This window comes from Amblyomma maculatum, chromosome 4, assembly GCF_055883805.1.
Source record: "Amblyomma maculatum isolate TAMU_Amacu chromosome 4, ASM5588380v1, whole genome shotgun sequence".
Taxonomy (NCBI): Eukaryota; Metazoa; Arthropoda; class Arachnida; order Ixodida; family Ixodidae; genus Amblyomma; species Amblyomma maculatum.
Window position 1 is genome coordinate 145,691,579 of NC_139347.1, and position 72,089 is coordinate 145,763,667.

Here is a 72,089-nt window from a genome sequence, read left to right on the forward strand (position 1 = left end):
CAGACACAAAAATAAATAAAATGTAGAATGTTACAAAGCAATGCCGTGGCATGGAGAGCATAGAGAGGAAAAACTCGAAGGAAAGGGTAAAAATAAAAAAATAAAATAAAACGCAGAACAAAACACGTCTTAAAATGGAGCGTCATTATTGTAACGTGAAAAGTAGCTTAATCTGCATTACATGCACAATGTCACTCCATGGTTGCCGACTACCGAGTCGCAGTTCCGCGTGGAGCAACTTTCTTAATTCGCGTTACCATTACAACGGAGGACCTCATAACGTCCGAAATATCGGTGTAGTAGTTTTTCGGACAGTTCTTTGTGGCGGACGGGGTCCACACCCACACACGATCACCTGGATTGTAGGTAACTTCTCTGTGGGGCAGGTTGTACTGTCTTGAGTCCATCCCTTGTTGAGCTCCGAGGTGCAAGCGAGAACGCTGGCCCTCTCGCTCGGCTTCTTCGACGAAGGAAGCCCTGTCTGGTGTCAAGTCATCATCCGTGCACAGGAGAATTGCGGCCACCATCATCCGCACTTCTGTACTCTAGACGGAATGGCGTAAAGCGGGTTGTTTCTTAGTCAGTGTTGTACGCGAATGGGACGTAAGGGTGTATTTGGTCTCATGTTCTGTGTTCCACATCCACGTACATCGAAAACATGTCGGCCAGTGTTTTATTCAGCTGTTCTGTGAGCCCATTTGTTTGGGGATTGTATGCTGTCGCAGTTCGATTGCTGGTGTGACTGAGCACGAAAATGTCATCGACAAGCTGAGCTGTGAATGCCTTGCCCAATCTTAATGTCTTCGAACTGAGCGCCGTGTCGGACCTCAGTCGCCTGCTTTAAGAACTGCGCAACCTCGAACGCAGTGCCCAGTGGAAGAGCCTGTATTTCAGCCTAACGCGTCAGATAGTCTGTAGCGAACGCTTTCCATCTGTTTCCTCCCGATGACATAGGAGAAAGACCGAGAAGATCCGTGTCGACTTGCTCAAATGGGGTTTTGGGAGGCTGGATACATTTCAACGTGCCAGGCGGTTTCAGAGGCAATGTCGTCCTACGCTGGCACTCATGGCAGGTCCGAACGTAATGCTTCACACATAAGGCAAGCTTGGGCCAAACGTAATTCCGCCGCACTCTGGCAAGTGTTCGCGTGAATCCAAAGTTCCCGCAAGGCTCGTTGCAGCAGGTGAGGAGGATCTCGTTGCGAAGTGCGGCTGGTATTACCAGGAGGTAACTCTTACCACTGGAAGTGGAGGTTTTCTTTTCAACACTCCACCACAAAGACTGAGGGATGGGAGGGTATTGACGGATGGATGGTGACCTTCTAGATTCTCTGTGAGCAGCTTTGACTCTTCGTCTGCTCGTTGTTCTGCTATGACGTCGGACGAGGTGACTGCACGAACGAATGCATCACCGTATGCGTTGTCCTGGTAAGGTTGCACAGGTTCACGCGACAAACTGTCAGAGTCGGTGTGCCGGCAACCAGACTTGCATACGATGGTGAAGTCAAATGACTGTAGATGTAAGGCCCAAAGAGGTAGCCGTCCACAGAAGTCCTTCAAGATCGTCAACCAGCACAATCAGTATTGGTGAGTAATAACCTGGAACTGCCTGCTGTACAGATAGGGGTGGAATTTTGTGATTACTAACACGATGGCTAAACATTCCTTCTCAGTTGCAGAGTAATTACACTCGGCGCGTGAAATTGCGCGGCCAGTATAAACGATCCCTTTTTCGACACCGTTCGGACGCTGAATGAAAACCGCTCCAAGGCAGACATCGCTGGCGTCCATACGAATTTTTGTGGCGGCATCATCGTCGAAATTGAGTAGTACCGGCGGTGACTATAACCGATGTCATAGATCGTCAAAAACACTTAGTTGCTCACTGCCCCACAAAAATGGCTCCTCATCTCGCGTTAAGCGCGTCAGAGGACTGGCCAGCTAAGCAAAGTTTTGGTGAAACACCGGTAGTACGAAAAATTCAGTTAATCGAAAACGGCCTTTATGCGGCTTTAGAGAAAAATGAACTTACCGGACAGTTTCTAACACAGTTTGCCATTTAAGGCCGGCTGGCACAGCGTCCATCATTCTCTGGAACGTTGCTTGAGCACAGCAGATTCCGAAGTGGAGCATACGAAATTCATAGAAGTCATCCGGAGTGACAAAGGCAGTTTTCTCGCGGTCTCTGTTGTCAACTTCTATTTGTTAATATCCACTGCGCAGGTCTACCGAAGAAAAGTACTTTGCTTGGCGCAGTCTGTCGAGGGGCATCTATACGTGGTGGCGGATAAACACCTTTTTTTCCTCATGCTGCAAGTTTCCAGAAAATCCACACAGAAGCGCAGCCTGCCACCCTTCTTTTTTACAAGATCCACAGGTGACGACCAAACGACCAAAGGCTATTCGATGCCTGGATTACGCCGTAATTGAGCATCTGATTCACTTGGGTTTAGATAGCGTTCCGCTCTATGGGAGGTAAGAGATAACGCGTCTGAAGTACTGTGCGTGCCGCACGTGCGGTATTATCTAGTGCTCAGTAGCGTCTGACGTACATTAGACGAGAAGGTAAAGTAGTCCTGAAACTACAGCAACAATCTTGCAATTGCTGCTTTTCTGCTTGCGGGACACCCTTATGTGTACGTACGGTGCGTACTGACTCTTCGTCGACTCCACCAGGCGTTTCTTCTATACATGTGAGAAACCATCAGCCACCTCTTGGACAGAACCGACGTGGGCCATGGGCTGTGCCACAAAATAAGAGGCGGTGTTCATTACTAAAATTGGTCACGAGTACATCAGTGCGATCGTCACAAAGAAAGGCGAGCCGTCTTGCTACGCAAACACCCAAGATGAGCAAAAAAAGAGACATTTGGCTCAACAGCACGCATTCCGCAAATAGGCTCATCCCAGGTGAGCCTAGCCAGAATATTCGCCCGTGCAGGCACCATTACAGTATCATCAAAAATACGCGAAGCGGCGTTGCAATTCTAGGGTGTAGGTATGATGGCAGCGAGTTCAGTTGAAAATGTAGCAAATCAACTTCGAAGCTATATTTTCGTACACCATTTTCTCGAAAGAAGTCAAGCCCGACAATGGCGTCTTGACTTTTGGTGGCCACCAGCCTTATGTATTTCTGCAACTGCAAACGGCATCATACCTTTTTGAGCCCCTTAGCCATCCCACTGCTAATTATCGAATAGTCGCACCCGTATTCACTAGCGCACTAACCTCCTCAGAGTCAACCAGGCATGCCTTACCAGACAGACCCAGACGTCGGCGTCGTCGTCTGGTTCGTCGGCGTTTTCTGGTCGTCATCGGCGTCATCATCGTCGTTGTCGTCGATTCGCGAAGGCTCGGTCGATTCGTCGGATAGCCGTCGGGGGGCCTCGCCTCTAAAATTCGCCTGTTCTAGTTTTTCAGGCGCGGGCTTGAGGATGAAGCTGCGTACCAGGCTCATACCCTGACTGATGAGGCGAGGAATGGCGTGGCGAAGGCGATCGTGACTGTCGGAGCGGTTGTGGTGGTGAACTACGGCGACGGGCGACGTATTCATCAAATCTCCGAGGCTTTCCCCCAAGCCATAGGCGGGGAGTATCTGAAGAACAGCCCTAAACGCCGGGGGCCGATATGGGCACTTTCGGAAGATGTGACCGGCCTCGCCGCAATGGTAACGCAGACATCGGTCTGACGCACGCGAAATATTGTTGCACTGCAGCACCTGTCGTCGGGCCTGCCTGTAGGAAACCGGCAGCTCGGCTTGCACTGCGGCTACTGAAGGGTAATACGGTGGTGCGCAAGGTAGCGTCACATGACGGCGCAGCGCATCCGCATGTCGTTTCTGGCAAATGCGGCGTCTGTGGCGGTGGTTGTACTACTTTAGCGACGGGTGGTTTGAGCGCCTGCGAAACTTCCCCCTGAGCGACGCTGGTTAAAGATACCACACGTAAAGTCTCCTGAAATTTCTGCAGCTCCTCAAGGACCACAGAACACACGAGGTATAGAATGCGGCTTGTATTGGCGCCCGGAACGCCATCCAAGGGGTGCAGAGGCTAGATAGGATTTAGCTGCCGAACGTAGAAACAGTAGCGCTGCTGGAGTGACAACAGCCTCGGAGAGGAACCCGGCAACTGTTCTGGGCGGGTTTCACACAAGTCCACAGAATATCTGCTCTTTAACGCCTCGCATCTGTTGTCACAGGTATTTTTCGTAGGTCATGGTCGGGTCCGCTCGGTTGCAGAAACACCCCACTTGTTCCACGTACATCGCTATGTTTTCATTTGGGAGCTGAATTCGAGTGGCCAATTCATGCTCGGCCCGTTCAGGGCGGTCGCGGCCGGTTTAAGTCTTCATTAGCTGCGACGAAACTCCTGCCACGTCGGAAGACTCATCTCGTGGTTTTAATATAGACTACGTACCTAATATAGACTGCCTAATGTAGACTACGTACTGCAGTCTAATTTAATATAATTCGCTTAACGCCTCCCGTAAATTCAGTCTTTCTATCCAACTGCAACCTAATTTCGTGTAATCCAACGTACTCGCCCGTAAATCAAAATGACTTAATACAATGTGGTCTTAAATCACTCAATGTGCACATCGACTAAATAATTGTACAATATGCAATTTCAAACCATCGTAGTCTTCCAGAGTCAAACCTTATTTTATTGCAATGCATTCCAATTCACCATAATCCATTAATATTATGGATGCAGGCCGTACCTTTGAAGTCCCGCTTTTTGTACCATCTGCGTAGGCATAAAGGCCACCGGCTTTTCTCGTACTGGAGAAGTGAGGTTCTCGCCTTGGAACTGTACTGAAAACTTACAGGGAGGCACTTAATCCTGCTTACGTGCAAAAATGTTAAAGCATGCGTTTTTCCGTGTCTATACTTCCGTAATGGTTTCTACGTGTCCTTTCTCAGTACCATTGCTTAGCTGCCGTTTTTCTTGATGCGATCCAGACCAAGCAGACATTTGTGGGTAAAGAATGAAATGTTGGGGATGGCCCACCATACTGCTCCAAATTCAAGGCCAAATACTGCGTGGCGAGACATTAGGATGCCTTGGCTTGATATACCGCAACCGTCTTTAACGGTAACTGTCCGCACACGTTGCAGATGTATTAAGCCTCAGTACCAATTGGCATATTAATATTTGGAGATATAGGAGAAAATTATCCGAGCAAGGTTTTTAGTGTTTCCTGTGAGGAGCAGTAGGCTTCCAGACAAGTGTCCTCAATTCTGCTTTATTTCAGACAGTCCATGTGAAGTCAGATTTTCCCAGACTAATATTGTACAAGTAAACGTTGTTATAAAGTTTGGTTTTTGCGGAGAGTTTACCAGGTACGCTGACTAGATATTCTCGCTAGCCTGTCGTCTGCATTCCTCTCCAATCGCCTTTGCCACTGTTATTTCTCTTGGTGGCCACCATCCGGGTGGAAATTCGGTGCTCTCTAATGTTCTCGTAATTCCACCGTGGCCATCGGTCTCGTTATTTCTGTAGCAACTACGGTCCAGTTCTGCAATCACCCTTTTTCACTCTAGCTTTAGCGCAGTATCTGTAGTTTTGGTCTTTCTTGTGGATGTATACCCTCCAGTTCCGCGTTGAACCTCTTTATTCTACGGCAGCGATTCTCTATTTTCATTTCGGGGTACCATCGCCCCGTTTTTGAATCCCTCGTTTTTGCGAAAACTGCTTCGTTCATTGTAGCTACAAACCATGTGTTTGCAGTAGCAACTTTCGGATTGTCTTGTCTACTTCTCTGGCTGTAACAACCTGAAATGCTAGGGAACCCATTATTCCTGGGTTGTCTTTTCTCTATAGTTTTGCCTCTACAACGTTAATCGACACGACCTCATTATCTTCCGGCATCCGGGGCCCAAGCGAAAACACAGGAGCATGCCTTTGGCAGGTGTTATGCGCGATAGCAGGCAGAATAGTTAGCCTGGACCTCAAGTGACCACATGACATGACTGAGTTGGCAGGGATTGCAAACATGAATGTCTGCATTGTGGTGGGACGGTGAAATGACCTAACACGGGACTATTAGACACCCAGCGACACAGTCAACCCTTAGGCTACGGGGACACATGAGTTGTTTAAATATAGGCTTTGCATCTATATCGGGTTGTCTTACGTTATGATGTAGGTAATGACTGTGCGGTAGAGAGTATAGGAAAGGGGCAAAGTTCATGCTTCTCACTGAGAATCTGCTGGAGAAGCAGCGGGCTAGAGCTTTTAAGAGTGCACGTGTGTGACCTCCCAATTCTATCTCCCCTCTGGCCAGATTCGCAAGGGTGTTATTTCTCCCTTCAATGGCTACCTGTCACAGTGATTGTCAGCGCAAAAGGATGCCTGACCACCGAATACGGTCTAAAGTCTGTAAACTGTAGCATCGCCAATGACATTATATGTATATATATATATTGCTTTCTTTCTGACCTGCACGAATGACATCAGAGAAGTAATAATGCATGTCTACTTCTTTAAGAGACATTAAGTATCAATCTCAAAAATGCTCTCAGTCAAAGGAAATGCCAGTACGAAGCAATGTCGTCGGAGCTTTAGTTGTTAGCGCTCGGCCTTTAAGTGGCGCAAAACGTCTTGGATCGATACTGAGATGGCAGCTTTCTGGAGTCCTTTCCCAAGACCACTCTGTGTCCTGCACCACCTCATTCTGTCGATGACAGGCGTTTTGCTCTTTTTATCTGCGTACCAGTAGCAGCATATATTTACAAAATAACATAAGAATGACCTAGTCGTCAAGAGAAGCATCCAATACTTGCAGAAAAGTGAGGATGAGAACGGCGTCATGGCGAGAGAAACATGAGCATGGGCAGATGCCTGAAGTCGGCATCAGCGACAGTCTAACGAGGCAGCCAATGCTGACGCAGGATATATTACTGGGGCAGTTCAGATGCATTCTGAAGGTCTCACATAACAGGATTCGATGTGCCACTGTAATTTTGTTACTTCGCACACGTATAGTCCGAACTGACCACGTTTGGATAAAGGCTGCGCTATATACTTAGATTCGAAACGGTTCCCCAGCCACAATAACATACATTTTGCGCTTTAGAGGGAAGCTTGTTTGGTCGCAACGAAAACGACGCCTACTAGAATTACGTATGAAGCTTGAAATCCCGAAATCATTTATGAATAAAATATTTTAGACTTGCTGCAACTTAAATTAGCAGCATGTGTTGAATTAGTAAATTTAATTCCACGTGTATTGTCATGTTTGATAAGAGCATAGTGAGGACGTGAAATTCGTACGCACAGTCGTGCCTCTATTAGGCCGTGATGCTATTGACCAATCAGAATTTTGTAACTAGATCTACACTACGCCAGCCGCTTCTCCCTTTCACCGTGATCGCACCTTGGCCTTGGTAGTACTGACCTTCAGCCGTTGTATAGCAACCATCACAGCTGGCAGCACTTGTGGGCTGGTCCCTCATGAAAAAACGTCTCCACCGGGCATCCAAGCTGAATCCCTCAGATCCCCAGCCGAGCGCTTTAACAACTGCGCCACGCCCGGGATCGTGAGTAGCGCATCTGAATTCTACTCTAGCGTGAGGATGATAGTAGCATTCGCCTAATTTTAGGATTATGCATAGGCTTTATGTAACCTGCCAATGATTCCATAAACTACACAGCACTTTTGGCGGTAGAGCATGCCGAGCAAAACGGAAAGGTTTAAAAAGTTGATTGTGCACCATAAGCTTCTGGGGTTCCGCACCCCCGTTAAGTGTTTTAAACCGCACGCGCGTTTTCCTATTTGTATTGTGTTTGCGCGGGCAGAGCGAGTGCGCATCACCGAGCAGTCAATCTTGGGGGCGGGATGTTAGCGACGAAAAGACTAGGGTAGATAAGCGCATCGGAAGCAAGGCGCGAGGCCTTTTGCCCCGGCGGGGAGGCCAGCGCGGGGCAGCCAGCGAGCGTCATGGGCCAGCGGGGTGCGCACGCGTACGACGGAAATAAGACCGGCGACACGAAGATGGAAGGAGTGCTTGCAGAAACGGCCTAAGTGTATTTGGGTGAGTTATTGTCATCCGAGGAGCATTGTTCCTTGCGCCGCAGTTAGCGCTTTGGCCCTATTGCTGACCCTATTTGCTCCGCTGTGTGCTTTGTTTGCCGCGGTAAAGCCTTTACATTAATCCCGCTTTTCTTTGGTGTTCTCTGGTCGCGCGCATAAAGAGCATGTTCTCAGCGCAGTAGCGCCTGATGTTGTTTCTTTTTATTGAATGCTTTTTCGTTTATCCGGAATAAACCGGTGTATTGAAGAGACTGAATTTGCCACTCGTCAGATGAGACCATGGCGTGCGGACCTGTTTTTTGAAGGCTCGGCCTTCAAGCTTTCATGACCCTTGATTCCTTCAAGGTGAACTATGGGTATATATTTTTTTTACTATCGTAGCCACCCCACCTCCTTGCCCTTCGCGGTGACGTCGGATCATTTTGTGGGATGGTGGAATAATTTCAAAATCTGTAATATTTGATGAAAGCCACGTTTCCGTTACAGCTATATTGTGCGGATCAAAAATAATGCTTGCCTCTATGATGTATACTCCTTCTACAGGTTTTGTAGAGACTCTAAGTTTTTCTTAAAATTTGTCATCCAGAATATTTCCTCTCAAACGCTTTGTGTATTGAATATAAATTTCGGCAATGCCAAATATAACGAGGTTTATACGCCGACTTCTATCTTCTAAGTTAATTATCTTTTTCTGCTGATCGATGATTACCTTCCTGAGGAAAATACCTCAGACCATAATTCTGGCACTTTTTTCGTGTGCTGCGCAACACCATTGAGTGTTTCATTTAGGTCAGCAAGTTTAGCAGTGGCCGTTGTTTCAGGGAATCCTGAGATGCGAAGACAGTGTCCATGGAAGCCTACAAAGTCTGCATGGACGTCAATTTGCCTCATCATCACCGGACCGTAAAATGCGAAAAACGAATCAGGCATCTTCAACCAACGAAAAGCGAACAGCTGAGTGCCTCAGGACAATAGCGAACCTGTCATCGCTACTGTTAAAAAGGATTAAACTCACACGAACCGGCATATAGTACGGGCCAGGGTTCACCGGTGCGTTCATCATAGTCCTGCCGTGCCCTCTGAAGATTTTCTCGCTGAGGTGTTGATTATATGCCGTCAGTGGTGGCGCTAAAATTGCATGGGTGAAATTCGGACTCGTCATGTTGCTACGATTGCCAAGAAATGCGCTGTTTTATTGACTGCTGAGGATGCAGTTGAAATGGTTGTCCAGGGGGTGACCTATGTAAAGGGCAGGAAAGTTTTCCCCGGTGCATTTTTCACAGTCCCGTCGTGCCCTGTCTACCACTTCTTCATTGCCAAGGACAACTTGAGTTTGGTCACCCATGTTTTTTGACACTGTCGGACATTGGAGACCCTAAAGCTCGCCGAATTACACCAAAGTTTGCACGGCTACGAAATGTCACTACTAAGGCCAGGATCGAAGTATCTTCATCTCAAATTCTACAGTGCACTACTGATAAAATTGTTCGGGATGAGATGTCATTACGTAATTAGCTTGCCCGGCGCCACAGCTGCGCAGCTGATGCATATGACCTTCCATCCTATGCACGTGCGTGCCCACAGATGTCAGCGAATGGGACCGACTTCGCCTGCCGCGACGACATGGACACCAGCGACCAAGACACGACCATAATTACCACCAATTCTCTACCATGAGCGCAGAATCTCACTTTTACTGCAGTCATAAACCGTGCAAACCGTGTGACTGCTATCTCGCCCCAGAACCACTATCTGGGTATTCGTCGCGAGCTACCATAGAGGAGCCAGCTGACACGGCGCTTTTACAGCGAAAGCAATGCTACTGTAGGTTTCGAGCCTTCAGCGTAGCGCGGCCGGTAGCCACGTCTTACCCACGTAACGCTGTGACGTCAAACCCCACGTGACACAAGGGTGAGAGCTGGGCTACCAAATCAAGCGGTCAGCAGGAGCTGCCAACTTGGGTCTCTCGTTCCACATGGGGCGGTTATGTCAGAATCAGCCTGCTAGGACCATGACATTCACGTTACCACTATAGGCCACTAAGGCACGTTCATACGGCTTGGTTAAAGCGGGGCTTTATTTGTGGGCTGAGGTAGAAGAAGAGAAGAACACTCGGTCACCCGCAGCTAATGCTTTCGCTCAATATTTGGTTCAGAAGCATTGAACCCTTGTAATTGTTTTGATTGATTCATTCCCGTGTGCTACCGGTGTGGTGTCGAGGGTCACATTTCATGCCACTGCTAACGGCGCGTATCATTCAGGTATAATCCAACGACGCCATAGGCCGGACTCGCCGTTAAGTCTTACACTGACACTCACAGGTCAGGTCATTCTACCAGGAGGAGCCTTTTGCAAAGCGAAGGATTGGGAATCTATTCTTCCGCGTTCTACCACAGTGCGACACCACCCCCTTCGTTTCGTGTGCGTCGTTACAAGTACCGCCACAATGCCGATCTCCGCCACCCTTGCAGGCAAACAAGCCAGTGCGGCAGATGGAGGGGAGGTCGCTAGACAATTTGCGCTGCTACCTAGTATTACTCCGTCTGTTTACATGTTGCAAAACAAGGTGAATGCTGTCGATGACCCTTTTATTCAATTGCGTTGCTAGACACGGGCGCTGCCGCTTCGATCATGAGTTTGATTGTTAAGAACCTTTTGAAGAAAAAAGTTATGTTTTAAAACTGCGAAGTTTTATGGAGTGTGTGGAGGGTTGTTTTAGCCGCTTAGGATGCGCAGCGTTAAAGTTTCTACGGGGGCGCAGTATTTCTGGCGGAAGTTTCAGTACTGCCCCGATATACACATAACCTAATTTTTTTTAATTGATTTCCAGAGTATATGTGACACTACAGTTGATTGTCGGACGGGTACGCTGTCGGACTGGAGCGCTAAGCCTTAGTGGTCTCTTCCGCATGAACATAGGGAAGAGTCATCAAATTATGAAAAGGATTTGTGTGTGTGTGTGTGATGACGTCGTGCCGTTATATTCTGCATTTTACGTCAAGGTGTCCCGTTCCCGAGCCATTAACGACTGATTTAAGGCTACTACGGTGCCTCTTCATTCACAGTTCATAAATAAAATATGCTAGTGCTTCATTGTTTGGTTTGTGTGAAAGGGCCGTATTGGACTGTGGACTATAAACCGCTCATGGAAACCGGTTGTTTTTCCAGCGGGCGTGAAGCTATCTTGATGTAGCGCAGCTATTCCAAATTATGTACCTCTCGTTAATCCTTCCGCTGAAAAATTTGCTTCTCAGTATGCCGCTGAGCAGAAAATAGTTCTAATAATCAGCGCATCGTTGAACACCGCGCAACGCAGATCTTGAAGAATTTCTTGTCCAAGCACGCTTCTGTCTTCGATTTTGCACATTCCGGCGGCTCGCAAGTTTTCCTTGGTATAGCGCACACCATAGCAGTGACACAGGATCTGCCGATCCGATACGCCAAAAGCAGTATTGCGTGTCGCCATCAGAGCGCGAGGTCATCACCGAGCCATTCCAAGACATGTCGTACAGGGCCCTAATTGAGGAGTCTTCCGGTCTCTGGGCTGCTCCAGTGATATTGGTAAAGTAGAAAGATGCAACATATAGGTTATGCATCTAATGCTGCCGCCCCAACTACATCACTAAAAAGAATATTCATCCTCTCTCACGCATCTACGACGCCATAAATTGCTTTTTCTCCGCGTCTTAGTTCTTCTCTATTGATTTGCAATTGAGCTATTGGCAGCTTCCGAACGACCGTGCTGCATTTGTTAAGCCGGACGGCCTATATGACTTTAATGTGATGCTCTTCTTTCGCTGTAATACGCTAGTCAAATCTGAAGGATTTATAGACACAATACTTCGTGGCAACAAGTGAGAAATATTCATGGGCGATTTAGACTTTTAGACAATGTCATTATCTTTCGCTGGGTGCATTGAACATAATCCGCGACTCGCTATTGTTTTCAATTGCCTACAGAAGGCTGGCCTAGCCTTGAATTCAATAAGTGCCGTTTTAGCAGACGTCCAACACTGGTATTTGTCGTCGACAGCGATGGAGTTAAGCCCAATCCATAGAAGACTGCAGCTGTTGCTGCATTTTGAACACCCACACTCGAAAGGAGCTCCGCAGATTTTAGGGCTGTGTTCCTACTTTCGACGATGCATTCAGCGATTTGCCGACGTCGCTTACCCTCTGACTATCCTTCTCCAAAAGGACGTCTCTTTTTTATGGACGTCAGATTGTGACTTCTCTCCACCAGCTCATGTTTCTACTTTGGTCGCAACTTACACTATGGCACTTCAGCCCCTCCGCTCCGACGGAAATCCACAGTGATGCAAATTGGATTCGTGTCCGTGCTCTGCTTGTACAATATTCAAAAACCAGCGAGCAAGTTATTGCGTATGCTAGCCGTTGGCTCATAAACCTGACCTTAACTACACTGTTATGAAGCAGGAGTACCCCCCTGTGGTTTCCTTCGTTCAGCGATCTCTGTGCTACTTCTACGGACGCCAATTCATCGTTGTGACGGACCATCATGCTCTGAGTTGGCTCATCAACCATCTGCTCGTCTAGCACGCCGAACCCTTCGTCTGCAGGTGTACGACTTCACTGTTTCGTACTGCAAACTAAAAACTGTCTTTCACGTCTTCCCCATCCTACAACCGAATGTGGCTCTGCTGATGTCAATCATTACAGCGCCTTCGTTGTGCCCCAGTTTCCCAACGCCTCGGCTCTGCGGACTGTGCAAGAGACCGACATAAGCCTCGAGCCACTGCTTGCGGAGGCGCGGGATTCCGCAGTTCTCAGCCCTTTTTGTCTACGTGATGGCCCTTTGTACGAAAAGCCTTACTCGAACACCGGCACGAATTAGCTACTCATGGTTTCTGAGAGCCACCGCTCCTGCATTCTGCGTGCCATACAAGATGATCTCACTTCCGTCACCTGGGCTCTACCCGAATGCTCCATCGTACCCGCGATCGGTTTTATTGACCGAAGATGTGCCAGATGGCTAAGCGATATGTGGCGAACTGCACTGATTGCCAGCAGCACAAACGTCCTACGTCCACGCTACAGGGTCTGCTGCATCCTGTGACTCCACGGTCTGGTGCATTCGAGAAAGTCTGAATGACTCTTATTCCTCGGAATGCAGAATTTGTCTCTTATCTAAGTCTTCCGATGGAATTTGTTCAATTGTGATTTGCGAAGACTGCTTTTCCCGCTATTGCGAAACGGGTGCTCTTCTTTCAGCCACCGCTCACCACGTGTCCCTGTTCTTGCTCCGTTCTGTCATCCTGCGCCATGGACCCTCGCGAGGGATCATCAATGATCGAAGTCCTCAGTTTATGGTGGATGTTGTGGAAAAGCTTCTTCGTTTGTGCGCTCAGCATTTTAGACATAACACACCATATCACCATCAAATAAAGGGCTTGACGGAGTGCACAAACCGCACAGTCGTCAACATGCTCTCTATGTACATAGCATTTAACCACAAACACTGCGATACTATAGTGCCATTAATACATTTCGCGTTCAGAACTGCAACCCATGACACGACCGGCTACAGCCCGTTCTATCTTCTATATGCCCGTGCTCTTCAGTATTGTGTAGACACCATTCTAGCTTACTACGTCAATGACAAACCGCGCATCGCCAAAACTCGTTGGCGGGCCGAAGAAACTCGCCGGCTGGCCCGTTTGGGAATTCTGGCTTATTAAGAGCGTTCCAAGGTTCTGTACGACAGCCGGAATCATCATGTACTTACGCCTCTGGAGATTTAATGCGGCTGTGGGGATCGTCACGGAAGCATCGCTTGGTCCAGAAAATGTTGGCGCATTACACTGGCCTTTACGTTGTGCTCGACTGCGTCTGCGACTTGCACTACCGGACATAACATATATTATATTATATTATATATTATTATTATATTATATATATTATTTTATTATTGTATTATTATATTATATTATTATTATATTACTATTATACAGACATATATTATATTATTATTGTAGCAGGTATTTTTTTATGGCCTGCAAGTGGAGTTGCCACATTAGTGTTTTCAGAAATGCATTATTTAAGCTTGTGTAAAGTGCCCCCAGCGCAACAGCTTTGCTTTGTTTCAGTTCTAAGTCATCCACGGAGCACGTGATCGCAAGGTGCACATAGAGTGAATTTTTTTTTTCATATAATATGTATTTAATTTATATTTTCTGTCTCATTGTTGCACTAACTGAAGAATTCTGTTTTTAATATTGAGTTTTAGGCACCTGTTTTGCACTCATTTTCTTTCTTATGTGGTACTTATTGTTTATCGAATTGTACATCCAAACATATATTGGTAATAAATCACAGGATGGCCCAAAGTTGTCAGGGTGACCTTAAAGCATTTGTTTTTATTTGATACATCAAAGGGACAATGCAATGAAATATACACAAGTTTACATATAAAATGCCCTCCTTACACAAATATGCTAGCGAGACAATGCACAGGCACATAACTGCTATAAGCCTTTTAGACCACAGTTCATGATTATAACCTCCTGAGACCCGGCTATGGGGATTTGTCCAATATATTGGACACTAAATAATCAGACAGTACTCCTATGCCAAGGCATTCATCCTCATAAAACCCTGCAATCCAATATATTGGACACCTGCTAGCGCCATCTATGCAACATAGATGAAAACGCATTGTTCAAATTCCCGCCAAAACTTTTCAAAAGGGCGACATTCAGCGGCGCGGTGTTTGATGGCACCTGTCGGCGAAGTAAGTCCTTTTTCTCGTATTTCTACCTGCTTTCAAAGCATATCTTTGATTTTATATTAAAGGTAATACAACAACGAATGTGCAGAATAAGAAATTTAAACTGTTCAAGCGCTTACTTTTATTCATGCGTCCTTTGATTTCGCGTGTCCACTGTGTTGGACGCTGGGACTCAACCCGGTCATTTTGACCGCGCTTTTGCCACGGCCTTGTTATGAATAGCAGACGAATATTGTTGCTATTTAGCGGCTTGCTGACAAAATCGCCTCTATTTGTTGTGTAGCAGACCGGCCTCGCATGTCTGATGAGACAGCTGAAGCAAGTTTATAATTTTATAATTTATAATTTTAATTAAAAATTAAAATTTATAAATTATAGCATCATAAATTATAAATTTAAAATTTTATAATTTTGTAATATAAAACAATGTTCTTTTGCACCAAATGCCCGCTCTTCTTCTGCATTACAAAGGACAGAAGATGTTTTGAAATTGCCCACAGAAAGTGAAGAAGCAAGCGAAAGTTTTTTTTTTTTTTTTTTTTTTGAGCAGACGAAGGCTCGCTTTTACGTTCTTTTTCACCATTTTACCTTAGAAGTTAATAAAAAAAATTGCACACGAGTTTGAGAGCATTATTTGCGGCATGTAAATACATACGCGTTTGGTGAAAAAAGAACGGGTAGAATCCCAGTGTCCAATATATTGGACATCGCACTGAGCCGATACTATCAGGGCTATTCAAAAAATGTTTAACACTTTTCACCTTCATAACCATACTGACTTATTCTGAAAGTTAAAGAAAAATCTGTACACCCAATCCATTCCGGGTCTCAGGAGGATAAACAAACATAAAGTTAACAAAGAAAATAGCAAGGGCAAACATTTTACATAATTACAGGAACTAATGTATTGTTATGTTGCGGCAAGAGGAAAAGGTAATATATGTCTGAAAAAGCAATGGAAGAAGATATATACGTGCAAAGTAGCGAAATTTAACCATTCCGAGCTGTAAGGATACAAAAGTGGTATAGTGTAAAATGTCGCATGCAATAACATCAGCTCCGGCTGACAACACTCAGCTGCCATGGCAATGAGCCTTCAGCAGACATGATATAGTCTGCAATTTCGTCCCTCATTGCCATGGCAGCTGAGGTGGGCCGGTGATTTGATGGAGGCGCACTGCTGCCAATTTAGGCAACCATGTGCCGCCACTCTCCATCCTGCACAGTTTCCTCACTTGGCATGTCCCCGTATTTGTCAGGGCAGTATGCCTTGTCAACCATGAGGAAATTGTGCAGGACCACGGCTGCTTCAATCACAGAGTTAAGGAGCTCTGGCTTGCCCTCCACTGTTCCCAAAAACACGCGCCACCTCGAAACTAAAATGCCAAAAGCATTTTCGATGCATCTGCGAGCTCTTGACAGGCGGTAGTTAAATACTTTTTTCCTTCCTTCTAGCCTTTTCCCAGGGTAGGGACGCATCAAATAAGTTTGCAAGGGGAATGCTGCGTCCCCAACTAAACAAACCAGCCAGTTAGAAACTCCTGAAGGGAATCCTAAGGTTCCCTTTTCAATGGCTGTCTTCAAGACGCTCTTTCTGAAGAATGAGCCGTCTGAAAGCCGGCCTTGAGCTCCGATGTCTACCATAATAAAGCGATAATTTGCATCTGCAATAGCGAGCATGAGTAGTGAGTAGTACCCCTTGTAGTTGTAGTAATCTGACCCACTGTTATCAGGGCATTTGATTGCGAAATGTTTGCTTCAATACTCCCTATCGAATTTGGGAAATTCCACTTCTCTTCATATTCTTCTCATATTTTCTCCCATTCTCTCTCCCTTGGACACCCAAGTACAATAGGTTTCAGGCAATCGTAGATTGCTGGAAGAGTTTCCTTTACGATCTCTCCCACTGTAGTTGCATGGACCCTGTAACTCGTTGAGATATCTTGTATTGATCCACCAGTGGCCAGGAATCTATAGAGGAATGTTAACAGAACAAGCGCTTCATATTAATGTTCAAATACTTATCACAATGAACTTTATTGCTGCAAACAATAATAATACGGTTAAAAATTCATACATCATGCATCGAAACATTGATTAAGAACAAAATATTGCAAGGCTACAGAGAGTAGCAGATATGTTGAGTATTGATGAGAATTGCGATTGATATAGGCACATTGAAGACCAGGGAAAAAGGCAAAAAAGAAACGCGCGCGCTGCGTATTTACACGTTGCCGAACACCACGCGAGGTGCTTTTAAGCAGATGATGCCAGGAAAACACTGTTATAATCGTGCAAACACAGTACGCATGCACACAGCCCCATTTGCCGGCTACTGGACAAATGCGAGTATCTTACCTCAGTGTGACAGCAAGCCTTTCTGCTGGAGAAATGGGCCTCCTGTGTGTTGGTGGGTGCAGAATTCTTTCGTAGACGAGGTCTAGCAGCTTATCGAAGGAAGCCTTCGTCATCCTGCGTTCAATAAATGAATCAAAATTCTGCATGACAACACACTTTTCATCGAGCAACAACGTTCCGGAGGCTGCATGCAAAACAACCGAGAACCAGCACTTGTTATATGTATCTACGTGTCGTTTACCTGAAATACTTGAAATGGTATTCCGGATCAGTGTGTCGTAGCTCCTGCACGAGATGATGGTACTTACCGTAATACGGACGGTTGTCGAATATTTCTCTGATGTACACTGACCGCCTCCTCCTTCGACGCAGGCGATGCAACAGCAACGCGATGATAATATTCCTTCGCGCTGGGTATGTCCACGCCATCTGAAGAAGGAATCCGACTCCTACCACGAGGTGCTGGAGCTGAATACGCTGCAGACGCTTTCAACAAAAACGCGCATCTCCTCGCCGGGAGCGGAGGAGAAAGCGGGAGAAAGGGATGAGCAGCTGCGGAGGATTGCTTCGCGAGTTTCGCGGCAGACGGCGCGCTGGACATTCTGCGCATGCGCTTCGCCATCCGCGAGTCGCCGTGCGCGTCAGGCTGCGTCCAAGTAATAGGGGAACTGGTTTTGCGCCTGGCGTCGCCTGGCGGAGAGTCGCCGATCTGACGTACCCGGCGCTCGCCCGCGCGCCGAAAACGTCGGAGTATAAGTTCGCCTTAAGTGAAGTCGGGCACCTTGCGCTGCTATTTAGGTTGTTTTGTGTTCGCAGGAACGCAGTGATTTTGTGGACGCACGCTCTCAGTGGTATAGATTCCATCGGACCAAAAAAAATTACCAGGGACTTTAGCGACTAAAGTAGTACGGTGTCTAGATGGGTAGGTGTGCCGACCGGCGGGGGTAACGCGTGCCTTTTCTTCATGACGCCGCAGTGGCGCCACCAGCGAAAGCCCGGTTCATGACCGTTTCCTCCGGCCGTCGCCACGCATGACAGAAAGCGACTCGCTTCACTTTTTTCCAAGTGCAAATGAGTTTATTGCAAAGAAGCTGTCTTACGGGAATAGGGAAGGGATGTAAACATATTACAAAGGCAGGGGAGCCGAGTTTAAGGCTGTTTTTTTACGTACAGCGTGTTTGCTGCGTTCCCGATTTTTCAGGCAAGCAACTCCAAACACTGTTATGTCACTTCCTCGTTCTTAATTTTTTTTTCATTAAATGTTCCACGCCATCACAAGGCAACGCGAATATATATTAACACAGTGCTCAGCTGTGATTTATGCGTATGCATGGGCGTAAGCAGACCTTGAGAATAAATAAAATAAAACGAGTGCATAAGCTTGTATTGCAAAACGGTATCTTCTAGCTGAACTTTTGAAAGTGCAATAAATGACATGCACACATTAGTGTTTTTGAGTCAGTGAAGTAACACTCCCCAAAATCATGCCTATGCGTTCAAAGCACGCGTCTCAATTTCAGGTGTTTTCTTTCTTTTTTTTTTTTCGCGCGTTTTCACGGGCCAGGTTCTTGCTCGAAGTGGAGCATGGTAGAGTAAAACTTGACGACGCTGTTAGTGATCTCAATCTTATGCTCCTCACAACTGATCATAGGCGGAGGTTTGAGCTGCAGAAAAGAGGCGAAGTCTGCGAGACTTTCTCGCCTCAGTTCAGTGACTGTGAAGCAGTGACTGAAGGTCTGCTCGAGAGATGTCGAGACTGTTCAAAGCATCAGATGGGAATATTAAGTTCCCCATGCTTACGTGGGCTGTGAGAGCGGCCACAGGCGGAAGTGGAGCTTCTGGCGATGCCAGCAAAACAGTGGCACAATCGGCACATTTAGTCTTTGAAAGAAATTACTTTCGCGGCACGTATCCTGCCAAATAGAAAATCAGCCGCGAATCACTTTTTCCTACCGCCAGCTAGGCTGCTGTGGTCGTTGTCAAGCTGGCAAGCGCTGAGCATTTCGTGTGCCGCCTGCACATTCCCTATGTCCAGTAAGTCGTCCATACCTCTGCTGGGTCTTTGCTTTTGCTATGACATCATCGGTGTCAAGCAAGTTGCTTAGTAGACCGGGTGAAACATTCCCATGATCAGGTGACTTGGCCAAGTTCATGAACTCCAGAGTGTTTATGGAGATCAAGAACTGAACGGGGGTCAATTGGATGGTCGTTACTTCCTGTCATTTGTCGCAAAACCCCAAACAGTTGCTCCAAGATGTCTTGGCTTAGTCTGGCGGTCATTAAGTACCCGTAGCCTATTTTGGACGACAGATAATCCAAGAGGGAAAGAGTGATCGACAGCGTGACTCGGAGGCCTTCTGCAGTGCTCCCTGATAAGAATCCCTCCTTGACACTTCGGTTACAGACGTAGAGATACCTTCACTGGAGCTTGAAGGTACTGGATCGTCCGGCACTGTCTCAAGGTCGTGGCTGTCATTTCTGGCAGCCTTGGTTGGGCGGCAACCTGTGGAAGTCTTCGTCTTTCGTTTCGCGGTCACCTTTCTTGACAGGTAAGCAGGAACATCGGGCAGGGCAGAAGGCACGGCATCTTTCGTTATTCGTGGGTGAGAACGTGGGAGGCTAACAACGTTGCCTTCTATCATATATTTGTAATCCCGTTCGATACACTCTTGGTCAAAATGCCGCTCACACACAACGGAGTGTGGCTGCAACCTCTTGTCGGCACGATGAAGAGCAAGCTCCCACCTTTTGAACAGTTCTGGATCCCGCGGCGCCGAAAACAGCGAGACTTTCAGTCCTTTTCTCGATGACTTGTAGCCGGATTTGCAGAAGGGTGCGAAACAAGTTGTGTCCTTTTTGGTCTTCATTCCGATCACTTCTCACAAAAAGCGCAGCGCCTGCTCCGCTACGGCGCTTTCATGTGGACGATGACAGACAGCAAACAGACGAGAAAACAGGCAGCTAGTGTCGTCTGTTTATTGTTTCAATGCCAGACCGCAAAAGTCTCAGTTTCAGCTACTATTTTGACTGATAACGCAAGTAATAACTAATGTTTTTAAACAAAAATGAGGTTAACAAAACGCGCGATGCGATTGCGACAAGTAGCAGACAATCCGCCGGTGAGCACCTGGCGGAGAACAGCAGCGCCAGTTTCGTCGTCATGAAGCGGAGGCACGCGGAACTACGCTTCGTGCCCTGCCGGTCGGCACACCTACCCATCTAGCCACCGTAAAAGTAGTGAAAGGCGAAAGCCCGAGTGCCGTAGTCTGCTATGCAACTGGCACAAATAATTAATTAGTAAATAACTAATTATTTAGCAGGTGCAAATAAATACTTGATCAATTATTTATTTTTGATGAAATACTTGATTATTCATTATTTTTCTAATTATTTATTCATTATTTAGTAATCGATCCTTGATTAACATATGGACATATAAAGCACGCATTCGCGCATACGGTGGTGGTGCTCTGTGATGGTCGATACCTCTATGACATCATCCCATTTCGGCCAATCAGAACGCCACAAAAGCGGGACACTTTTTGTTGTTGCGGCGCGCGTCTTTCTCTATTCTTTCTTCTCTACTTTCTCTATTCTATCTGCACGAGGCAGCGGAGCCCCGCCTTGGTGGTGCAGTGGTAAGACGCCCGACTACTGTGCCGGAGCACCCGGGTGCGAACCCGACCTCGGCGGCTGCGTTTCGATGGAGGCGAAACGAAGAGGCGTCCGTGTGCTGTGCTATGTCAGCGCACGTTAAAGATCCCCAGGTGGTCGAAATTACTCCGTAGCCCTCCACTGCGGCTCCTCTTTCGCTCTTTCCACTTTCACTCCCACCTTCCTCCCTTCCCTTACGGCGCGGTTGCGGTGTCCACAGAAAACAAGTGAGACAGTTACCTCGCCTTTCATTTCCTATAAATAAATCAGTTTTTTTTAAATCAGAGAAGCGGAGGTGGCTCAGCTACAGAGCCAGTAGCAGGCCCGTGTATTTTCGTTTCCTTCTTCCTACAGCCACAACAACGACAGCATGAGCCATTAAAGGCTTTTGCCTTAATAACCGTTATTTGGCCGCCACGCGTATTTGGGTTTGCTCGGTACGGTGGCTCTGCAAGGGACAAAGCAACAGAAGAGACGAAGAAAACGGGCTGTTCCGACTAGCATCTACCGCCCCCAGGAGCCGAGCAGCCTAGCGAATAGCGGCGCATGCTTTTTAAATGGGCGTCACGTTGGACGCGGCACTAGCTTGAGAGAGCCTATAATACTATTACTACTACTACTACTAAATAATAATAATATTAATAATAATAAGACGCAGTAATATTTCTCTGCTAATTACTATTATTAATATTAATAATATTATCATTAGTAGTAGTAGTAGTATAGAGGAAGACTCGTTACACGAAGTTGGCTCTAATTGTCTAGTTAACGGCCGAATTAACTGGCTAAATATTACCTTCACAGTTTTAATTACTAGTAATAATAATAATTGGTTCACAGGAAGGGAAAGGCGCAGTATCTGTCACACTTGTGTCTGTGGACACCTCCATCCCTTGGTGTCCACAGACAGAAGTGTGACAGATATTGCGCATTCCCCTTCCTGTGAATCAATTAATATTATTAATATTAATAATTAACTGTGAAGATAATATTTAGCCAGTTAATTTGGCCGTTACCTACAGACAATTCAGTGCCAACTTAGTGAAACCTGTCTTCCTCTACACTACTACTACTACTACTACTACTACTACTACTACTACTACTACTACTACTACCCCGCCGGGGTGGCGCAGTGGTTACGACGCTCGACTACTGTTCCCAAGGACGCGGGATCGAATCCCGGCCTCGGCGGCAGCTTTTCGGTGGAGGCGAAAAGCAAGGCGTCCGTGTGCTGTGCGATGTCAGTGCACGTTAAAGAACCCCAGGTGGTCGAAATTTCCGGAGTCCTCCACTACGGCGTCTCTCATAGCCTGAGTTGCTTTGGGACGTTAAACCCCACAAACCAACCAACCAACCACTACTACTACTACTACTACTACTACTACTACTACTAATAATAATAATAATAATAATAGTAGTAGTAGTAGTAGTAGTAGGAATAGTAGTAGTAGTAGTACTATAGGCTTTCTCAAGCTAATGCCGCGTCCATGACGCTCATTTAAAAAGCATGCGCCGCTAATCGCTAGGCTGCTCGGCTCCTGGGGGCGGTAGATGCTAGTCGGAACAGCCCGCTTTCTTCGTCTCTTCCGTCGTTTTGTCCCTTGCCACCGTACTGAGCAAACCCAAATACGCGGCCGCCACAGCTCCAGATGGGGCCGCAAGAATGGCATCAATCGCCGCGCAACCTTCATATTGAATGGAGTCCCACACGCGATTCTGTTCAGAGCAATCTAATCTTTTATTCTACCGTTTTGAACCACTTGCTTAATTTCTTTGAAAAATGGGTCTCTGATCCATGCCAAAAAAAAAAAATCAAAAAAACGTGTGCATATTGACGGCATGAGCATAAATTGCAGTGCTATCAGTCTTCCATTAGAGGAGACGGCAGTGCTGTGAAGGGAGCAAATAGAATTGTGTTTTGTTTAATAACCTCGCTCGACGCCTCAATGACTCTTTCGTTGATGACTAGTTTATCTTGTCAATCCATGTCTTCGCCGCGTCGGCCTGTAGGTATCGGGTGGCGCAAAGAAACCTGGAGCCGGGAGAGATCCGCGTAGCTGACATAGTCCAAGGTAAACATTTTCTTCATACGGATAGCATTCGCAAGCAGGATGGCATGGTCCGTTTGCAGGAAAGGTGCACTGCAAGAACAAAATGCAATTTCTAAGAAAATACAGGCATGATAACCTTCAATCTTAATCTGCGAAATCTGTATGTGGAAAAAATGCCGAGCAACCTGGGGGGCTTTGAATGGAGTAACGCTGAAAACGCACCGTACTAAGCAAGAGTGTAAAATTTTCAGAACGGGCAATGCTTCTATTTGTGTACTTCATGATGGCTAACGTTTTATTATGTTCTGTCCTAAGACAAATGATAACACTTCGAACAGGCAGGTAGCCCAAACTAAAAGTGGGGATCTGGCTAGAACGTACCTTAATTCCTTTTTACAAATTCTTAAAGAGAATGATTCATTGGCCCTATTACGCGACAATTCAGTTGCATAATAAAATAAACCTTGTCTCCACAGGGCGTCGAACCTCCATCCCCTAAATCTTCAGCCTAGCGCTGTACCAACTCCGCTACGCCCCAGATTTTATTTCTTTCTTGAATGCATGGCTATGGCACACAAAGTAATACGAAAGAAAACTCCGATAAAAACATGTTAAAAGACACACAAGGCAATGTGAGATGAATGAATGTTATGATCAGCCAGTGTGAGACTGGCCTCGTCGCATTCAAGATCCTCCAGCGACAACAAAGGCTGACAGAAAAGCGGACAGAAAAGGCGCAGTATCTGTCTCAACTGATTGATTGATTGATTGATTTATAGGAAGGGGAAGGCGCGGTAACTGCCTCACTTATTTACGCCTCAACGGCGCCGTAAGGTAAACGAGGAAGGTGGGAGTGAAAGTGGAAATAGAGAAAGAGGAGCCGTAGTGGAGGGCTACGGAGTAATTTCGACCATCCCAATTCTCCGCATTCTCTTGAGAGCCATTAGGGAAGTTCTGCAGCCACTTTTGGAATGGCAGTAAACCACTCCCCATACTATCGAAAATAAATTCGAGCAGGTCTGGCATCCCTGTCACAGTGATAGCCTGCCATTCTGGAGCGCCATATACTGTAGAGGTCTATAAGTATAATTACGTCAAATGGTACCCCATCCTCATTCTCTATGCTTAATTACCAAAGGTCGTGCGAGTCTAGTGGAAAACCCTTTTTTATGGTCCGTTTTAATACATCCCAAAAATATACCCTTTCCAACAATGTAAAAAAAAAAACGATCTATCGTTTCCAGCTGCTTACAGAATAAAATGTGCTCCCAACGTTAAACAAAAAGCCCCTTCCCTCGCGAAGCGCTCATCTTAATTCGCCTTGTATAGCGTGAGGATGGTGGCGGGATTACGAGAGTGACAGATACTGCGCCTTTCCTTTCCTGTAAACTGGTGCTGGTCGTAACAACGTTTATTGCCACAGAATGCAAGGAATTAGTTTGGGCTGGGGCGAGTCCAGAGTGGCCGCCAGTCGGGGGTGACCTTGTTGGGGTTGTCATTGTGTGCGTGTGTGTACCTTTTGCGCTTTGTGTTGTTACCTGCTGGCCCACAGCTTGTTCCATTCCTACGCTGAGGGAGCTGGGAAACGTGCCTTTGGAGGGGGATTCTTAGCGCAAGCCTATAGTATATGGTTATTTATAGAAACACCGGTGAACGGTTATGCATGCAATGAAATGCTCGTGGTGTTCGACAAAGGGGACGTGATGTACGGTTCGACAGGTCATGACATATACGAAGCTGACCCCACCGGACGGCTGATCAAGGCGTCCGTGCGGCGCCTTTCATTGGCCGCTTGCACGAACGCCACTCCACACAGCAAACACAAGCAGACCCAGGTGCCTAGTACGCGTTAGGGCAGTAAGCATCAGCGGCGACTGAAATTGATTTACAGGATAGAAAAGGCGCAGTATCTGTCACAATTCTCCACGGACACATTTACCACGCCATTCAGGAAGGGAGAAAGGTGGGAGTGAAAAAAATAGAGAAGTGCCGTAGTGGAGGGCTACGATCAACCACGCCGCTCCCAGCCGCGGCCATTTTCTTCCGACCAGTGTGCCGCCTCGCGGGCTTTTCTTTGAGGACTGCGCGGTATCTTCGCGGCCGCGCCTGCACTGTAGCCGCGTTTAGCTAGCCTTCGGAAGGTAGAGAATATAGGCGAAAATATTTTCACCGCAAGTTTATTTGCATTGTTGTAGAATTAAAATCGACTTGTTTATGGTATTTATTCTTATGTTCGCGTAAACTGTGCTGGGGCTCATCACACCGCTGCGCTAATAATGCTGTTTCGGGTCCTTAGGGACGATAAAACATTTTTGAACAATTGAAAAAACTACTCTTGTGCACAACGTTACTGGCAAGTCGACAGGGCATGCGCACAGCTTAAGGAGTCTCAGCTCGGCTTTCTTACCTGCAGGCTGTGGAACTGTGCTATCATTTTTGTTGCTTCTGGGTCTGGTCGAATATCATTCTTGCTACCTGTGTGACACTGAAAAACAGTGCCTCGTAGGCGGCGTGCTACCTCTGTGGTTTCAAAGTTAGCCATGATAAGTTGATTTCTTTCAAGTACTGTCAGAAACCTTTACAGGTGGTCTTCAAAGCTTTAGGAGCAGACTACGATGCCGTGCAACTATATGAGACAAATCTGCAAATTCAAGAGCGCTAGCACGGCGTCTATTGCTTGTGGAAACGTCGCTGAGGTTGAGCAGAGGGCGACACTCATCGACAAGAACTCACAAGATCATACGGTGTGATGAATGGGGTCTTCTCGCGATCTCTTTTAACAAACTCAATTCACGCATAGGAGATGTTCCGGTGCAAGGGTGCTAAGTATTTAGTGTTGCATAACCGGTCCATTGTGTCGTGGATACGGGGGAGGGTCTAGCGATGCCTTTATTCATTATGCTGTTCAAGTGCCGCTAATTAAAGCAGAAGCAAAGCGTGCCATCTTATTCACAGGAATGAGTAGGGCCTCCCTTGGGCTCTGATGGCTGGATCACGTCGTTACAGCTCATTTCTTCCACTCTATCGCCGAGGGCCTGGCGCACTCGTGGAGAAGCACGGTAGGGCTTTTGTAGTAAACTTGTCGGTGTTTTTCTTTGATGATGGGGTGTATGGCCTATGCCGCTTGTCGTACTTTAAAATGTAACCGAACATTCGCTATAGCTTTGAAGAATGGTCCGTATACGGGCTTGTCTTCTTCGGCTTAGCCCCGCATTGATAAAAAACGTGGGCTGATGGCCTTGTTCAGGTTACACATTAGAGGGTTCATCGAGGAGGGCGAAGACATCCCGTATGTCTGCGAATTCATTGAGGAAAGCGACCCTTATGCTGTAACTTAAAGCCGATATTTATCGGTGAAGTTCGTTACCGCAACTGAGATTGTCTCTTCCGGATTCATGAGATGCTTCTTTTGGTGCGAAGTTAATTATCAAGTAGAAAGTGCATGTTCCTCTTTATGACGCTTTCAGTGGTAGCGATATTTTGCACCCAAGCAGAGGCGATGCTTGAGTGGGGCGGTAAAGTGAAATCTCCGTTAGAGCTATGTTATGCCTCGATCGTTGCCGAACTTTTCGCAGGCATAAATTTGTACATCAAGAGCTTGATCAGCCTATATGAGAGACTATGATCGCCCGATGTCCCCTCAGGAACTCCGTATTCAATTTAACGAGATGCGGGAACTACTGTAGCACCAAAAAGCTTGTAGGATAAGACCGCACTGCGTACCGCGTTACCGCCAGCCGGGCGCCTCAGCGGGCCATCCCTCGTTGTCGTCACTTTGGTAATCTGGGTGGCGGACAGACCGCTGACGACTGAACAGTCGGACCTCGTGTACACTAACGGAGTATCAAATAAAATCAATCTTTATTTACCATAATTTAATGATGTAAAACCACTCAAGCTCGCTTGATCGTGTTCTGGCACTGCATATTGCCTTCAAGGCTCGATCTCAGCTTCGTAACATAATGAAGTCATGGTCGGAGCAGCCAGTGTGATTTCTCTGGGCGGAGGCGTCGATTTGAAGTCTGGCCGCGTGATCGCAGCGAGCTGCTTTATAAGGACCATTTGCTTATGGTCACGTCACCGCCACTGTTGTCGTCATCTGGGAATCTTCTTTTTAGTCATGAAGAAACCTCACTTCAAAAGGTGGCGCTTAGTTCCTCTCAGGGGGCCAGGGACAGTCTTTGCTTGTAGCTGCTTTCAAGAGACGTAAATTGTTAGCGGTACTAGTAGCGAAAGCGGAAAATCGATTTCGCTTTATAATATCATCCCGGCTAAGGAAAGCAATGGCCAGAATGGTGTCGGGGTGCCTCCATTCGCGTAGTCCAATCTATCTTTACGAGCAGTGACGTACGATGTGGCCGGCATCACCACAGCAGGAGCACAGCCGTCTACTCGATGTCCTAAAAGCATCGCAATTTTCTCTGAAGTGAACGTCGTTCGTAGAATTTGCGGTCGGGGGTAAAGTGTCCAGGATCAGGATCAGGTTGGAGGTGGCAAGGGCTTGGCGTCTCATCTCATGGAGGTTAAATGCGTAGTGCGACAGCACATTTCTCCGTCTTGTAAGTTCCTGGGTTGCTGCAGTCAAAGGCGAATACCAACCGCATTCTGCCCTTCTTCGTAGATGACGTTAGCCAGTGTCGCTATGCGAGGCTGTTGAGTTGTCTCACCTGTGACTCCCGCAAACTCGGAGATTAGTATTGTAAGGGACTGCGTAGAGTGGTTGGAAGGGGTCGATTGTGCAGACACATTCGGGCGGCCAGATTCTGTCGGTGGTGGAGGCTTCCCTCTCAAATGTGCCTTTTTTAAGTACATTTCTAGCAAAGCTCACGAAACCTTTCACTCTCTCCTCTTTGAATATGTTTAGGAGGCCTGATGGAGGAGACAGATCATTTCATCAGCGTAGGCGAGGACAGACTCTGGTTATGAAGCTTGGCTTTACATTGAAAAAGCAGTTCGCTTTTTATATCCTTACGATGCTCTTTAAATGTTCCAACATCTTCTTCTTGAAGTCTTCTGAGGTATTTAACAAAGACTTGTGGTTTCCATACCACAGCCAAAATGTCTCATGTACGTTTTAGAACTGCAAAACAGAATAAATTGGTAATTGCGGGACTTCGCACTTACTCGTGTAACCAGTCCTTTGGAACGTGTCCTGGGGTGCCGTTAAAAGTGGGGGATGTTGTAGCTGCTGGATGAAAAACGGTACTATAGACTGGGCTATAGTCAACGGTGATTTCTTCCGGGTTTGAACAAGGGTACGCAGCAGAGAGTGTTCAGAAATGGAGCCCGTGAGAGCAGCGGTGGGTGTGGTTACCTGTCCTCCAGGCTCCAGGGCGACGGCAACAATGCTCTTATCATGGCCTAAATGTGTGTTTTGGAGCACAAAGGGTAGCACCTCCTCGAGATGTCCCGTGTTGACGATGACGCCGAAACGAGCAGACGAAGACACTGACGTCGAAATGCGTGATGCCAATATTGGGATGTGTTGTCCCCGCTAAAGAACTAAGCAATTCGGCGGCGCGGTAACAGCAAATCATCGGTCTTCGAACTAAGAATTCCTGGAGAATTCGTTAGCACTCAGTCATATACGGAGCATTAAGATTAGGACACAGAAGGTGAAGAGGACAACCTTGAACATTTTAGAAACGAAGGCACGTGGCTAGAGACATTGGCGATACCTATTTGCGCATCTTGCGTGATAAAGAAAATAATAAACGCCAATCTGGGCGACGCTTATCATAGATAAAGCATCACAGGATATTTCTGTTGACACATGAAAATTGACAAGGCCGCACGACGCCGGCTGCCAGCAGCAACTTATGACTGTTGAAAGGGCTCGTAGCAGTACTACGTAAAGAACTGAAATTTTTCTCGCTTCATAAAAACAAGAGAACTCTTATCTTCTACAACAAAAAATTGTTTTGCAGTGTAAGGGCATGAAGCCTTAAAATCGAAACAGAAGTAATTTGACCAACCACCGAACTACGCAAAATGGAATAGTTCACACAGGCTTGACGGTTATAAATGTATTCAGCATCACATTTTCGGCTCCTGTTGCCTTTAGCGGCCACAGAGGAGAACGAGCTCGGAAATCTGCCAATTCGTTCGTCCCTTATGCTTACAGTGATTGATTATTTTGACGCAGACTGGAGAAGATGCGATACCAGTGATATTGTAGGTAGTGAAGTGCACGCATACCACCAGTAGCAATGATATTGCAGTTCATCCTTTCAAGACAACTCTGCCTTCTATTTTGACCCATGTTTAAAATCTGCAATAATAACCCTGGGTACAGGCGCTTTCAAAAAAATTTAAATGTCCGTTGTTCCAAAAATTTCTTAAACCTAGTAGTAAAGGTAACATCTATATTTAGAGACCAGTACCTGCACTGGCATGTTTTCTTAAAATCGCAAAGCTTGCTGAATATTATCCCCGTAAACAGCCAGAGCAGCCAAAGCAGATTTTCTATAATATAGATCGTGCTTTCAGTGCCATCGCTGGCACAGAGACTTGTTTTGCTCACAGAAGATGCCAATATATCCGGCTTTTGTTGCAATCAGACAACCACACTATAAAATTTGGTATATAAATTGGTGACGATGAAATATATTTTCTTTGTGAAATTTGGAACTTGAGGACGCAAAGCCGTAGCTCTGAGAAGCACTCTACGGTACATGTAAAATTGCAAAACATGCTTTAGATGATCTTTCACCGGAAAAATCGCAATACTCAGACTTTTCAACTGCAGCCTGTAGGAACCCGGAGACCCTTGGCAACCTCCTCTTCGTTACATATTCGAGCTCCGCCTTGGTCAGCTCTTTCATAGTGGCTAGGGCGTGAGTGTTACTAGGTAATGCAACTGAACCCAAATGACATGGCGGCCAAACATTACAGAATGAATGCCACACCCTGTTCGGTGAGGAGGTACGCTGTTTACCAAGACCACCAGAAGTAATCTGCTTGCTACGCAAGATTATGCATATATATGAGCTCAAATATTTTTGATCATTGCATGGCGCCCAGATTTGAAACAATAACTATGGGTCACGTTAACGAGGGCTTATAATATGCTTTCGCTGAATTTTGCAGTGTAATATATTGTGACGGGCGATCGCGATCGGTAGAAGTCTTATTCCAAAGACGAGCCCCGCTGAAAGATCTACACACACCAACACACTAGCCGCAAATTCCCAATTCCAGAGTTGCCGACGTTCGAGAAAGCACCTTGACATGCTTGTCGTCTCGCGAAATTTTCTACAGTGCATAGCATTCCATCCAGAGAGACCAGCATGATATATGTGCTTGCTAAACGGGGGGACGAGAACATGAGGGTCTAAGCCAAGAAACGTGGACAATATGGGTGGGAAGTGTAGTGGAGTACGGCGTGAGAGATGGGCGTTATCTTGCACGTGACGTATACCTCAGTTGCTGTATTAAGCGGTAGGAACCCAAGTAACTTAGCATTAGTTGCTCGGATAGGCCCACAAGGCGGGCCGGGAATTAGAGGAGGAAAAATAATCTAGCCAGCTAGCGAACACCTGGATGATGATGATGATGATGGTGTAACGGCGTTTTCGGCTGTCGGCAGTGGCGCGTGCTGTGGCATGGGAATATGGGAAGGAAAATTGCTGGCGCAGTTTTCAGCAGGAAGAAAACGAAGCAAAGTCGATACCAGGAGGTAGTTCGCGCCAAATAAACGAGTGAGTACACGCTTATATCAGTACTGGAGGACTTGCAAGGAAATAGATGTAAGGCAAATTCGAATCCCAGTTTAGGATGGCTGGCATAAGCTTTCATGAACATCATGTCCGCAAGCGTGTGCGTAAGGTACTAAGTAAGGGATTCCTAGATATGCTAGGCCCTGATGAAGCTGTCGCTAGTAAAACCTGACTGAAGCAAGTCGTGAGCAACGTTAGCAAGGTAGCCGGGTCCTCAATACGTAAATAGCTTGCAGGGAGCTCCATGAAGCAGGATGACGTCGCGAACAATAAATGAGGGACATTGGAAGCACAGCTGGTCTGGATAGCTGAAGTGATAGCGTACTGGCTGGCGCAATAAGTGGCGAAACCAATCCATCTGTTTCCAAAAGTCGATTTTGGGAAATGAACTACAGGTCGAGACTGACGCGGAGAATTGGGTCAGTGGGAACTTTGAAGGGTTAAAAGTGGCAATTAGGCTGAATAAAGCAACGGTTTCTTCTGAAGCTGGTAAGCGTAACAAGCTGCAACAAAGCGGCGAACAGAGAAATAAAGGGAAGACCAGAAATCCCGCCAGCGCTCGCCATCATGAGCATGTGATACTCCCAGGTGACCTTCTTTAGGCGCGTCATGAAGTTGGGGCTGAACTGTAGAGCTGTAATGAGTCAGGACGACGAGCAAAAGGTGCGCGTTATCTTAGCGCATGTTGCTTTGCAACGATGTCTCGTAGCCAGCAACATGCTAACAGTATAATTAGATTTAGATGCACGATGATTAAAATGGGGCATAACAGGTTTGGTGCGTGATAGGATCCTTGCTTGAATTCCGTGAGATTTTTCAGGGTTCGAAGAGAAAAGAGCGTTCTTCTTGAAGAGAGCGGTGAGCACAGGAGCAATGTCGATGAAGTTCTGGATGAACCTTTGGAAAGAGGAACATAAGCCTAGGATACTTACACATCAGTTGTGCAATGCGATATGGCGAAATCACGGATGGCAGAAACTTTACCAGTGTCAGGCCTGACTCCTGTGGAATCAACCAAGTGACCATGGACATTGTCTGGCGTTGGCAGTAGCTGAATTTTTCAGTCCAACTGGAGACCGGTAGCAAGAAAGATTCAAATGATTGTGGAGTGACGGACTTTGTAGGTTTGAATTTCGAGGATAATATTAGTCGTCTAGACAGCGTAAATACGTAGTCAATTTCAAGCCAGACAGGAGAGTCCATTATGCCCTCGCGGGGGCATTACAGGGACCAAAAAGGCGTAACTTACATTTGGTGTAGGCCGTCAGAGGTAATCAAAGAGTTTTTTCACGATCACGTTTCTCCGTCACCATTTGCCGGTAACACGACTCCGGATCGATTGATGAGAAATAGCTGCCTCCATGAACACAGCTGAGCGCCCCGTCTATTCAGGGCAGACGGAAAGCATCTTTCTTGGTGATCGCTTTCAGGTGGCGGCAGTCATTGCACAATCTCCTACTGCGGTCGTCTTTATTACCTAAGACGACAGATGATGCCTATGAAGGGCTGAAGGGCTCGGTAATGTTGCCCGCCAGCTCTAAAACGCTGTCCGCTTCAGTCTGCATGATGTGGCGCTGAAGAAGAGATTCACGATATGACGGCTGTGAATTGGACTGGCATCCCCTACATTGACGTGTTGGATCACATCGGAAGTTTGACCGAGAAGACCATTGTTTAAATTGAAAATATCCTTCTTAGAATTAAAGAGGAGAGATGGGAGCAGGCCCGGTCTGGTGGCAGATCTGTAGCGATCACTGCAGAGGTTAGGTCGGAATGGATATTGGCCGAGAGTGGGCCTGCAGAAAAATCAAGTTGCAGTTCCGATGCGATGACAAAAAAGTGCTGGAATTGTGCATTCTGTGAAAGGAAACTGACCCACGCGCTACACTTGGGCGAGAGGCTTAAATTTAAAATTGAAGGTATACCTTGTTGGCGATGATAGTGTTGACGATGTGAAGGAAGTGGTTGTCTTAAAAACAATAGCAGTGATAGGGCAAGTAATACTTGCCCTATTCCTGATACGGCAAGTAATACTAGCCCTATCAGGAACAGAGATAAACGGAGACATGAGTACTGTCGGGCTTCCGCGCCCTCTGCCGCTGCAGCGCAATCACTAAAAGGGCGCGCCAACAACGCGCGCTGCACGAAGCATACGATGAGGGAATCCGGGATATTTCGAGTACAAGGACGCTGGGCAGTGTGGGGGACCTTTCTTTGGTCCTTCGTGCCCAGCGTCGAGCATCTCACCTTTGAAGATGTTGCTGCGCTGGTCTTGGACTTGGGCGTCAATGTTCAGTTCGCGTGTTTTTCATTGTACTTCTTGTTCGTGTGAACCTTTATTTGCTGCTGCTTTACGCCGTTGACGTGTGCCTTCTTTGCTTCTGCTTTCCCATTTGTGTTTTTTTTACATCTAGAAAAGTCTGTAAGTTGGAATTCCTTTTCTATGTCTTGGGAGGAGTAAAGACGGTTCACACTCTCCGTTGGTTTGCACGTGCGGGTTTCGACTCGTGGACCCTCCCTCTTTCTGGGGTGAAGGCTAAGGCCTTCCGAATATAAATGGCAGCTCGGGACGGTAGGCTGACAGTCATCAGAGCAAAGATGGCGCTTTTTAGGGGGCTGTCAGAACACAGCAAGAACAGAATAGAGCATGGCAGCATGAGCAGCGAAAAAAAAACTTTGCTGAGGATTACATGTTTAGGGCAGCGGTCTATAACGATGAACTGCACAGGGGTGCTGCCGGAATTACTGACACGAGCTGAGCACATTACAACGACAGCAGCACCACTATCTATCGCCTACAATAATGGCGGAGCAAACCAGCGGGGGTCGCAACCTTTATAAGGCCTTGATGAAAGGATGAACGGAGACAGAAACCTGGCCACCGTTACCAATTAGGCAGTTAATGGTCTACCGTCCCCATAAAGGCCCAGAAGGCAGCGTCCGTCAGCCATGGTCAGGAGAGGATTTTTAGACCGAGTTTCTGGGCTGCACTAGTTAGTTTACTCGAAGAAAGCTGGAATATTGGGGAGAGGACGGGTATCGAAGTTGCGGCGAATGGTCGAATCCAAACCTTTGGCGTTTCTATGGAGGCGAAAAGGAGAGGCGTGCATCCGCTGAGCGATGTCAGTGCACGCTTAATGAGCCCCATACGGCCGACAAAAACTGCGCGGCACTCCTACGACACATTTTTCACATTTTTGCTTTTCTTCTCTCTTCCCTTAATGTCTCCATGGGTTAAGGGAAGGATACTGTGCCTTTCCTTTAAAAAAATTAATTTATCAATTTACCCTAACTTCGGGGAAGGAAGGCCGCTTATCTGTATTTTTTCCGCGGTGCATCTTAAGTTGCAAAAACTCAGGCTGCTGAAGAGAACGACTGAAATAGCGCTCTTGCAGAGATGCAGATAGCGCGAGAAGATGCCAGAAATTCGGAGGATGGAAACGATCTTCGACGAACTTCGCAAGTGTCTGAAAATAGAGCCAATCCGGAGGAATTGGACCCCAACCTCCACCGAATCAGAACAGAAGCGAGGGCCGAATTCATTGATAAAAAATGCCCCCTAAATACACGTCCGTGCATGAATACGGGTCCTCGAAAGCAGGAGACGCCGAAATTGCAGTGGCCATGGTGGTCGGTTCTGCTTTACGCGATATCGGCAGGGCGTCTATGTGAGACAGCTTGGTAGCAGAGCCCGATAAAGTAGCCGGTGCTCCATCAGTAGCGGAGAGCTATAAAACAGGGCGGTCGCTAACAGAATTCACGGACTCTCAAAGGCCTGCCGAAATTACATGAATGGCAGGATAGCTCGTCACGAGCTCTGTGTAATTCTCGAATCGAGCCAGAAAATTCAAAACCGCGAGGCAGAAACCAGCACGACCGCGCACAAAATTGTCTGGGTACCTGGGGACATGGGGGTGGCAGGGAACCAAGAGGCCTACAGGATAGCTAGAGCATACTCTGCTTTCCGAGCATCCGACAATGCCACAGAACTTTCCGCTTTGCTTGAAAACTACAGACGGAGAAGCATGCGATGTCACCCAACGCACAGATATCTCACCAGATAGGAAGCGGTCATTTGGAGACAATTACAGACAGGTTCATACCCAAACCTACAATTGCTAAACAAAATTAACGAGACAGACATTATATCACATGACATGGATCTGTGAAAATATAGACGTGGTCCCCAAAATACAAAACCTGTGTGTGGAGCAGTAGTAGACTGCTGCCCAGCGAGGGCTGCAGAGACCGACACGGTCTGATACAACAAGATCAACGGGTGGTAGTGGCCAGCGCAGCCCTGGACTGGGCGCCCCCAAAACGTTTTGGGACGTGGATGGGGTTGAGGTCGAAGACTCCTTGGGATGCAAAGAGAAGACATCTCTGCACCCAAAAATACCATAAGGACCAATAATGATTTTCCTTCCTTTCTTCTTCGGGCACAAGTGCATAATTAGGCGAAGTTACGCAGACTTTCTTTTCGTGATACCTTGATCTTTGTCCACTCCCACCTTCCTCCTTTCCTTAGGGCACCTGTCATATGACCACGCAGAAAGTATAACAACTAGTGCGTCTCCTCTTTCCTATCATCCGATTTAAATTTTATTAGGTTGCTTTGTGAGAAATGAATATCCGCTGTATTTAAACATAGAAGACTTACAGAAGCTGCCCTCATGAATAAAGGACACTAATGCGACTGCGGCCGTCAATCACACCCTTTCCTCTGCCGCACTGATACTTTCAAACTTATTTAGGCTTCTATCGTCTGGCCATTGATCTCTGGAATTTGCTGCTTATATATGTCGGTTTGAGACAAATGGAACAGTTTTAGGCGGCCATTGCCTTTTAGTGCCATTTTGATTTTCTTTAATTTTGTGTACATGCGTTTCAGTGATAAATTATGCGTTTCTTGCCTCATCAGTCTCATTGAGGCTCCAATATATACAAATAAATAGATATAAACACAGCGGTCCGGGTTCTATGCGGAACTCCGAGGAAGCACGTAATGCAGCTGAAACACTCGCGTCGCGCGCCTCACACCATTATTATGAGAGGAGCCGTAGGTCACACGTCTACTGCTCACAATAATAAAATTCGCTTAAGTTAATTCGAACGCCGTGAGGCGACATCCAATGCTGTACACTGCATAGTAGAGATACTATATTCACATAAACGTCCCAAAATACATTATTTTTGGTTAATAATTTTGTGCATAATAGTTGCACCAATTTCACTGCCTATGGGGTTAGCACCAGGGCTCGGATTACTTGGGCGTCTTTTTTGTTAGCAAACTCTATAAATAAAATTATACCGCTTACTTCCATGCTACGTAATTATATTTCATTAACCTCTGGCGTTTTCATTTTGATTTGCAGTTAGGCTACTGCGCAGCACTGACCGCGTGGATTGTGCCACACACTGAGATGAATGCAAATTTTGGCACAGAAAATGTACATTATAAAAAAAGGTAGGAAACAAACACTCGGCACAAGGGTAATGTATCTGGCCTTACCACTGTTCCGCACGGATTAGTTATCAGACGTCCAGGGGTCGGAGCTCTGAAAGAGCAAGCGTGTAAGAACAGATTACGCCACGCATAACGTATGAACACTTAAAGGCTCAATACAGATAACCAAAGACACACATGCAAAACATACATTTTTCACATGTACACAAAATAATCGCGTCTGAAACACTTCATAGAAAAAAAATAAGAATATTTACATAAGGGAAACAGCTCAGGTACGAAGTCCTCCCGCCTTTTGTACATAAGCTTTCATTACTTGTCAGAAGCGTCAAGTTTGCGCATTTGCGTCATTAAGAATAATGGATACTAATTCTATATCATGCTAATTGTTTAAGATATGGTGCGCAATAAAGAAACTTCTCAAGATGTTGTTCCAGCGTTGTACTCGTAATCTTCAGCACGTGCTACCGAAGAAAGACACCGCCATACATAATTTGAATATTTTGACAGCCTCCGTGCAATAAATATTGTATTCAGGAATGAGAGAACCGGGCTGTTATGATTTAGAAGACACACAATATTTACGCTACGTAAAACGTTTTTTGCGTAGTACGAGTCTGATAAGGCTGGTAAATCTGTCCACATCAGTCTAGTTTGTGGTGCATAATCAAAGGCGCTCTAGTCTTTTCATCAAAATTAAATGTGAAGTGCCGATGATTTTACTTTGCACACACTTAAACGTCTCCACTTGCAATTCTGGCTCTTTGAAGTATACACCTTGACGAGACTGTGTCACCACCCAAGCATTAGAAGTATATTCTACGAGCAATTGCACTCCATGACTTTCAAGTTCTCTCTAATATTTTCGTTGCACAGCTGCGCCTTTCCACCGTGACTTGCCTTGTATTCTCTGTATAGGTGCGCAAGATCGTATGATGTTTTGTACAGTTACTTACCGCTAACGCGATACCTACTGAGTGAACACAATTAGAAAAACACCAAGAATTGTCCTGATTGGCTGCGAGGTGTCACGAACTGCCTTGATTTATCCAGGTAACGGCGTCACAAAATCTAGGAAAAATGAGTGAGCGTTGACGGGTCGCCATTGTGTAAATGGCTCAGCGCAGATGGGCTAGTCACGTGAAATTTGAGGTTATGATAGAGTAAGAATCAAAGACATTATTGAAGAACACCTTGAAACAGCAGAGCTGCTTCCTAAAGTTGGCTTACGTGCTAAACGAAGGTTCAGTGAACCAGGAGAGACCATTACAGTGGTAGGAGTTGACAGCGCTTCGATACCCATGTCACCGGAAGTGCCAACTGAAGCGGCAGCGCTGTAGTCTATTATCCTTGAAGGATACCGCGATATGAGCAAGCGAGGCGGCGTATTGGTTGTGATCGTTCTGTCTCGTGCAGTGGTGTTTTGCGGAAGTGTTTTATTAAGGTAGCAGCTTCTTCAAAGCAACTTCTCAATGACTGCTGCGAATCGGTGCCTCACAGAATACGCACGAATAATATGCTATTATTGACCCTGCTAATTAGGAGGAGATTAGCATGGTAAAGGAACCTAAAGATAGTTTGCAAGCCCCCAACCCCAGAGACCGTGACATGGCGGCTCCACTTTGAGCAGAGCTTTGTTGACCGAGATTGTGTGCACCATAGTATTTCCACGCAAGCCACCTAGTCTTTCATGGATTCAGTCCCGACTATTTTGTCCAATCTTCCTGGTTACTTGAGCATGCAGCTAAATGTTAAGAAGAATAATAGAAAATATTGTCAGCACGATTGCGATACTTCCTTAGCCGAAATTTTAGCACAGCTATGCCAGAGAGTTTTGCGGGTATATTAAGTAAAAGAATTGAGATGCTTGTACATATGAATGTCAAAAATTTCTGGACAGGCAAATAAGATCCAGTGGCGAGCATCGCAGGCTTCTTAGAGCGTTTAGTGGTTCGCTTCAGAAGTTCTCTTTGGCTGTAACTCGTGGCTCTTCGCTTACAGCGGCAACGGCACCTAGCCTGACGCGACTCAACCGCCGCATGGGCGGATTAGAGCTCCGCTTAATACGCAGCTCTAAAAGGAAGGGCGACGACGACAAAAGGCACGACACGAAGGCAGACTGGGATGTAGGCAAGGTTAACGACCCTGCCACTGGAAATTTTATAGTTCATTACAACGAATGTGGTGGCATATCGGGTTGCTATGAAATGAACGTAGAATTAATGTTGTTTCCAAAATGTTGTACTGCGTCCTTCAGGTCATTTAAACGTCCACGTAACTTCTTCGCATAATAGAATATACGAACATTACCCCCATGTACAGTCGCAAGTAAAAAAATAGCATAAATTAGGACCGCTCAGAGCTGTGATATATCACCACGGCCCACTGCGGTTCGCAGGCATGCTTATCGGGTCGTTATCATTTTAGAAGATGAAGTGGAGGGGAAACCAAAAATCTTTATCAGGCGAGTCACCGCCCGATCGTCGAATTGCAACCTTACGTGACTGTGCAAATGGCATGTCTTTTTATCTCAGTCGTCATGAGCAACGATGGCGTATCTTTGTTCCCTTTATGTCAGCAAATATAAATTGCTCTGATCCCCCTAATACTGGAGAATGGGAACGGCCTGGTACTCTCGCTACCAGCCTCTTTGTCAACCACAGCGCCTCACGGTGTCATTCCGGTGATCCGGTGATTCGTGACGTGTGCTAATGCTGCTTACTCGTGATTATATTTTGCCAGGCCGAGAATATTTTTTTATTATGTAGCTTCAGCTGCTTACTAACGTCTGCACAATAGTCTGCATTTAGTAACCACGTTAATATAATTGCTTCCTGAGTATGACATTGTTTTTTTATTAAAGCGCTTTAATGTCTGACACGCCTCGTCCAAACGATGTCTGCTGTCTGCGGCTCATTCCACACGCACTCTTACATAGCTGTTTGCCGTTTTTTCCCTCTCACACCTGTAGGTATACATAGATGGACTGGTTTATTTATTTACTTATTTACAATACCTTACAGGCCTCCAGGGAGGCTTTGTGTAAGGGTGGTACAGGAGAGATATACATATGTACATAACAGTGGCTGAAAAAGCAGCAAAATCCGTAGCAACGAAGAGTGTTAAATACAAAAATATATTAAGCATCATTGCAAACATAACAACCAAGAAAAAGAAAAAACATAACATAAAAAAATAACTACAATAAGAAAACGTACGTAGAAAGCAGTCCGGCTGAAAAACGCAAATTATTAAGGCACAGGCCATTTGGCCAGAATTCAGGAAAAGTTCCTGGCTGCTTTACGCTGTCGTGCCCTTTTCATAGCCTTGGGCTTCCTACACAGTTATTCTTTTCCTCTGCCGGCAGACGTATGAGAATGATCAGTTAGAAAACGAACCCGCGCCATTTGTAACTTGCCGGCTTTCGACGGAAGCAAAAAGCAAGGGGCCTGTGTGCTGTGCGATGTCAGTGTACCTTAAAGACCCCAGTTGGTCGAAATTTCCGGAGTCCTTCATTGCGGCGTCTCTCATAGCCTGAGTTGCTTTGGGACGTTAAACCCCACCAACCAACTAACCATTTGTAAATTTTTGCGTCGATTTAAACTTTCCACTTAGTCTGGCGGAATTGGAGGCGTATGCATTGAACAATACTTTACGCCCAGTTTAACTCAATGTTATAAGCACCTACCATCAGGGGGGAAAACCATTTTGGAGACAGTTACACTCAGCTTTAAAAGGTATGGTTCGACGGCGCAAAAAGATCACGTCCTCGGCTCCAATTATATACTTCTTTCGCTTACGCACTCTTTGCAAACAACTTAATCACTTATCCTTCAATTTCTTGTCTTTTTATCGTATTCTTATCGTTAGCATATTGTTGAGAGATACCACTGTATGTGGAAAACGGCCTGACATAAAGTCTCATTTTCCCAATGTCCCGACATCGACAAACATGGCTTAGGAATAGCGTGCCTCCCTCAAGGTCCAAAGCTCGCGGAGAGTTTGATTTCAACCTCACCCTACCATCTCAACTCAGCTACCCGAGTTGGCGTATGCTGCCAACTTGGCCATGTCATGTTGCCTTGCGATATTACACAGCCCTCTATTCATTTAGTGTCCTGACAGGTCACCTGCCCACTCTCCTCTCTACATGGTATGCTGATGAGTATTTTTCACCGTGCCGAGGATGACAGCTCGGATTTTTCTGGACAAGGAGGTTTGTGAATATTGAATAAATACCTGAAACATTAAAGCTGCTTATTTTAAAAGCAATGGTGAGGAAGGTTCGATGAAATGACAGTGAGGCCGGAGCAGCGCCAGCAAAAAATGATAAATGAAGAGGGCAGCAAGGTATGGGCAAACAATTTACAAACACAGGGTGCCGGATTACCAAATACTGAAATACCGAGATACGTGAGGAAAAGCAAACTTTAGGGGCTTGCCAATATCAGGCGTTATATATGTAGACCTAGTACTGGCTTCCTCAAAACACAGGGAAAGAAAGGGTAAAAGGATATTATGCCGGTGCTCATGCAACCGAAAACCGGGTTCAGTTGTCGTCGTTCTGTGACCCTCAATGACATGCGAAAGTGAAAATAAAGTAGATAATTGACTGATGAAAAACAAAGCAAATAATTGGGTCGGGGCCTATGCAGAAAGTATTTTAGAAAACTCAAGTAACTAAATGAATAATTTGGCCTTCATTGTGGTTCAAACTCAGGCCGTCTGCATTTCAGTCATTTAAAGGAATGCCAAGTGAATGTTTTTGATACGTGTAAGTTACCAGTGCCCATTTAAGATTTCCATTGAGGTTACAGAAATGACACTTTAAAGCTTTAAGTGGTTTAAAAAAGCACAATATTGAAAAAAATTCAGCAGACATCTAAGCTTCATTACGCGCAGCAATACGAAAGCATTCCTCTTTTGTTATTCGTCTGGTTACGCGCCTGAGTCCTTGTTTTTTGTTGTGCTTGCATTGTGGTTCAAACTCAGGCCGTCTGCACTTCAGTCATTTAAAGGAATGCCAAGTGAATGTTTTTGATACGTGTAAGTTACCAGTGCCCATTTAAGATTTCCATTGAGGTTACAGAAATGACACTTTAAAGCTTTAAGTGGTTTAAAAAAGCACAATATTGAAAAAAATTCAGCAGACATCTAAGCCTCATTACGCGCAGCAATACGAAAGCATTCCTCTTTTGTTATTCGTCTGGTTACGCGCCTGAGTCCTTGTTTTTTGTTGTGCTTGCATTGTGGTTCAAACTCAGGCCGTCTGCATTTCAGTCATTTAAAGGAATGCCAAGTGAATGTTTTTGATACGTGTAAGTTACCAGTGCCCATTTAAGATTTCCATTGAGGTTACAGAAATGACACTTTAAAGCTTTAAGTGGTTTAAAAAAGCACAATATTGAAAAAAATTCTGCAGACATCTAAGCCTCATTACGCGCAGCAATACGAAAGCATTCCTCTTTTGTTATTCGTCTGGTTACGCGCCTGAGTCCTTGTTTTTTGTTGTGCTTGCATTGTGGTTCAAACTCAGGCCGTCTGCATTTCAGTCATTTAAAGGAATGCCAAGTGAATGTTTTTGATACGTGTAAGTTACCAGTGCCCATTTAAGATTTCCATTGAGGTTACAGAAATGACACTTTAAAGCTTTAAGTGGTTTAAAAAAGCACAATATTGAAAAAAATTCAGCAGACATCTAAGCCTCATTACGCGCAGCAATACGAAAGCATTCCTCTTTTGTTATTCGTCTGGTTACGCGCCTGAGTCCTTGTTTTTTGTTGTGCTTGCATTGTGGTTCAAACTCAGGCCGTCTGCATTTCAGTCATTTAAAGGAATGCCAAGTGAATGTTTTTGATACGTGTAAGTTACCAGTGCCCATTTAAGATTTCCATTGAGGTTACAGAAATGACACTTTAAAGCTTTAAGTGGTTTAAAAAAGCACAATATTGAAAAACATTCAGCAGACATCTAAGCCTCATTACGCACAGCAATACGAAAGCATTCCTCTTTTGTTATTCGTCTGGTTACGCGCCCGAGCCCTTGTTTTTTGTTGTGCTTGCCGTTTCGCCAATGTCTGGCGCGTTCATATGTGTCAAGGCATGCAATTTCCACGTCAATATTGAGCTGCTATAACGGCAGATACTGTAACTATTGTTGTGCCTTGTGCGTAGACGCGTAGACGGGCGAGCAATGAACCGCTCAACTAGTGCCAGTTTCCCGCTGCGGAGTTGTGTTCGCAAGACCTGTGCGTTGGCCGAAGGACCAACGACCCTCTCGACGTTCAGTTCAGTCGTTCAGTCGTGTCCGACTCTTCGTGACCCTATGGACTATGTCACGCCACGCTTTCCGGTCTCTCACTATCTTCCTAACATCACATAACTTCATCTGCAGTGCCTCGAGGATGCCATCTAACCATCGCGTTCGCTGCCTACCCCTTCTCCGGCGACCCTCAACCTTTCCCAACATCAAATCTTTCTCCAGCGACTCTTCTCTTCTCATCAGATGACCAAAGTAGCTGAGCTTTAACTTTAGAATTTGACCCTCCAATGAGCAGTCAGGGTTTATGGTCCACAATATCGGCTGATCTGATCTTCTGGCAGTCCAAGGAACTCTGAAGAGTCTTCGCCAGCACCACAATTCAAACGCGTCAATTCTTCGGCCGTCAGCCTTTTTCACAGTCCAACTCTCGCATCCATACATCACAACTGGAAAGCCCATAGCACGAGTTATACGGATCTTGGTTGGCAGACTAATGTATCTGCTCTTTACTAGGCGGTCAAGGCTAACCATTGCTCTCTTTCCCAGAAGCGGGCATCTCCTAATTTCATGGCTGCAGTCTCCTTCCGAGGTAATCTTGGAGCCAAAGAAGAGAAAATCTGTCACAGCTTCCACTTCTTGTCCATTGATGCTCCAGAACTTGATAGGACAAGACGCCATGATCTTTGTCTTTTTAATGTTCAGTTTACGCCCAAACTTCTCACTCTCTTCTTGTGCGCGCATCAGCAGTCTCTTCAGTTCTTGACGGTTAGAGCGCCCGTCTCGGCTGCGGGAGGTGGTTAGTTCGAAACCCACCGCCGGACACCCCACACCCCCCGGTAAAAATGGGTACAAGCGTCCCCCGGCCTGGCGCTCGGCTTTTCCAGGGGTGTGCGTTTGGGAGAAGCTCCGTAAACCCCGCTGCGAGCCCCTCCTCCGCAGTGGGCCCAAACCCAGTTTCGAACCTCTCAGCCTCAATGGTGGTTCTGTTTGTCTTGCAAAGGTACTTCCTTTGAGCCTCACCTGAAGTGCTCACTTAGAGCCTCAGTTGCAGCAGTCCTAAAAAGAAAAGGGCCACATAATGGGCTGTTGCCGCGCAAGGTGGCCTTATTGTTGTCCGGTGGCGGAACGAATCACTGCCACATCGGCGCCACTATTTGGGCCGTCACCCCTTTTCCCAAGCATTTCACCCCAGAAGAGCCGAACACCAGGCCGGAGGAAAGCTTGTACCCATTTAAAATCCGGTGGGTAACCGGCGGCACCAGGGATTGAACCCAGTACTTCCCGAATGCGAGGCGGATGCTCTACCCCAAGGCCACCGCTTCCTCCTTTCCCCCCAGCCCTCTCCTGTCTTCATCGGCCAGCCGTGTCTGGGAGAGATGACTTCGGACCACGCCGATGAGCAGCTGGCCGCGCGCACCACTCGATTCAAGTTTTCTTCAAGCCAGCCGCGGAAATAACAGCCATGACTCTGGCTAACCTTGACTATGTCACTTCACTATTATCGATCTCAGGATTATGGACGTGAGCGAATGACGTTTCATGGTCCTACTTTCTGGCCACACTTTGGCTCAAATTTTCTGCTAACTCGAAGCTGTAGCCAAAAAAGGCTTTCGTCTTAAAACAAATCGTAGCATGAATAGGCAGTGTTGAAGGCGCTGTCGATTCTACTCGTGTGGGGATGCTTAAGCATCCTAGTACATTTTCTGGGCTGTATTTCGATAGCGGCAACTGGTCAAATTCATCTTCGTATTCTCTTTTGCTTAAACGAGCACGCAGTACCCTTATATGATTTTATAAGTCGGCTTCATAGTACACAGCAAGTGCTTCATAATAATGTTACCATTTGTGGCAGAAATACTGCCTATTCATGGCAGAAACATATACGTGTAGTGATCAGTAAATTTAGTCACTATCATACAGCTTTTGCTCTACAGCTGCTCTCTCGCATTGGGCGTTATATATCACCGATTACTTCCAGTTTCACCTTTGCGCAATATATGCAAAGCACAACACTATTCATTGCCGTTTGCAGTGTCCTGAGCTATCTTAAAATGTAGTGCACTACTATGAAGGTCCCAATCATTGATTATGAACATCTTTCCATGAACGACCCTCACATAACTTTACATTTACAAACGACTTGCGATACCGCTCAGATAAAATGAATAATCCGCATTGCAACAGCTGGAGCTTAATCGAAACTCTGCAACACATCTTACTTCAGTGCCTTGCGTTTTGTAATTAACATCCATACCATGCACATTGCATGGAGGACCTTTGCGAAGTGCCTCCTAGAATGGACAGTCGATCAGCTTTAACCAGGCAACAGGCGCGCAATGAACCGTCCATTTGCGTTTGTAGTGACATCGGACCTGTGAACAACCTCCACTTTTGCCTTGCATGTTGCACTGTCGCACTCATGCATCAAGTACGCTGTGAACTTTGGCAGCTCATTCGCCTGACTATGCATTTTAGCACTTCAACTCGACGGTACACCGTAGTACGCATTTTGTGGTCGCATTTCATCTGCGTCCTCTTAATTCCTTTTGGTTTACGCAGCACTTTCTTTTCGTCTTTCGTCTTCCAAATCTACGCTCCTGTTCGGAGCAGCGTGCCTGCGAATTCTAAGCACCGGTTAGATTATTTGTTTTTTCATTAGTTTCAGTCTCTCGTTAGACTGGAAGTTATGCAACAATTCAAAGAATGAATCGTCTGCGGATACCATTCCGAGCTTCTCTTGTCAAACTTTGCGATTACATGGCTTTCTGGAATGTATCGAAAGAGTCTTGCGAAACTCCGTTCATGACCAACTCCGTTTTTGAGTTAAACTGCTCAATCAATAAATAATGTCTGGCATCTTCGGAGCGAACATCACTTATAGCTAGTCATTTCTCAACAAATGCAGCCGATTAAGTGTATGCAGGGCATTGAGAGCGTGAGTCTGTACACTAGCCTGAACATTAAACAAAAACCAAAATTGACATGCTAACCCGGACACTTACAATCTTTGCTATTTATTTATTTATTCATATACCCTCAGGGCCCGAAGGCATTAAAGAGGGGAGTGGGAAAGATACATTGGAACAGGGTACAGTGCAGCATAAAACAACATAGGAGAAACAATAACACGGCGAAACGTGATCAAAACAAACAAACAAAAAAAGATTGGCGCAAAAAAAAAAAAAAGCGGAAAAGCAGGTGAGACAAAAAAAAACATTTCCGACAGTCAACAATGCCACCAAAAACGAACAAAAACAATTGACTACCATCTATAAACACAGATTACATACGGCAGTCTTAAAAGAATTTGGGTCCGTAATATCAGCAATGTGCCTAGGAAGGTGGTTCCAACTGACAGAAGTGTTTGGAACAAAAGAATAAGAGGCGTGTTTAGTACAACATGACGGAGCACCTACTTTGTGAAGATGATCAATGCGACCTGAAACATGTGGGGGGGTAGTTAGTAGCCGGCTCTTAAGGACAGGATTGTGGTAATAAAGTTTGTGAAATAGGCATAAGCGAGAAATTTCTCTGCGTAGTGAAAGCGGTGGCAATGATAATGTTGTTTTCATAACGGTAACACTGGAGTTACGGTGATAGTTGGAAAGTATAATACATGACGCGCGGTTTTGAACAGATTCGATTTGAGATTCTAGAGATGCAAGGCCAGGGTCCCAGACAGAGGCTGCATATTCCAGTTTAGGACGAGCAAGGGTTTTATAAAGAAGCAATTTTATTGAACTAGAAGAACACCTGGAACAACGTTCCCCAAATTTAAAAGGGACGGTGTCCAGTAGGAATGTCAGAAATAGTAATTTCTTAGGCTTATTAGGCTCCGCCGGAGTAGTGCAGTGGTAAGACGCCCGACTACTGTGCCGGAGCACCCGGGTTCGACCCCGACCGCGGCGGCTACGTTTCAATGGAGGCGAAACGAAGAGGCGTCCGTGTGCCGTGCGATGTCAGCGCACGTTAAAGATCCCCAAGTGATCGAAATTACTCAGTAGCCCTCCACTACATCTCCTCTTTGTATCTATACACTTTCACTCCCACCTTCGTCCCTTTCCTTACGACGCGGCTCAGGTTTCCACAGAAACAAGTGTGACAGATACTGCGCCTTTGCCTTCCTTTGATCCAATTAATGTTATTATTATTATTATAACTGATTAGTAACATGAAGGGGAATGAGCGGCCAAGAGTGACCAAAACCCGAGCTTGAGTGAGTTCAGTTGACACAATATAAGATTTGCTTCTCACTATGGAAGACAAGTCGGAGATGGGTGCGCATATATCCTAGCGCAGCTGGCAATCGTATCGAACAGGGACGCCATTTTTGGGAGTCTATGATATATTCGCCGACAATTGTTCTGAACGGCCGGAGGGATCTTGATTGTAAGTGGTAAAGTTTTGAAGCGCTGGAGTAGCAGCAAAAGGTTCACATCACAGTCAAGTCTGATTATACGTTTCGGTGCCTTTTTCACAAGCAGAGAATTTAACACGTATCAAGCTTCGATTACTAAGAATGATGATGGGAATGGTGGTTTCGGCACACGAAATTTGGCCCAGTTTTTGGCAAAGATCCTGGTGCAGTTGACATGCTGTCTTCTTGAGCAACCTAGCTGCGATCATGAATAACAACTTGCATGGTTCTTGAAGATGCTATTAACGATATCCATAAGGGGAAAATGAATATCAGAAATGGTAATGCAATCACAGGTAACTCAAGCTGCATGATGTAAACCGAGACTGTAGTCCGATTGAAATCAGAGACCGATACATGAATATTCACCCGAATACAAACAGTACACATGGCGGGGTGGTTCAGTGGTTAGAACGCTTGGACCCAAGGAGCTGCACACGGCAGCAAAAACCCAGCATTTGGAGCAGCGCCTTCCACAACGTGAGGACACCCAACAGCGGTGCAACAAACCAAGTGACCTTAGAGCTAAGCCGGTCTAACTCTTTCCTATTAAAATTGCTTAGGATGTTGGCTGTGGTTCACGCTATTATAGTCACCGACGAAGTTGAGAGATGAGGTGAACCTCCGTGGTCGTTGAAGTATATATTGCGCACAAGATAATACAACGCAGGAGAGGTCCCGCATAATGGGCTGCAAGGAAAACCGAAAAACGTCGGAAGCAATAACTGTTGTCCGCAACTAAAACCTAACTTGTCAGTAGTTCTTTCTGTAGGAGTCTTTTCATCTATGCCGGAAGGTACTTCACACAACGTAGTGCCTGACCAGTGTGCGTTAGAGATACTGCTGCAGCAAATAAGGAGTTCAGAGTTGAATGGTGTAGGTAAGCGTATATACAAAAACGAAATCCCACTATCTCACTAAGACGCCTCTCCTAATTATGTTCTTAGGCCGATCACTAGGTTATGCTGTTGACTAATAAAATATGCATTAGAGACACTGGCAATTCACGCAGTACTTACTGCACTAGAGAAGCGAGCAGCAGAATAAAAAGCAGGTGGAGTGCTGTGCTGTGCATGGCTTGCAATGATGAAAGGTTTAGGGAGGAAGATTTACGGGCCGAGCTGAACTTTGAAGCAGCAGATGAGAGTAATTTTTATTCATGACATTCATGCAAGAAAATAGTGATTACTTTATAAGCTGCTCATAGCTTCATTATTTGCGCACCCTGCAGACATAAGGAAGCAAGAAAAAAAACAGATCTGTAGGAATGTCAGAGACAATTGTGTGCCCGTGCGCTGCTCATTGTGGGAGTAGATAAATATTCGCATTGTTCCTTATGAATTTCTGACCTTCAAATGTTGGTGTATATATTTTTACGAAATTCAAGCAGAGATTTTCGAATATGTTTTCAGATTTCGTATGTCCTATGCTACTGAGCTATGAAACTCGACATTTGCGGCCTTCTTGTTTACGGCACTCATGCTCTAAACCTATGTTTGAAATATACCACGTTGCTTCTTTAAATTGCGCATAAAATATAAATGGCGAAGAGCAAAGGGCCACGTCGTCTTGATGAACACAATTCATCGAGAACTGACGCTTGTCAGAAAGTCAAAAGCAAGTGAAGGCTGTGAAGCGAGTGAAGTGAAGTTTTCTCCATCATTATGTATTGAAGCCGCGAAATCAGACATTTTATGTAAAAAGAAAAGCTTTGTGCAAGGATATAATGAGGACAATACTGATTCAATATTGGGTAGCTTTCGCAGCGTGACAAGGAATCATATTGCTCCCCTAATGCATAAGGAAAACCTTCGTCAAAAAGAAACGAATGAGTACACTAAGCGATGCCGATGTCGCAGTAGGAGGCTTACTGGCCTGTCGACTTGACGCCTTCACTCTAACTCATATCTCTGCATAATTTTTGCAATGAACAATATATCGATTTTAGGAACACTGAAAATCATTTAATTGATCTCACTTGTGTCATTTGATTTAGTGAGCTTTAGAGAAAGTACTGTGGGCATCTTTGCTGACAGCATAAAAAAATGAAGTTCATATTCTGCTCCCTCAAAAATGCGTAAATTTCTACTTTATTGTAGTGTTTTGCAAAACAACCATAGTTGAGGTTTGAACCGTCTAGTTTTTATAATTAAAGAGGTATTTTGTTAAAATAACACACATTAAATTGGATATACATCCGCCAGTTTCGCTACAAATTGTTTTTTTAGATATTCACATCTCTATAACTATATCTCTCCACAACCCTGGCTTAAGGAAACGGATAAACGTAACAAAATTATGGTCGTATATTTAGTGGTAATAGTCGTCTTTAAAGTGTAACCAGGGAAACCCACAAATATCCTTCTCATAGGCCTTTCAGATATATTCCCTCGCTTAATATTGATACTCTACAGATATTATTTTTCTTCATAAAAAGGTGCATTCGAAGGAAGGCAAACAAAAAACAGAACAAAAGAGTGAGCGGGCTCTATGGCTAACGTGTTACAGTTGCACCTCGAGCGTGTTTTGTTCGTCTCCATTGATCTAATATTCCCTTGTTGATCGTACTTCCGGTCTGCATTTCTCGGAGCGCCCCCCACGACTTCTGTTTTCTATTATTTCATTCTCTCTACTAATCTCACTTAGCGATATCGCACAGGCACAGGGGATATGTTTAAAATGATTGCAGGGAAAAGTTGTAATGCATTAAAGAGAATATTGCATAAAAGGAGTTTACTATGGCATGACTTTATTCTTAGTCGTTTAGCAAGTGCAAAATGTTTGTCTTTTCTGGTAATGAAATTGGACATTTTGGTCACATACCTAGTGCGTAGTTAGAGCCCCTTCATTTTTCTTGACTTGACTGATTTTTCAAGACTGTGGTTTAAAATTTAGATTTCTGGTACCTTTTCGCCAGGAAGACCAACAAGAACCTGTTAGCCCCAGCAAAACCATTTTCTGCTCACATCAAAAGACTCCGGTTTTATTCGCCGGATTGCTACTAGCAAGGTGATTTGTGGGTTTTATTCTTGGCAGGCGATGCGCATGCCGCATTGCGGAAAAACAACTAACTCTTTCTCACTTGGCATCAAGTCGAGCTTTCAACTTGGCCAACCTTATACCCGCTTGGACTCAGTTATTCTTGATAGAAGAGGCGGTCAGAAAGCGCGTCGAGTCTCGTTCAGGTATAGCACGGTACTGTCGCAGGAAACACTAAGGAATTTTTCCTACTGCGGCGCTTGGAGCAACAGCGTCATGGCTATCGATGCATCATATTCTAGTGTTCTGAATGACGTTGGTTAGGCTGACGATAAGTTCGTTTAAAGACCTAAGCTTCTCTATCGGTCTTCAGGAGTCTTCACAAATGATACCGTCTCCTTGCAGGGCGCATGGGGGCGACTGCTGCAACGTATAAAGTGCTTCTTCCTAGTGAGAACATAATTAGGCACTTCTTGCAGTAATCAAATAGATTATTAATAAAAAAACGGATCGCGGTAGCAATCAGCATTTGCAGTTGAAGAAAATGCGCGAGAGGATCCTGCACCTCACTACACTCCTGTCAGCTGAGATGCTCATTGTGCAACGAGGGAGTATTTGGCGTACATAGATTTAAAACGGTTCTTGTTCAGACGAAGTAACCTACCATTCAAGTCTCAGTGGTTGTGAAGAACCTGTGTGTGAGTGGAGAGAAACTGAGGAAAGACAAAGAAAAACAAAACCACGTTTGAAGAAAGAAAAGAGAAGGGGAGAACTTAGAGCGTGGCTAGAGGAGCGCGAGGCACGAAGAAAGGAGAACAGGCCAGCAGCGAATCTGTTCTGTTGCCCACGGAGCTCGCGCGGTGCGTGTTCTGCTAGGTCTGACCTCAATATCCAGACACGGGGCCTGCCTGCCGCATCCTGTCTTGGTCCTCCTCTTGTCCCAGGTTATCGGACCAGGGAGTACTGCAGCTGCAGCTCATCGCCGCTTCTGTAACGGCAGCTCATCGCCGGCACGGGCGTTCGGCGCCGTGCTGGACCCAGGCACGTCGGGGAGACCTGACTCATCGGCCGTGGAACGGTAACCCGAGGCCTCCTGCCTGCACTGGGCCTCGTCCGGTGGCCTAGCCTGTCGCTGGGCTTACCGAGGCCCTACTTCACCGACCCTGCAAAGCCTTGACCACCGGGAGCGTCTGCACCGGCTTCCCTTACCCAACGATCTGGTGACTCTTGACAGTTTGTGTTTCGTCTTTGTCCTACTTGCTCGTTACACTCTCGTCCCGGCTATGCATGTAGATAAAGGTATTCGTTGCTAACTTGGTATGTCTGGTTATGTATTTCGATTGGCGAGTCTGAATAAGCCACGCCAGAATGTGGCAAGTAGATCTGAAGGAAAGAACCTCAGAGTGGTGAAGACTGCATCGCTTATCGAACAGAGGGTTCATTCCATCCCGTTACGAAATAAAAGGGCTTGGAAGTAAGATAAGGTACGAAAGCTTCCATTTGCTTAGATTTGGATGTCTAACTAAATACAAGAGGTGTAATTGAATGTTGCAGTGCTTGGTAATGCATAGGCCGGATATAGTGGTCCTCGCTGCACAGCTCAATGTGCGGCGGCAGGCCGATATGTCTATGGTGAGTTTCTGCCTTTGCGTGATCCAGCCTGTGCAAGTGTCGTGCAGGTTGCAGCGAGCACGGCGAGCGGGCAGAGTGTGCTCTAGCCTGACTTATCACTTACCTCTGGAACTGCCCCATTGAGGTATGGTCAAGGTGATTTTGGTTTGCTCAATCAGCGGTGCAGGGTAGCACAATCGTGGCTCGTGAATGTGCTTGTAACGGTGTCACCCGTTAATAATTAGGGGGTATTATTAACGATGCGCCCTTAACGGTGCGCACACTCCCAGACACCCTATGAGTGAGTGGGGGTAGCTGTTCCGGTCGCAAAGGAGATGCCCTCGACCTGCGTGGCAAGCTCAGCCGGAATCCAACTACCTTGTAGTGACAGAAGGGGGTGGTCGTTTGGTGCCCAGCTGTCGCCGGTTCAAACCAGAGTAAGGATCGGAGTCAGAAGTAAGAAACAAAACACAATTTATGCACAGCAAGCGACGATACAAAGGAATACACAAGATCGCTTGAAATACACAGACGAGGGGTTCACAGAATACAAACGCTAAGCATGCAACTACAGTATGATTCAATAACAGAGAGGCTTTACAACAGATCAAACACGAGAGAGTTACATAAACAAACACCAAATTGTTCACCGGGCACTGTTGCACTCCGACGCCTCAAGAGTCACGATGTGGCAGCCATACGAGACGAGCGCCGCTCCCTTGAAAGTCCGTGGGCTTGCCAGCAGCGGGTGATCCCCGGGAGTCCAGCCGAAGCAGAGGCGAGCACGCCGCAAAACACTTGACGAACTGACTGACTGGCTGACTGACTCACAAGCGGCGCGGTCTCTTTAAATAGGGCGCGCCGCGTCTGTTTGTTACCACGCGCCAAAGCTAGCGCGCACACACACATAGCTTCGCTGGTTATAGCTCCCTCTTCTCCTCCCGTTGAGCCGCGCGTCGTCATTGGCCAGGTCCCATAGAAAGTTCTCGAAGGGCCTGGCACATTCCAGGCCGATGAACCACCGTCCTCCCCGGGCAATGGGAAAGAGGGTGACGGCAACGCGTACAAAGCTACGCGCTCTCCCGCGCGGGGAAGGGGGCTTTTCTCTACAAGCTTTCCACGCGACGCCGCGAAGGGCCTCGCGCCGTGCCGGCTTGATGAAAATGGGCGCCGATTTCGTGACACTGCCCCTCCCTTAAAGAATATTGTCCCACAATATTCACAACAACCACGAACATCGCGCGCACATGCATGCGCTCACAAATATACGGGGCAAATGTCCACATCACACACATTGCGCAAATTTCACAGACTGTAATAACACATTACAAAATTCATACATCAATGCCATGATGTTCACAAACATAGCACCACACGGTCGTCAGATACACATAGGAATCAACAACACACAGCTCTTCAAATGCGAAGCGCACGAACCTAAATTTGCGAGCGTAATTATAACCCGCGTTCAGTGCGTGACACGCTTCTGTCCGCCAGGAATTCTGCCTTCGCTCTAGGCTCTCGCATTTGAGACGCTTCTATGTTCTCCGATCGGGCTACTGAAAATTCCCTGAGGCAGGACTTATCCTCTTGTAAATCACACAACCAATGTGCTCCCATAATTGCCCCTAAAACCAGTAGCGCCGACGGATACACGGGAATCTGTGCAAACGCGCACAGACCAACAAAAAGAATCACTGTAATAGTGTTCTTTCCTAGGCACCGATATTCCTTCCGCTGAAGGTGACATATCCCAAGTAACGCCCCCATAAGTAGGACGAACACTTGGGCTACCTGCATCAACGACGGTCTAGGCATTCCTGACTTTATTTCCCGTGTTGTCTCTTTCTTTTCGGTTTCCTCCTGAGGCGCTTCCTTTTGTTTCTTCATGTCTCGAGTCTTTTCTTCCGGCTTCTCATGGCCTTGCTTTCCTCGCCTTGCCTTTTTCTTTTTAGATTCCTTGCAGCGCACAGGCGCGGGACTTTGTTCAGGATCCTCGGGAAATTTTGCGCCCTTGATATTTCCCAACACCAAATCGTAGATAGGGCGTTCCATGCTCAGCGCTGTCAATTTTCCAGAATAGTATTGCGTCTGTACTTCCAATTTTGCCTCAGGGAGTAATTGGATTGAGCCGTCAATCAGCCTCACAGGGCATTTCTTGCCAGTTAGATCATTATCCTGAATCAAACTGCGTCTAACGATTACGGCACTGCTACCCGTATCTCGTAGCACAGAAACTGATTTTCCTTTTATCTTTCCCCTCGAAACCGGCATCCGATTCACCGCAGATCCAGGTTGTGCATGTACTACGGCGTTCACCACCCGGATTTTCTTGTCCTTCCGATTAACAACCTCCTCTGCTTCCTCCTCCTCTAGGTCGTGCACCACGCGGACTTTCCTGCCGTTCTTAAGCTCAACAAAGCCATCGGCATCTTCTTCCTCTAGGCGATATTCCGACTCTGACGGAGTCTTCGCGCATGCCGCCTGCGGAGCTGCCTTGACAGCGCCGGGACGCGACATTGCTTTGTGGCCCTTCTGTCCGCATTTCCAACACGAGGATGGATTGTTGGTTACGAGTTTACGGCAGTTAGGTGCGATGTGGCCTAGTTGTCCACAGAGATAGCACCTCGGGGGTGACTTTACAATAGGTTGTGTCTGTCGGAATTCGGGCTTTCGAGGGGGTTCCAAATTTACAATTTTGCTCAAATTTTCGCCTCCCTGGGCTTCCAAATACTGGTCTGCTAGTTCCATCATTTCTTCCAGGTTATTCGCTTTTCTTTCTTTTAAATAAAGCGACAGACCAGGGTGACAGCTGCCCAGGAATTGCTCCTTAATTAGGAGTTCGCGAAGTGCGCCATACTCTAGTTTAATCTTTGAGAGTTCAGTCCAGCGGTCAAAATAATGGCTCAATCGCGCAACATACTGTGTTGCCGTTTCACCGTCCATAGGTTTTCCAGTCCTGAACTTCTCACGAAACCCATCCGTCGTAAATCTAAACCTTTTAAGTAATGCAGCTTTCACTTTGTTATAGCTGCCTGCATCCTCAGGAGGAAGTCTTCCAAACACACTTAATGCTTCGCCGCTAAGGCAAGTGCTCAAGATGGTAGCACATTCACTGTCTGTCCAATTTGCATTTATGGCGATCCTTTCGAAACGCAAGAGGAACGCGTCGAGATCGTCTCTTCTCTCATCGTATTTCGGGATCAATTTACTTGCGTCTATCCGCAAGCTGCTATGTCCTTCACTGGCGCTATGCACTTCAGCTAAACCGTTGCTGTTCCCCGAGTTTTGGAGCTGAAATTTCATAGTAAGTAATTCTTTTTCTCGCTGAAATTCCTCTTCACGCTCCTTTCGAGCCTTCTCTCTTTCTTCCTCGGCTTCTTTTCGAGCCCTCTCTCGTTCCTCCTCGGCTTCCTTTCGCGCCCTCTCTCGTTCTTTTTCTGCTCTCTCTCTGTCTTCCTCGGCTTCCTTTCGAGCCCTCTCTCGTTCCTTTTCTTCTCTCTCTCTTTCTTCTTTTTCTCTCTGGCTAACCCATTCTCGCAGTTCAGCTCCTTTTAGACCTTTCTCTAGGCCCAACGCAATAATCTCCTTGAGATTCATCTTCAATGTGCACTGCCTAATGCTAATACATAGCACTCTCAATGGACCTTACACAGCCACTTCAGCGCGGTACCTCTCGTTATCGCTCTGCTGTTACACTGTTTGCGACCTCTTCGTAAACTCTTCCAACTCTTTCTCCGTCCTCTGAGCTTGAGTGCACCAAACGTCCTGTCGCGGACGCCAGAATAATTGTCACCCGTTAATAATTAGGGGGTATTATTAACGATGCGCCCTTAACGGTGCGCACACTCCCAGACACCCTATGAGTGAGTGGGGGTAGCTGTTCCGGTCGCAAAGGAGATGCCCTCGACCTGCGTGGCAAGCTCAGCCGGAATCCAACTACCTTGTAGTGACAGAAGGGGGTGGTCGTTTGGTGCCCAGCTGTCGCCGGTTCAAACCAGAGTAAGGATCGGAGTCAGAAGTAAGAAACAAAACACAATTTATGCACAGCAAGCGACGATACAAAGGAATACACAAGATCGCTTGAAATACACAGACGAGAGGTTCACAGAATACAAACGCTAAGCATGCAACTACAGTATGATTCAATAACAGAGAGGCTTTACAACAGATCAAACACGAGAGAGTTACATAAACAAACACCAAATTGTTCACCGGGCACTGTTGCACTCCGACGCCTCAAGAGTCACGATGTGGCCGCCATACGAGACGAGCGCCGCTCCCTTGAAAATCCGTGGGCTTGCCAGCAGCGGGTGATCCCCGGGAGTCCAGCCGAAGCAGAGGCGAGCACGCCGCAAAACACTTGACGAACTGACTGACTGGCTGACTGACTCACAAGCGGCGCGGTCTCTTTAAATAGGGCGCGCCGCGTCTGTTTGTTAACACGCGCCAAAGCTAGCGCGCACACACACATAGCTTCGCTGGTTATAGCTCCCTCTTCTCCTCCCGTTGAGCCGCGCGTCGTCATTGGCCAGGTCCCATAGAAAGTTCTCGAAGGGCCTGGCACATTCCAGGCCGATGAACCACCGTCCTCCCCGGGCAATGGGAAAGAGGGTGACGGCAACGCGTACAAAGCTACGCGCTCTCCCGCGCGGGTAAGGGGGCTTTTCTCTACATGCTTTCCACGCGACGCCGCGAAGGGCCTCGCGCCGTGCCGGCTTGATGAAAATGGGCGCCGATTTCGTGACAAACGGTACTTTTTATATCGCGGGTTTTCTTTGCAGCTCGGAAGAACATCCGTGCAACTGCGTATACCGCAATGAATAAAATGGGGGTTTGTGAAGGTGTTCTGGAACGTTGTAAATCGCATTTATTGTCTAAATTCAATATAAACAAATGAGAGAAATGAACCTTAACCGCCAAATCACTATTTTAAAAAGAAATAAACTGGCCGTGGTGCGCAAAGCGGCTGGCGGCTGTAGGAAAGTTTCTCTGACCTATGGAAAATATTTATTGTTGACTTGCTCTCAAGCCGAGCATGGAGGAGGGAAGAAAGTAGAGGAAGGAGGATTGTGTGCCCCCGTTCGACCTTTGTCTTGTGGCAGCAGTGTTGCTCCCCGCTATTGAACCGGCTAGTACGTCTCGGTCGCGACCCTAAGGGCCTAACATTGTGGTGGAGGTGCGCGGTGTCCATCATCTTTGCCGTCTGACGTTGTCGGCTCTCGAGGGCCTCCCTACTTGCTCCCCTCGATGCCCGTTCTGAATTCTATCAACACCGCACACGCCCACGCTTGCTCCGACCGCCCGATGCCAAGACTCGATAGCCCTGATCATCCGCCTCGCTACGACTGACGCCCGACTAACTTCTTGTCGCACTACGATCCGCACTATGAGTACGATCCTCAACCATCACCTGCCCGCTATTTCCGGCGTCCAGCCCGAAGTCATGGAGATGAGTTTCGCTACCCAATGCGCCCTGCCGCCTCGGAACCCTCCAGGGAACAAGGTTTTCATCGCACTACTCCCGTGTGCCGCCGCAGCGGCATTGAGGGGCACATAGCTTGTTACTGCCGCAGCTGCCCACTCACCCGTTACGATCGGCCCGTCAACATACCCCGCCACGTACCCGTTTCTACAACTCTCCTTGGCAATGGCCCCCACTTCGTATGAATAATCCGAGACCAATGGACCACGCAGCCGCTCTCCTGCTTCCCACCGAAGTTTCTCATCCCCACATGCCTCTTCTGCGTGCCGCTCTCCGTCACCACGGCCACGGCGGCGGTCGCCATCGCCTTTGCCGGAAAACTAGTCAGCGCGGCCGCTGGAGGTCAGGCCGCTAGAGACTTTGCGCTGCCTGTAGAAATTCCTCCATCTGTTGTTATGTTAAAGAACACGGTCTGTGGGCTTTTGGATGGCGTGGTGACAATCAATTTAGTTATGTTTGGTTGGGACAGAAATGTGAATATTCATGGCGCGGGTGGTGCGGTGTTATGTCCCCTCGGAATGTGCAGTTCTTCGGTGTCTCTGGGTGGAATGGTATTCGCAGCGGAGTGTACAGTGCTTCCGCGATGCACTTTTTGAGAATGTGTGGCGCTGCGGTCGACTGCCGCTCTTTGGAACTCTGCGTTGATGGTTCCCTTCCGTGTGGAATTTTAGAGGAGCCACACGTTCATGAGGATGTGTTCTGCGTAACAGAAGATACCAGTGTGCCAGCCCTGTCTATGGTGTGCGTTCCCGTTTTGGGCCCCATCTGTGCCTTCGACACCTTCGACCGTACAGTGGCACCGCTTCATTCTAACTGCGCAAAGAAATACATTCTGGTTCCTCATTGCTTACTGTCGGTGGTCAAGGGCTGCTCACGGCTATGGGCCATCAATTGTTCTTCGCGACCTGTAGTTTTGCCAGTGAATAGGAAGACTGCGCGTGTAGTCAAGACGACGCTCCATCGGTGGCTTGGCATTGGTTGCTGATGCACCTGGCGAAAGTGCTGCCGCACCAGCCCCTGAATAACAACTGCATGAAATGATCAGCCGCTCTCTAACCAGAGAACAGCTTGACGCTTTGGAGGCCTTGCTGGCCAAGTATTTTTCATCTTTATTTTCGGAGCCCAGCGGTTTATGGTGCATTCCCGTGACACATACGAACATCGCATTGACACAGGCTACTCATACCAAATTCGACTGAATCCGTACCCAATAATGCAAACACGGGGGCCAGTTGGTTGATCATTCTGTGGAATACTGCGCTGAATGATGTGTCTGTGATTTGACAAGGATGCCTTTTGTATATATGTACGTGTTTTGTCGATAAAAATAAATAGTTGTAAGTTTGCGCTTCATTCGTGTGTCGTCGTCCATTTGTCTCTGTATATCAAGTAGCGCAGTATTCCACAGAATGAATCCGTACATAGTGTCGCCAACAGAATGCCAGGTCATCAGTGAGCAAGTTCGGGATATGCCAGAAAAGCGTGTTATTCAAGATTCATGCAGTCCCTGGGCCGCCCCTGTAATTCTGGTGAAGCTGATATATGGCTCTTTTGCGTCGACTATCGCCGCCTGAATGCTTTAAAAACGAAAGTTGTGTATCACCATCCCCGGATCGAAGACGCCATAGATTGTCTTTTCTCCGCATCATGCTTTTCATCCGTCAATCTGCGATCGGGATATTGGCAGTTCCCTATGCCCCCTGACGACAAAGAGAAAACGGCTTTTATCGCACCCGATGACCTGTTTGAATTTAATGTAATACTTTTCGGGCTCTGAAATGCTTCTGCAACTTTGGAGAGATTAGGGACGCAATCCTACGTGGACTAAAATGGCAAATATGTATGTGCTGCCTCGATGGTGCCGTCATATTTGGCCGGACATTCAATGAGCACAATGAACGTCTCGCTCTCGTACTGGACTACTTTAAAAGCGCCGGTCTAGTACTTAATTCGAAGCAGTGTCACTTCCGTGAGCATCAGAATTTGGTACTAGGACACCTCGTCGATCGTGAAGGTGTCAGACCTGACCCTCAAAAGACCGCGGCCGTTGCAACGTTTCCAAAACCTGAGAACGTGAAGGAACTTCGAAGTTGCCTAGGACTGTGCTCATAGTTTCGCCGCTTCGTTGCCCGTTTTGCTGATATCGCTAACCCGATCACGTGCCTTCTCCCCAAAAAGTGGAGCATCAGACTGTGACTCTTCTTTTCGCCGTCTCAAGTTTTTACTAACATCACATCCGATTCTCCGGCATTTTGAGCAAGCGTAACGTGTCTGATTGGCTGCGGGTTAATTTCTTATCCGGGAGGGGAATTGCTCGTCTGCTAGATCCCCCAACCCCTGGCGCATGAAGTACATCGACCCAGACTACGACGGACAACATGTGTGTGAACGGTGCAGTGACCGTGTGGACTTAAACCATATGCTGTGTGGTTGTGCATCGAGCGACGCCTACGTTAAGAACAAGGAACGTTGGGACAAAGTGCTAAAAAGTGCTTCACTACATGATCAGCTTCGGGCTGTCCAGGAGGTGCGCACGGCGGCGGAGAGCTTCGGGCTCTCTGTGCCGACGTGGGAGCTGCCCTCTACACCTGGCGGCTAGCCGAGTGTCCTCCAGGACCCCTACTGTGGGAAATAAAGTTTTACGAAACCAAACCAAACCATTCTCCGGCATTCCAACCCTCCTGCTCGAACGGAACTGCACACGGACGCCAGTGGTGTTGGCATTGGTGCTGTGTTCATTCAGCGTTACGGCGACAAGGAACATGTTATTGCTTGCGTAAGTCGTCTCTAAGCAAACTGAACGCAATTAAACAATCACTGAGCAGGAATGCCTGACTGTAGTTTTCGCTGTTATCTATACGGGCGACACTTCACAGTGGTTACTGATCACCATTCCCTGTGCTGGCTGATAAACCTCCGTGACCCATCTGGCCGTCTTGCACGGTGGGCAATTTGTTCACAAGAGTTCGGTTACACAGTTTCGTACAAGAGTGGACGCCGGCACGCTGACGCGGACTGTCTCTCACGTTTACCGGTTCCCACGATAGAATCTGACGCCGACATTTTTGATCATTACATCACTGCGTTTTTACCTCCATTCCCCGATACTCGTACATTCCGCACTGAGCAGAGGAAGGACGAGGATCTCCAACCGCTGCAAGGATTCTTTACCGCTGCAAGGTACATTACAGCTTCCAGTCCCTATTGTATATGGGGCGGCTTTTTGTACAAAAAGGACTATTCTGCCAGTGGTCTCCGCAACCTTCTGGTGTTTCCCGTAAGCCTACGCTCCTTTGTTTTGCGCGTTACGCACGACGACCCCACTTCGGGACACCTGGGATCTGCGCGGATGTTCTATTGCATCCAAGAACGTTTCTACTGGCCAGAGATGCGTGATACCACTGAGAAGTATGTGGCTAGCGGTGCTCTGTGCGTGAGTCTCAAACGCCCCGCCGGCACTCTTCCTGGTCTCCTTCATCCTGTGACGCCTCGAAGATTCCCTTTTCAGAAGGTCGGGGTAGATCTTTGGGACCCTTTCTCAAGTCTCATTCTTGCAACCGCTGGATCGTCATCTGCACTGATTACCACACTTGTTACTGTGAGACGGCAGCCCTTCCATCGGCTACTGCACACCAAGTCTCTTTCTTCCTGCTGCACTCTGTTATACTGCGCCAAGGCCTTCCCCGAGTGTTCATCAGCTACCGAGGTCGTCAATTCACTGCTGATGTTGTCGAAGAACTTCTTTGTTTGTGCCAAATGCATTTTCGACATTCTACCCCTTATCATCAGCAAACAAACGGGTTGACCAACGTTCTCAAAGAGGGGTAAGACTTACTGATGAAAGTTCGGAAGTAAATCAAACGACTGCTTGCCTCTGGGCAACCTTAATTTTTCTCATTTCGGTTGCTAAAGTCAGGCTCAAGACCACGTAAGCATATTCAAGAAGACGGCGGACTAGATCTATAGACGGGAAGTTTTGTTTCTTTTCGGGCTTGAGCAACGTGCAGTGTAGCTAACTAAGTATCTTCTTCGTATTGCCAAGTATTTTCTTTATTCGTATTTCGTCTCCATCTCAACTACACATCACTCAAGTGGACGTACAGTCAATGATCTGATGTGCAGAAGATAAGAACAATGAATATTTTCCGGCGCATCCATTTGCACGACTTGACGACCCCAGCAATCGGCAAGAACAGCCCGTCACACGAGCCGACGAAACCTCGAACCTCGCTATCATGTCCAGCTCGCGCATGGTGGCAGAAGTTGGACCTCTGCAAGAATCCACGTACCCTAATATGCCACAGTCGGGGGCAGCAAAGTTTCCCAACAGGTGGAACGTATTTGGCGATAAATGTGCAGGAGTGGACAAGTACTATTGCGTCCTACGGTGTGGTGGGCTAGTGCCTTAGGAGTAGAAGGTGCATGCTCTCGGCGTGCAGATATGAGCTGGTACTGGTCGGGCCAAAGTGCGTTTAAAGTTTCCAATAGTTGCAATGAGGCGGGGGAAAAGCTTTGGGTAACAGTTCCGAACAGCGGCTATAGAATATTTCAAACGCCCTTGAACATAACTACACACTTCTTACATCTTTAGAATCCTTTCACATTTCACAACTGATTACTGCATGCTGTCCGTGCAGGTGCACCGATAGCGTGTGGTAGAACATGCTGAATACATGGTGGCAGATTGTGGCACGAATATTGGTGTCACGCAATGCCGCACGAAATATTTTGATTTTGTGACACTTGTGAAGGGACAAACAAAAAGATTAAGGCCACCCTCAAAAGTATTCTTAATACAGCTATCTTGTACCCGAAAGTGAGTTAAGCTGATTGGTTTTGGCAAAAACAACAACCGCGCTGCTTGCTCTATTGAACTGAAATGAAACTCAAATTAGCACAACCTCTGAACTCATACTAACTGACTTAAAGGTACACATCAGGAGGAGAGATGTTGATAAACATATATCAACAGGATATTGAAGATAACGTAACTGCAAATAGTATTTTCATTCACTGGAAACAAAATAGTTTCATGAATGATGGCGCGCAATCGGTTTCCTATTTTGAATGAGTCATGTCCCTGAAATATATGATTAATGGTTCTCTGAATTCCGCAGCGACATCCGCTAAACTCTAAAGTAGCAAGATAAATACAAAACACACGGTGAGCCCTTCAGATAACACAGTTTGAGATGATAGCACGGCAAATGATATTGTACGACACAAATCAGGGAGAGAGCAGAAGATACATTTAACTATAGAGCCAGAATTGGTTTGTTGACAATGACAGTTGTGAAGATCCTTACAATTCTGCACAAGAATACTTTGAAGATGATAGCCTGAGAGGACGCATTCCCGGGATCATTTATTGTCGGTGGTGTTTATGCTCGACTTAAAAGCTTAGTATCATGGGCGAGCCTCAGGCCGGTTGTAGTTAGCCGTCGAAATCCCCCTGCTCTGATTGGATGTACGATTGTCTGTAATAAGCAAAACACATGACGTGGAAAATTTTATAATTCGCAGGTAACTTGCAGATCGCCTCTGCAATGCAAAAGTGAGATCAGAATGCAGGTTTGCGGGACATTCGATCTGCTTTGAAATTTCTGGCCCTAAGTCTTGCAGGCATGTTGGTGTGGCTATCTTATGCAGAACGTTTATAGGCGTCGCGATCCATAATTGTCTGTGTGCGTGTCAGTCACAAATCGTCCCTCAATGCATTTTAAATTTCATTTTATGGAGCTCACCTACCAGGAAGCCATGTTTTGTTCTTCCCAACGCGCACTGCATATCTATACTGTAGGGTCGTTTACACTTCACTCCGCGGGCGAAGCTTTTGCAGTGCTTAACGCAACCCAAAACATATTATTTGTTCATCGACACTCTTTGCAGCCACCTTCCAGTGCGTATGAAGCGGAACTTGTAGCCTATAATTCTGCAGTTGAATATGCACTTAACAACCCTCCCACTACGCCCATTCATTTCTATACAGATTCTCTGTCTCTGCTCTCTGCCAGTAAATTCGTTCTGTAAACTGAGTAAATTCGTTGAACCCCACAATTCTTATCATTATTAAGAACCTGTCGCGCTTATCGTCTCTCGCTCCATTCATGTTATTCCATACCCGGGGCCACTCCGGCACTTATGGCAATGAGTTGGCCAACCAAGTAGCCGGTAGCGCAGGCCAGTACGGCCGTTTACATCTTTCTACCCTTTCAAAACGTTATGTACGTTCACGCTTACATCACTCTTCCCATGTTTTGTGGAGCACTTATTAGCGCGAAAATAATGGCGGCACAGAATTATTTATTGGATATCCGATACCCTCAATATACCACACATTTGTCCGCCCGTAATGCGATTACAACTCTAATTACAGGGCATGGCAGATTTCCTTTTTATTTTAAAAAAAGCACGTCTATCCTCCTCTTCACTTAGTTCCTGTGGCAAGATGTGTCATGAGGTCCGTCACTACTTCCAAAACTGCTCCCTTACTGCTCCTCTTGTTTCTCGCCTAAAGTCGTTTTTCTCATCAGATATTACAACGTCTCAATACGTGACGTTGCTTCGGAATCCTGTCGCTTGTGCAATTTTAATTCAAATGATTCAACACATAAGTAGCACTATACTTGACTATTGTCGCTGACATTCTTCTGTTAAGAAAAATATTTGCTTGCTGTTTCGCATCCTTTAAATTATATGACGCAGGGTTTATTCTTCTACATAACTCCTTTGAAAGGTTACCTATGTTGGTTTCTTTTTCTGTTTATTTCTCTCCTAATCCATTATATATATATATATATATATATATATATATATATATATATATATATATATATATATATATATATATATATATATATATATATATATATATATATTCTTTTCGAAAGATGCGTTTCAATTATGTACGTAATCATTTAGAGTTGATTTCCTTTTCTTTTCTCTCTAATATTTTCCTCTCTAATATTCGGTATAGTGGTGCAGTAGGCTTTTTATCTATTTTCCTCATTCGTTTCTCTTGCCCGTGCATTTTGCAGTTAATATAATCCGGTTTAGTGACGGACGTCTTTTCGCATCAGACTTGATTTAATAGCTTTTTTTTCTCTCATTGTTTTGTCTATTTTTTGCAATTCTTTCTCATCCTCTCCCTCTTGTCTGTGGTGTCGGCAGTTTACCTTTTTTTTATTCTTCTGCTCCGAAAATTAGTATTTTTTCTCTCTTTGTGAATTTGTAGACCAACGAATACAACGCCTTAGGAGACTGCCATTCTCTATTGTTCACCCGATTTTTATTTCTTTGTTGGGGACTGTCCTGTTTACTATTCTACCTCAGTATTCCTTTTTTATGCTTTTGGTTTTGTATGTCTGCCTCTCTCTCCGTATGTTATTTGTCATTTTGTATGACTGTTGTTTTGCTGCTGTTCCCTTATTTTCTGGTTCTGGGTTCCTGTTTTTGTTTCATTTGCAGGTCAGGATGCTAACTTCAGGGTTTTTCCTTTTATTCTTCTAAAGCCAGCTTGGACAATCTTGCGATATGGACCTCGCTTTTTCGTTTTTTTTAAATACCTTCTTTCGCTTTTGTAAAGTGTTTTTTTTTATCTCGAGCTTCTCTCTTTTATTTATTTGCAGTTGGTTTTAAGTCTGGCAAAGCTTTTGCTGGTACGGGCTCCCTCTCCTTTTTTATTTTTTTTGCTCAGTTCGAGAGGACGAATAATTGGTGACAAATACTCAGATGTTGACAGACACTGATGGCAGTATATCTATGAGGCGTCTTGCCTTTAAAAGCGTCTGGGATGGAATGTTACGTTTGCGTGGTATCGCCCCGCTAGTTATCGTGGTGTGGGAGGTGAAACTGCATCCTGGTGGTATATACTTCGTTTCAGTTGTTATTATCGGCGAAAAGTTTCGGACAAAGCTCGTCTCATTACTCCAAGCAACCCACGCTGTCATATTAGTATTGCTTTTTTATGTGAATGTGGGGCAACACTTCATTGCGCTGCTGGTGAGATTTCTCTTCGCCGCAATATGCTTGCTGCCTCTGTGGACGATTTCACAGATGACTGCGATAGAGAATTCAGAGGCACACCGGAAGTGCTATTACCAGCCAGAGCCGCAATATTTGTTCCAGTTCACTCTTCTTACAACTGCGTGGGCATTTCTCATTTTCTAGTTGAATCGAAATTCCAGAATGCCGCGAAGGAGAATGCTCTGACACCTAGGGTTCCTTTTGCAGAACATTAGCGAACAGCACACGTCCGGACAAAGAATGCATCAAACGAACCTGTTTTGCTCACATCTGGAATGAATCTTGCTCGCTTTGATGGGCGTTTGATGCTCGGTCACGCGTTCACGGCAACAATATGTCACTTTGAGAAATCATTCTCGGCGACAGCAAGATTGCCAAGGCAGCCACTGATTTCCCGGCCAATATTGATGGCATGATCAATAAATTGCTTCCGTCATCCGAGGAACTTTCATTGGAGCATGTTCTCTGCCAGCATGTGTCGGTGTTTTATTTCGCTCAGCCAACCAATCCACCTTCGCTGCCAGTTTCTCGTCTAAAACATCCGTTTAACACTGGTTCTGCACCGCCCATCTGGCAGAAAGCTTATCGTGTCTTCCCAGCAGAGCGTAAAGCAATCACCGAACAAATCCGCGACGTGGTGCAGAAAGGCGTCATTCGGAAGTCGTATATATAGTCCATGAGCTGCCCCTGTTATACTGGTGCGCAAAATGGATAATTCTTTACATTTTTTGCGTCGATTTCTGTCGAAGAAATACATTCACGAAGAAAGACACGTACCCTCTTGCCGTATAGACGACGTCATTGATTGTCTTCAGTCTGTATTCTATTCTCGTCAGCTGATAAATGGTTGGAGTATTGACAAATACCTATGCATTCGTCGGACCGGAAGACGAGAGCATATTTTACCCCGGACGAGCTGTAAAAATTCAGTGATGCCTTTTGGATTATACAACGCCCCAGCTACAGTAGAGCGCTTCATGGACACTGTCTTGCGTGCCCTTGAGTGAGGGATATGCGTGCGCTACCTCGACGGCGTCCTCATTTACGACAAGACGTTTCATGAGCATACCGAGAGAATAAGTGCTGTAATTGCCTATATTGCACAGGTTGTCTTTGTTTTGAACTCCAAGAAATGCCATGCTAGTGAATGGCATTTTCAGATTGCATTTATATATACATCTGCATGTGAGTCTGCCCTCCAGCAGCTGATATATATGTAACATAAGTGCCTGTTCTGCACCACTTTCAAGCAGCGGCGCCGACAGAAGGTTACACGGCTCCCTGCAGCATTGGCAACCATTCAGTCGTTATCCAACTTCATAACGGCCTCCAGTCCGTTGTTGCGCATGCAAACCGTACTTTCACCAGACCGGAAGGGAACTATACAGTAGCCGAGTTTGAGTGCCTGGCAGTCCTCTGTGTGGTACATAACTTTCAACCATATCTACACTGGTGTCATTTCCATAGCGGCACTAATCACTACTCTGTGTTGGCTTGTTGGCCTGCGCGATCCATCCGGTCTACTCGCTCGATCGGCCTTGCGCCTCCAGCAATATGATTTTACTGTCTCATATAAAATTGAACGCGGCCACGCTGGCGCTGGTTGTTTGTCACGCTTCCCTCAACCGAATATAGTGTGGAGCTACTACGACCTCGATGACAGTCTATTGCTCTCTCCATGAAGTTTCCCAGTAGTGAGCCAATTGAAGAAGAGCACCGGAGAGACCCTGCCATTTAACAATTCTTCGACGAAGCCCTCACGTCTGAACCTGGGACTCCATTCATCGTTCATGAACACTTTCTTGTTAAGGCCTTTTCTATTAAGGGTGCCCGCCAGCTTCAAGCAATTCCTAGAAGCCTTCGTAGTGCTGTTGTTTGCGCCATGCACGAGGATGTTGCATCTGCCATTTGTGCTTCATTCATGCATACTGCCAAACACAGCAACGATTCTAGTGGCCGGAATTATAGAAGGAAGCACAGCAGTATGTGGCAAGCTGCGTCCACAGCAAACAGCTCAAGCATCAAAATACACCACCAGTTGGAATGCTGCAACAGGTCAGCCCGCCGCGTACTGCATTTGAGAAAATTGACATCGACTTGTTTGGTTCGCTCCCCAAGTCACAAGCGGCAACCGCTGCATTATTGTATGCCTTCACTGCTGCCCACAGTACGTAGAGACCGCTCCTGTCATTTTGTCCAAAGTAGGACACCTATTCACATTTCTGCTGCACTCCATCATTCTTCGCCACGACGCCCCTCAAGTTGGCATCAGTAGTCCTGGTCGTCAGGTCACTGCCGATGCCGTGGAAGAGTTACTCCGTCAAAGTGACTCTGTTTATTAGTAATCTACATCCTGTTATACTCAGACGATTGGACTCACAGAACGAATATACCGCACCTTGACGAAGGCGATGTACGTTGACACGGACCATACTACATTTGACGCAGCGCGTTTTTTTTTGTCACTTACACGTACGATACGTACACGCACGAGACCACCGGGACGTCGTTCTTCTCTACGCCCGTTCCCCACGAACCTTTCTCGGCACGACTCTATCATTTTGCATCCATCCTGATACATTCATTTCGGAGTCTTCCGATCAGAGGAAGAGCGCTGACTTGCTCGTCTGAGAAACTTCAGCATACAAGGTCGCACTAAGGCATGGTGCGATAACGCCATTATCGTAGTCAAGTATTCTCCCGGTGATTACCTTTGGTTCTGGACTCCGGCGAGTTCACTACCAGGAATATCTTGGCACATACGCCGGTCCCTTCGCCATTCTCGAGCGCCTCACTGAAGTCAAATTTCTAAAGATACTTGGAGTCATCGGCGGTCCCGCACTACACACGTGCCCCCCATCGCCAGCCTAAAACCTTGCTTTGGCCTGCTTCTTAACGCAGTTAGTTGCTCACGGACGAGCTTTGACTGAACCGGGGAAAATCACACGTGGCGCTCACATGCAGTCGGGTTATGACGAAGAGGTGAAAGAACTGAGGCACACGGTCTGGAAAGCGCACAGTTTGCGACCTCTCCGCGACGTTCCAAAACCCTGTAAATAAATTAGTCTGCCAAACACCGCTTTTGGAGGTGTTTTGGGGCTCGCCTGGAATATTTTCAACCTCCTCATCAATGCTCAACGGCACCGCATGACCCCATGGCAAGACCACCTGCCAACCTCGGATAAGACCCACCAACCCCCCATGGAGCACAGCACCCGAATAGCTGCCAGCTGTTTTAAGGTCACATGCCAAAACAATGGAGATGTTAGTCCACCCGCAATACTAGATTTCCTGACTATTGAGGAGGCAGAGCACCTGATCAACCAAGGACGACTACATGGGTTGAAATACCGCCGTACCTCGCATAACCTACCACCAAGTGGATCAGGCTACACCACATTCGCGAAGACAACTACACCCCCTCACCAAGCTCTGCTGCCAACTCCAGGATCGCCACATTTCACTGCTCCTCCGTCGTCGCTAAACCATCCAGAACAGCAACTGGAGATCCCACACCGAATAATCACACCTGCTCATCATCAAACCGCCCGTCCCTACTATAGACGCCCGCTGTGCAAGGCGGCGCATCACCGGTATCCAGGTCGACGAGACCCCGATCACGGATGAGTCCAGTCTCTGCTGCAACACTTGGCTCCCAGCAAGCTTCATCTACCATGCAGGACATCGGAAATGACGTCACCACGCCCACTCCAAGCGACACAACAGGACATCAACAACCTACTTCCAAGTGAAACGACCATCCAGAAAGCGCCGCTAGACCGAAACAAAGGTATGACCTCAGGCGATGCTGTGGGTATGCCCAGCGGATTAGGCGGGACTTACGGGCTGCCTGAGCTCGCTCGCCAACTGCTTCCTCCTCAGATGATGCCAAGCAGTCAAAGCATTTCTTAAAAGCAAGATAAATTATAGACAGACGAATCAGGCACCAGCTCCACGTAAAAGCCCTTAAGATGTATCTCCAATCGAATATGGTACCGAAAGGCCTTTCTGTATATTTAACTCCGCCAATGGACAACCTTTCAAATGCCCATAAATTGGCTTGGAGCCGAGAACTCCACAATGCATCACTTAACCTTTTGCAAATACCCATACATCACTGCGAGGAGACATTGGCATCACTGAGTCGGGAGGAGAGGCGGGCGGGTTCGTCACATTATGACACTATCAACAACTGAGGCCAACGAGCTTGATATTAGAGGTGTTAATTACAGCAGCTGCTTGAACTTGACTTTCGTTTCACATTGCCTTAGAAAACATGTCCGATGGTTTACAGATATAGAAACTCATGGCAGCGACAATATCCCAACCTACCTCAACATTACCGACCATTCGACGTCTTTCACAGCGACACGTATGCGGCGTATTGATTGGACACTTCATAAAACTATTATGGAATATACTTGCGCCCAAGACTTGTCCCCAAGTATCGAACAAAAAAATTAAGGACGCTATGGAGAGTGCAACCTGTACCTTTAACACTGTCGCAACCTACACAGATTTTGACTTTGAACTACAGCGACTACGATCGCTTCGGCGCAGGACGGAACGTAGATACCGGCGCACATAGTCTCGCCTAGACCTCGCATACGCAAGGCGCATACAGAAAAAGATCCAGCGCAAAATTCAATCCCTGGAGTCGAACCACTGGAGGACATTTTGTGAAACTCTTGACCCACGGAAGTCATTGTCATGTATCTGGACTGTCATTCGCGGCCTTCGTACATCACCTAAACAACGACACCCTTTCAAATCAATCGCGCTTCACCAGAGATGCAGTGAGGTCGACGTAGCCGAAGAATTCTGCGCAAGAATAACAGGACCTTCAAACACACTCGCGCCACAGCAGTGTAGTGATGTGCCGCCATCGAGGGATTCACGGATTGATCTACTGTTCACACTGGAAGAACTTGACGCTGCTCGCGCTTGTTGTAAAAGGTCATCTTCGCCAAGGCCAGATGGTGTGACGTACTCTGCGCTTGACAATCTAGGCCAAGAGGCTCGACAGGCTCCCTTGCAGACATACAACAGGTCATGGAGCGACGGCAAAGTTCCTAGTGAATGGAAGACATGTCGTATCATTCCACTTCTAAAACCCGGAAAATCACCGCTCGATGTTAATTCATACTGCCCCATGGCGCTCTCCAGCCGCGTCGGCAAAGTAATAGAAAAGATGCTATTAACACGCATTGAGTGGTACTTGGAACGACACGAAAAATATCCAGATTTCATGTCTGGGTTTCGACGCGGCCGCTCCTCTATAGATAATGTCGTAGACCTGGTTACGTCAGTCAATGTCCAAAAGAATCTGAAAAGATTGACTGCGGCATTGTTTTTAGACATTAAAGGTGCCTACGACAATGTAACGCATGAAGCCATCCTAGATGCAGTGGAAACTGCTGATATCGGAGGACGAACTTATAGTTGGATACGCAGTTATTTGTCAGACAGGTCACTGTTCATCCAGACAGAGCACGGACGAACATCCTCACATAGAACCTCTCGCGGAGTTCCGCAGGGTGGGGTACTGAGCCCCACTCTATTCAATGTTGTGCTCATCGGCCTAGCCGACCTGCTGCCTCCGTCAGCTCAGATCTCCATATATGCGGATGATATTTGCATTTGGGCCTCAAGCGTGACTCGACCCCAAGTTCGTGCAAGACTACAAAAAGCGGCATCGATTCTGACGTCATATCTTCGTGTAGAGGGTCTTACTATCTCAACAGAGAAGTGTTCTGCGGTGGCCTTCACACGAAAATCAATGTCACAATACGCAGTATACATAAATGGCAAAGCTATTCCTTATGAAAACAGTCATCGCTTCCTTGGAATCGTCATTGATAGGAACCTCTCGTGGAGTCCACATATCAGTGGTATGAACAAAAGACTGACGGTGATTGCCCATGTTCTCTCCTTTCTAGGAGGCAAGTCCTGGGGCGCGTCAGTGCACTCCATGCTGCAACTATCATCATCATCATCATCATCATCATCATCAGCTTGATTATACCCACTGCAGGGCGAAGGCTTCTCCCATATTTATCCACTTAACCCGGTTCTGTGCTAGCTGCATCCACTTGACCCCTGCGAACTTCTTAATCTCATCCGCCCACGTAACTTTCTGCCGCCCCCTGCTACGCTTTCCTTCCCTTGAAATCCAGTTTGTTGCCCTCAGCGACCATCGGTTATGCTCTCTTTGCACTGCATCTCCTGCCCATGTCCATTTCTTCTTTTTAATTTCTACTAGAATGTCGGTAACTTGAGTTATTTCTCTGACCAACTCTGCACGCTTTCTATCTCTTAATGTTACCCCTACCATTTTTCGTTCCATAGCCCTTTGGGTTGTCCTCAACTTAAGTAGAACTCCGTTGGTTAGCCTCCACGTTTCAGCCCCATAGGTGAGTACAGGCAAGATGCAACTGTTGTATACTTTTCTCTTGAGCGATACCGGTAAGCTGCTAGTCATAATCTGTAAGTGCTTGCCAAATGCGCTCCATCCCAATCGTATTCTTCTTGTTATTTCCTTTTCGTGGTCCGGATCTGCGGTTACTACCTGTCCTAAGTAGACATATTCGCCAACTACTTCCAGTATTCCGCTACCTAATGTACACTGCTGTTCCTTCCCGAGGCTGTTGAACATTACCTTAGTCTTCTGCATATTGATTTTCAAGCCTACCTTTCTACTTTTCCTGTCTAGGTCATCAGTCATTATTTGCAGTTCATTCCCCGAGTTCATCGCCCGAGCAACTATACCGTTCACTTTTCATGGGTTACATGTGGTACAGATTTCCAATATTCAATAATATTAGGAAGACGAACATCGAAATCCTCCAAAGCGTGCAAGCTCAAGCTCTCCGCATCTGCCTTGGACTGCGAAAACGCACCTCAACGGCAGCAAAGGTTCTCTCCCGCGAGCATCCCATAGCTATACATATATTGCTGTTGAAATCATGAGGACACATATATGACACCTCACCCGGGTTTCCCGTCACCACCTGGCAACTATCCCAACAATTAGACCACATACTGCATTTGCCAAAACCTTAGCAGCTCATCGCACCTACCTTCCTTCACAGTTCACTCCAGCTTCAAGACCGAGTTTACCCATATGGAGCCTACATGAACCGAAAGTTTACCTATCTATTCCGGGAGTAAAAAGAAAACGGGTGTACCATTGCCTGCCTTGAAGCAAATGACGTTGGGTCACCTGTATTCTATGCACAATAATCGTGAACACGTCTACACCGATGGCTCAGTTGCTTCAAC

At 46.5% G+C, this 72,089-nt stretch overlaps 1 long non-coding RNA gene across 1 annotated transcript; it reads right to left on the reverse strand.

Moving 5' to 3' along the window:
* Nucleotides 1–22,586: 22,586 nt before the first annotated feature.
* LOC146193259 (uncharacterized) lies at nucleotides 22,587–47,805 on the reverse strand. Its single transcript, XR_014706421.1, has 3 exons — nucleotides 47,728–47,805; nucleotides 36,076–36,121; nucleotides 22,587–22,935 (listed from the first exon to the last, which is right to left on the reverse strand). It is a non-coding gene; the product is annotated as an uncharacterized LOC146193259 (long non-coding RNA).
* Between the last annotated feature and the right edge of the window lie 24,284 nt (nucleotides 47,806–72,089).